Source organism: Ambystoma mexicanum, chromosome 6p, assembly GCF_040938575.1.
Source record: "Ambystoma mexicanum isolate Mex_15411 chromosome 6p, UKY_AmexF1_1, whole genome shotgun sequence".
Taxonomy (NCBI): Eukaryota; Metazoa; Chordata; class Amphibia; order Caudata; family Ambystomatidae; genus Ambystoma; species Ambystoma mexicanum.
This window is the reverse complement of record NC_090935.1, coordinates 506,276,489-506,348,577: the sequence shown is the minus strand read 5'-3', so window position 1 is coordinate 506,348,577 and position 72,089 is coordinate 506,276,489.

Sequence of the window (72,089 nt, the reverse complement as noted above, 5' to 3'; positions counted from 1 at the left end):
GCGTTCAAGTCCTTCATCATCGATGGGAATATTATCCCAACCGCCAAGGACACAAAAACCCTAGGGATCTACATTGACTCAACCCTATCCCTGACCAGACAAACTAACTCAGTCTCTTCCGCAGCGGCATATACCTGCAAGCTTATTACAGCCTGTCGCCCTTTCCTCTCTGCAACCAATTGTGTCACCCTGGCTAGAACTCTTGTATTATCCAAGATTGATTATTGCAATGCACTGTACCTAGGCACCAATTGCTGCAACCTAAACAAGTTGCAAATTTTCCAAAACAATGCGATTAGAGCTGCCCTCAACATTCCCAGGCGCCAACACATATCTGACACCAGACGCAATATTCGCTGGCTCTCAGTCCCACACCGTATCTCCTTGAAAACCCTGGCTCTTACCCACAAATGCCTTCATAACCAAGCTCCCTGCTACTTGGCCAACCGATTTGCCCTCCACAACTCCATTAGACCCCGCAGAATGGCTCATTTAAACTGTCTTGAGGTCCACGTTTCAATCTCCAAAAATCAGGTGGAATTAGCTTCCCTATCTTGGCAGCCAAACTCTGGAACACGCTTCCTAATGAGCTTAGAGCAGAACCCTCATTCCTGAGATTCAAACACCTTATGAAAACCTGGCTGGCCGCCCAGAACATTTAGCTCTGGGTTCTCTGCTTAATTTGTACATGTATATATAATCTGCTTGTGCTCTCATTGCTATTACTATACCTGTAAATTCTGTATTATACGTGTAAACTTTGTAATTATGGTTCTGTCTTTTTTTCTTATGTCGTAACTAAGTGATGCACCCGGTTGCCCCTGGGACTGGTGCGCTATACAAATAAATAAAATACAAATACAACGATTTGGTGAATAACATTTGGTATCAGCATATGAAGGAAGTTGGAAGAAGGTTATCCGCATATGAAGGAAGTTGGAAGAATAACATTGAAGGAAGAATGCTTTGTATGTACTCTCCTGCCTTATAGTATGGGGAAGTCCAAGATTTGTATAGCTGTTGAAATAGATGTTCAGACAGCTCATTGTCTGCCGCACATAGCCCTTTGCAGAACAAGAGGCCAGTTCATGGGCCGAGATGCCTACCTCAAATGGGCTACTTAATGGACCGATCCAGATGAAGATGAGTATGTCAAGGATACAAAGACAAGAAATTGGACGCATACCAAGAATCACGTGATCAGATATGAAACGCCTGGCGTAAAAGTGGCTGGAATGAGATGGGAAGTAAACAAAAGACCGGAAAGTCCAGGAAAATCTGCAGAGGAGATTCGTAGATGAAGAATAGAGGCCAGATGCAGATTTGGGGATCAGAATTATCACCTGATGGCTGTGAATAAGGAGTGGTTATTTGTAGAGCCTGGGTGATCATTGGTTGTTACTCACCAGTTGTTGACATTGTGCAAAATGGATGTAGGACATTATGGCCAAGACTTCCTAAACTATTGACCTGGGTTGAAGACAGAGGAGGACCCTTGCAGATAGTGCCTTTGGAAAAATCTAAACTTTGCTTCAGAAACAATGGCACAAGAAAAGTTGGAAAGAATCAGAACTGTGGGTGAATCTTTGATGTACCAGTAATGAAAATTGGAACAGCAGTGATCATGGATCACTAATGGCCCTGCGGATCCAAGGCTTACATGAAGCTACCCGAAGACTGGGAACCTTGGTGAATGTTCATGTTTCAGCATTAGTGATTTCCGAAAAGTGATCTGAACATTGACAGTTTTCCAAAAGAAGATGGTCACCTGCAGAAGAAGAGATCTGTGGAGCTGGTAATTCAACTGAAGAGAGAGAACTATTTCTCAGCCAAGTCAATAGAAGCTTTTGACTCCATTCCGTATGAGCACAGGCTGTTCAGCCGACTTTGTCGGTATTCACACTGATCTTTATGCCGAGAATCCAGGTTGGAGAAAATACCAAATGGCTGCAGATTACCAGATGGGAATTGTTTCAGATGATCAACACAACCATAAAGGGATTCAATGCCATCAAGGAAGATTCGAGGGCTGTAAGACTGATGTCTCTTCAGAACAGATACGATCTAGATATGAATACGGCTATGGATGGAGGTGTTTCTGCAAAAAGTGGAGAATCATGTTGCACATTTATACCTTCTCATGATGATGAGGATGGCACCTTGACAGAGGCCATAGGAATGCTGACAAAACTGCACGGCCAGATGATAGAAGAAGTAGAAGACATTGCTGATGACAGTTGGTTTGGATTGCTTAACTCTTGGATTACGCAATGGATGGCAGATATGTTCAAATTCCTTGGAGCACTGTTCTTGTTAGTGTTGTTAGGATTCCGTGTGATCAAGATAATAATCTCACAATGCAGGAAGACCGCAAAGAAAGCCATAGGGATGAACATCATGATTGATGTTGATTCTGGATTTGAACCAAAAGAGCTGATAGATGAAGAAATCAGGGACTTTGTAAAGGTCAGTATCCATGCACCTGAGGGAACAAAATTCCTGTATCCAAAGGACCATAGAAAGTATATGGGAAGATGTATCTACTGCAGTCTAAGAGGACAGTGAATGCTTATGACCTGGAGTAAGGATGAGCATTTGAAAACAGCTGGATGCCTGAGGGGTGTCATAAAGATATGGGTTCCTAAAAAGCATTTCTTCAGACGAGGATGTTTGGAGATGAAGGAGAAAGGAAGAGTGGTAGATGAATCATCCAGAGGGGGGAGTCTAGAGGAGAAGCTTAGTACCCCCACCTCAACCAATTTGCCCAGAATGCCTATATGTTGGTAACCAGAGTATGTGACATATGCAGAACAATTGAAAAGACAGATGCCAAAGGAAATCCTGGAGGCAAGGTGCCCGTTGAGAGAACCATACTTGCATTCAAGACAGTATGATGGCTGTCTAAACAAAATCCCAGAGGAAGTAGGACACCTGACTTATGAAGCAGATTGGTGACGTCATTCAAGAGTCGAGCTGACGTACATAGAAGAGATACGTAGACAAGAGAATGCCAATATTCTATAAGGCATCAAAAAAGTATCAAAGATAAGCGACATCTTGGGATCAAGATGAAGAGGCTTATGCTGAAGAGACGATGAAATTATTGAAGTCAATTCACACATGTACAGATGCAAAGTAACGCAAGCAGACAAAGATTTCATGAGGCTAGCTTTATAGTAAAATAGATTGTGGCAGGTACCAATGTATGGATACATAGGAATGAGTAAAGAATGGATTGTTCCATTATGAACTATAAGCAGCTGAGCTAAAGGAGAAAGTCCATATTTTCCACGTATAACGCAGTTAAAAAATAAATGAATTAAAGGAGAATTTCAGAAAGGCGAGGTTGAACTAGCCAAGAAGCCAAGGTGGTATTCGGCTGAGAAGAACATAAATTAGTTACAATCTTGTGAAGGAATGAACCTCCAGGTCAGAAGCTTGGGGAGAACAAAGAAGACATCAGAGGCTTGTTGGAAAATAGTCCTTTTTAATACACTCAAAGCTCAATTTCATGGTCTCCAGTCAAATGGGGAGAAGGAGCTGAATGAGTATGATGGTCACACCTATGCATGAGGGCAGAGTGCACCTCTACTCCTCTGTATCTTCCAGAGCAAAGGAACACTCCCAAGGACAAGTTCAAAGGCTCTAGTTGACAACCGACCACTGAGGTGATGATGGATGATGCTCTAATTGGTGGGAGGCGGATGTTTAAGGCTAACTCACCAGCACCTGGCAGTCTGGCCAGCGTGCGGCTAGTGTGGGTTGAAGGATGTTGACAGAGGTTAGAAGCTAACCAATGATAGACGATGGTATGATTGGGGGTCCTATAGTTAAGTAGCAAAGGCGACGCTGTGTATTTAGTGACGTTCATAGTGACCTTTTTTGAGGGAGGGGCTTAGTTGCCCCACCTGATGTTAAGAAACATATCCGCTTTCTCACGCCAATTAGACGAGTATGGATTGTATACTTAGATGTTCCCCTAGACCCTATCACTCTCTTCAGTAGGTTTTTGTAGTTTGCCATGTAGGATGACGTTAGTAACATGCAGGTTATACGTCACCTATGACGAGATTTTAGTATTAAGGTGTGCTTTTTATGAAGTTCGTTGACAGACCTTACTATGATACATCCGATGACATTCGTTGTACTCCCAGTTTTAGATAATTGATATTAACACAGTTATCTTTTTGCCAACTTTGAGTCATTTTGTTTATTGATGTTTGAGTAACCTCTGCATCTCTATCCATCTAAAATGTATTGTTGACAAGTCTTAAAGGTTTGGAAGTTCTCCAGTTCACCAGAATTTAAACCTGGGACTTCCTAGTTAATCATAGATCCCTGCAGTGTGTGCAATAATCTACTGCAGATGACTCAATTTGTTTTTGCTAACCCCGCAACCAGCCTCACTGATTCCTTCCTTCCCCCCATACTTTAGTTCTCTGCCTAAAAACTTATTTTGTGTATGTTTTTCTATGCAAGAATTAGACCAAATTGCTTGAGTTGAACTTTCCTGAAGATGTACAGCTCTGAAAGGAGAATTGGGCAGATTTGGGTTGAGACAGGAAGCTGCAGAGCGAATCTAGTAAGGCTGGTTAAAGGCAGACCCAAAAGGTGGGAATTTGAAAGACCCAATGGGCTGGGAAAAGTGGGACCCGGCAGGCTGGGGAAATTAAGGTACAGAAAGTGATAGAGACAAGGACCCAAAGGGATGAAGAAGGTGGGAGATAAAGTAGTGAATTGGGGAACCAAAATTTAAATAATAGAATTGGCCAAAGGGATGAAGAAGGTGCGTATAGGGGTGAAGTTTGGAGAGTTGAAAAAGACTTATGTCAAGTGCCGTGAGAGAGTGGCCCAAAGAGGTGAAAGAGAGGAGAATAAGCAGCTATTGAAAGAAACTATTGCCGAGGGATGTATAAAGATAGAACAGTAGATAGAGGAACATGAAGCAGAGTGGGTGGAGGAATTATTAAAGTGAAGGAGTAGAGAAACTAGGGGAATGTGGAAAAGGAGGTGACAGAAAGAAGCGAGGGGGACACTGGGTGAAGGAGGGGGTAGTAGGAGAAACTGAGGTGGTGATGAGGAGGACTATTAGTGGACTAGGAGAGGAGAGGAGGTATTAGGAAAAAGTGGGAAACAAAGAATTATTAAGACGAAGGTGATGGACCCAAAGCTATATAATTAGTACAATTAAGAAGATAAATAACAAAAGTACAAGCATTTTTGGGGGGAAACCTGAGGCAAAACGCTGGGGTGGAGGGAGAGATTGGAGCAGGTGGCTGGAGGACCAGAACCCTAACAGAGTGTAAGGAAGTGGGGAACCTACTGAGGTCCTGACCCAGCATCAACACGGCCACCTGTCATCCTCCGGCTGGCTCAAACCCCTATTAGAATGTCCACCTCCCATGACCCCATGTGTGCAATCCACCCACCCTCAAACCCTAGCTTGAGAGCTCACAATATAAGCCTGCAAGAACTGTGAAACGAAGGGCCTTGGAACACCTTAAAATCTGGAAAAGTGAGTTCACAAGCAGTGTGTGGATTTTGCTGGGAGACATCCAGCCCCTGGACCTACAAAGTAATGACAGAACGTTTGTTGGAAAACTTTACTTTCATGTTAGAAATTGTCTTTGGGTAAGTAACCCAGGGCACTGCCCCACCAAGGAAAATGAACACCCTGTCAACTTTTAGTTTAATTAAGAAACTACATATTTGTTTTTGCTGATCCTCTACACAGTTAGTACTAAAAACCTTTGTTAGCCCAATTCATCGCTCTGGCCTGTGTGTCAATCAATGTCTGCTCTGTGACACTATTGTATTTGCTTGTTTTATTAATTTATTATTTTCTCTTTCCCCTCAATAATTTTTTTCCCAAATCTGAGAGGTACAGATTTCAAGTGTAGGTTTTGGCCCCTGTGTTACCTAATTGGGATATAAGGCTCAGCCTTCCTGGACTGCCCGTGGTTCTCCCTTTCTCTCCCACCCACTACAGTGACAAATATCGAAAGAAGATTCCTGGATTATGGGCCTCATTGCAAGTGTGCCGGTCCAGCAACAACGGTGCCAGTAAGCCCACCGGCACCGTTATTACCGGACCGACACACTACGAGTCTGCGGGTGGGTGCCATCAGGCCCGCCAGGGTCAGACCAGCCGGGCGGAATGGCACCCACCCGCAGACTTTCACGGAAGCACCGGCACCGTTATTAACGGTGCCGGTGCTTCCGTCATCCCCATTCCCATTGAGTCCTATGGGACTCAAATGCAAATGGAGATTAACAATTTATCGGCGCCTGACTTCCCAGATCACCAGGGTCGTAATCCCCCGGTGATTCCAGCAAGCCAGGCTCCGGTAAATATAGCAAGTCCGGCGGTAACCCGCCTGCGGCACCAGCAGGGTCACTGCCAGACTTGTAATGAGGCCCTATGTGTTTGCAGTACATGGTCCTGCATATTTAGTAGACCAAAAAGGTCCTTTGGTTCTGCATTGTCTAGGGTTCGAAGGTCACTGCATTCTTAGGCGTATGCCAGAGCCCACAGTGGTTGCTGGGGGAGAAGATGATGAGGAGGACGGCGCACCAAGTGGCAATAAATATGCATATGAGACTGCAATAAAGAAACTGGATTTCCATTATGAAAAGTACACCAATATAAAAGCTAGGTATTATTTTGGGATTAGGGAGCCAAGGCCAAGAGAGAGCTTGAACGAATATTCCATTTGGCTGAGAGTGTTGTCCAATAAGTGCAACTTCACGGGCACATATGTTAAACACATGCAGGATCAATTCATGCTTAAGATATCAGACCATAGATGTGTAGAAAGAAGATCCCACATTAGATAAGATAAAGGACCTAGCCAAAAGAATGGATCCCTTGCCACAATGTCTCAGGGAGTTGGACAAGGGGGAGTCTAAGGATCGTAAAGGTATGGTGGTCAACACACAGAAAGAGGGTATCAAGACAAAAAAGGTGTCAGAAACTTCTAAAGGAAAAGACCCGTATCTGCTGGCAGTGAAAAACAGCTCTAGATAAAAGATTGGACAGAATAGTTTATTGTCAGGGATAAACATATGGCGAGATGGACAGTCAGACAATATTTCAGATGTGGGAGTCAATGGGCCTGTATGCTTGGGCCATATCCTTAAATGTAGACAGTAGTGTTAGAAAAGGCATGTAAGAATTTTTGCATGATGTTGCATCAAAAAATGTTGGCAAACCTGAATGCATTGAGAATGCGGGTAATGGGTAATAAGTGACCTTCACTCTGAGTGCAGTGCTGGGGTTCATGAGGAAGAATGGCAAACCTTATGCAGCGATAGAAGCGAATGGAAAAATGATAGTAATGCTGGTGGGCACATCAAATAGTGAAAATATGACATGATTTAAATACAAATGTGATACATTGTCCACTTTAAAACTGTCTAAAAATTGACCGTTTTTAATGTTGATGTGTCATAGATACTTCTCCGAAGGTACAATAACAATTGTGACATTACCAATGCTAAATAGGCACACACATTACTATATTAGTATGCACAGCAGAATGGTATGCATTCTGTGGGGAAGTATACAGCCACATATATCTCATTTTACTTAAAGTGGTAAATTGTACAGAGGAGACCGTTTTCTATTGCATTTACATGCAAACAGATCCCGCTGCAAAAGGGAGGTGTAAATTGCAGGCAGAATCAAATGCACACCTCCCTTTCTGCACTTTTCAGTGCTGATTGGGTAAATGCAAACTACCATGCCCACCTTTGTCAGTGAAATTTCCACTCTTCTTCTTGACAAAACAAAAAACAACTCCCAAACAATAATCTTAGGTGATTTCAATCTAGGTCGCGGTGACCCTAAGGATCCTGTAGCAACTGATCTGGAGTATGCTCTTACTGACCTTGGCCTCACCTTGTACATACAAGAACCGACCCATATCAAAGGCAGGACCATCGATTGGTTAGCCGGTTCTAATTGCAACATCCAGGTCCTCAATAACTCCCCATGCTTATGGTCTGACCATCACATCATAACATTTAACATTGAAGCTACCCCGCGAGCCCCAACACCCATAGCCCCAGCCCTCCCCACCCGCAATAAAAAAAATACAACAAGAGAACAACTCCTCCCACTGTTACTCCCCTCTCTTAATGCGGCGACCAACGCCTGCTCTGATCCCACCTCCCTAGCAGACATCTACAACCAAACGATGCTCACGGCTATTGACACTATAGCACCAATCAAACCTAGGAAGGCTAAACCACGAGCACATCTCAACTCATGGTTCACTTCACAGCTAAGAATCCTCCGCAAAGCCAAACGCTGCGCGGAAAACCGTTGGAAAAGCCACCCATCTGATGAGCATAAAGACGGCTTCCTCCTCGCCTCCCTCACTTATAAAGTCCCCTCATCATTGCTAAAAAAGAATCGCTTAATAATCGTATCATGCAAGCCGACTCTAATTCCAAGGAACTCTTTAGAGTCCTAAAAGAGCTCGAAACCCCAGTCTCCCCGCCAGACACTTGCACAAAAGACAGCAAATGGTGTGCTAACATTCAAGCAGCCCTCCTAAACAAAATCTCTATGCTCCAATCTAAAATAAAAGAAAAGCAGGACTGCCTGAGGCGTGACAACCGCTCACTCTCCCCTACTAGGCCCACCCTCTCCAACTCTGCCAACATCAAACCTTTCACCTTCGCACCGCTCACTGTCACCGAAGTAGAAAACATCATCCTCAGGATGAAACCATCCAACTGCCAAGGTGACCCGTGCCCAGCTCCCATCATTAAGGACTCCGCCCATGACTTAGCCCCATTCATTACAGCCTTCATTAACTCATCCTTTGAAACAGGTATTGTCCCGGACAACCTTAAAGACGCCTGGGTGATCCCGCTACTAAAAAAACCTTCCCTTGACCCAAGCATACCCACGAACTTCCGACCTATTACTACAGTACCATTTCTGCTGAAGATACTGGACCGTGCAGCTTACCTGCAGATCCAAAACTACCTTGAATCAAACATTCTGTTAGGTCTACGACAATCCGGATTTCGGCCCAGACATGGGACCGAAACGGCTTTATTAGACCTAAAAACCCAGATCGAAGTCCTGAAGGACAAGGGCAAATTAGCTATGCTATTACTCCTCGACCTTTCCGCCGCATTTGATTCGGTTAACCACCAGATCCTTTGCAGGCACCTCCACTCTGCTGCCAACTTCTCTCCCTCCGCAGCGGCCTGGATCAAATCCTTCCTGAGCAACAGATCTATGAGGGTCTTTGCACCTTCCGCTGCCGCAGATCCCTCCCCTATTCATTGCGGTGTTCCTCAGAGTTCTTGCGTGTCACCTACTCTTTACAATATCTTTACAAAACCACTCTTTGATGTGCTTGATTATCTGGGTGTCTCCTACACCAACTATGCGGACGACACCCAGATACTCATTCCCATCTCTGGTGATTATCTTGCTGACACCAAGGCCCTCAATGACGCCTACTTGGTCATCCAAGCCTGGATGGCCCAGCACCAGCTATGTCTGAACGACGATAAGACGGAGCTACTTATCCTGGGCACATCACAACGCCTAAGCAAACTTGAGCCATCCTATCAGTCATTCATCATAGACGGCAACTCCATACAAGTCTCGAAAGACACTAAAACACTAGGCTTTTACCTGGATTCCACCTTATCCTTGTCAAGACAAACTAATGCAGTCAGGCCCACCTCTGCCTACACGTGCAAACTCATTTCAGCCTGCAGACCATTCCTCACCACCCACAATAGCGTCACACTAGCGAGAACACTTATCATGGCAAAAATAGATTACTGCAGTGCTCTATACTTAGGCACCAGCCAAGAAAACCTGTCCAAACCACCCAGAACAATGCAATTCGAGCGGCCCTGAACATCCCTCGTAACCACCACATCTCAGAAGCCAGAACTAGCCTAAAGTGGTTACCCGTGAAGAAGAGAATTTCCCTAAAAACGCTTGCCATCACGCACAAATGCCTAGACAACAAGGCTCCGATCTATCTCTGCAATCGGCTTTCGCGCCACTCCACTGCCCGTCCACTAAGAACTGCTCAGACTCACTGCCTTACTATCCCTAGGTTTAAGCTCCAAAAAGCGGGAGGCACTAGCTTCCCTGTCCTAGCCTCCAAATTTTGGAACACCCTCCCCGCTGCCATCAGAGCTGAAGACTCCTTCAACACCTTCAAGAATAAAACCAAATCTTGGCTCTTTGACCAGCAATAGTTGTGTTAGACATCTGTCCTACTTACTCAGCCCACCTGTTCCCCAGCACGAATTCCGGTCTGCTACCTTCCCAACTACCTCAGGGTTACTTCCTCTGCGGAGCCGAGGGACACTGTACCATGTGTAATATATGTAATTATTAAGATTGTTATTATGTTGTATTGGTATACTTTTATTGGAATCTATCTGCCTGTATGTTCTTTTCTTGCAACCCTGTACAAATTGCGACCTGATGCCCCCGGGCCTGATGGTCTGCGCGTTATAAATAAACAAATACAAATACAATACAAATACATGGCAGGCAGTATTTACAATGGATTCCTATGGAGTCCACCTGCTTTTTTCGGATAAAATAAGCAGGCAGATTCCATAGGAAGCAATTGGTTTTACACCAGCATGAAAAGATGATGCTTGCATAAATCCAAGTGGTTTTTGGAGACAGAGGGGAACATGTAGGTGGAAAACTAACTTCCGTTCTGCACCGTGACCCTGCTTTTGCCTTCAATAACCAGAAAAATGTCCCGTAGTGTAAATAAAGCTGTTAAAACAGGCATAATAACAACTTTAATTATGCTCCGGAGACTTGGAAAAGCTGTTGGTGAAAAACCCTTCTGATATTCAAGAAACTGCATTACATACTGAACAAATTGTAGGACTAGTTTTATTTCATGGCAGTTTCCTTAATGTTTACATTTCTTTTGTAAAAAAGTAAGTGATAATAAGTTGACTTTTTTCTAAAACGAGGTGGAATCAAATTATTATGTATGGTAGTAGAGAAGAAGGGACCATACAATTGAACAATTATACAGTGAATACAGAGCAGTGTTTCTACATCTTACAAATGAAGTTGCTGCTAACATTATGTAAAAGTGTCAAGTGTTTTCATCACGGAAACTTTGCTATTTTAACTGCAGTGTTTTCACCCTGGCCGTGTTTGTCACATTTTATTTAATGGGTTCCCCCGACCCTCCATCCAACCCATCCCCACTACCCCACCCACCCCCCAAAATCCTTACACAAACACACAACACATATATATATATATTTGCAGTAAAAAAAAACTTTGTTAAAGGGACGTTATGATTAAGTTGCGCTACTAAAAACCTATCAAATTCAGTTAAAAACTTTGTTAAAGGGACATTATGGTTCAAAGTAAAACCGAAAAACCCTTGAAATTCGCCAGTTATCGTAAGCTAAGCAACCATAACTCACACCACCACGGTGCACTTCTAAGACTAACACCCAGGACATCAAAGATGACATCACAAATGTCATTGATGACATCACTGATGACATCACATGTGCATTTACCTTTCATGAAAGCTCTGTACAAGGGATTCTTATAATGTTGACCAAAAAGTGTCAAGGATCATTGGAATAAATATCATGAGCTACTTAGTACATTAAGCAATGCATTGATGTAAATAGCATTCTATTATGAAGTTCTATCTGGTATACTAAGCTACTCATGCAGAAACATAGGCAGTGTGTGTTAATTTAGTCCTTTGTGCTTTTTTTAAAAAAAAAGTTGGTTTTGGTGTCCGCAAACAACAAGGGTGTCCTGAAATGTTTGTAAGTAAACGAAATGGGGGTGCCCTGAGGACACTATCTCTGTCCGTATTGTTCGTAGGCAAGTTGAAACTGTCCTAAGAACACTATGTCCTGAAATGTGGTGTCCTGAAATGTTCATAAGTAAACGAAATGGGGGTGTACTGAGGACACTATACCTGTCCGTACTGTTCGTAGAAAGGTTGAAACTATTCCAAGAACACATCAAGTGTCCTGGGATGTTCATAAATAAACAAAATGGGGATGTCCTGAGGATGCTATGACAGTCCGTATTGTTCGTATACAAGTTGAAACTGTTCTAAGAACAACCGCCTGTCCGTAACTGTTCATTTCACTTGTGTCGCAATTTTAATTAGTTTCAGGACCCAAACACTGTCCGTAGACTATCTACGCACATGCGCACCACACCCATAAGTCCTACGAACAATGTGCCTGTCCGTAGCTGTCTGGCACACTTGTGTCACACTTTTAATTACTTTGAAGACCCGAATACTGTCCGTAGAACACCAACGCACAAGCGCAAAACAGTTCCCCTGCATTTGGTGTCCTGGGAACACCCGTTCCATTCGCGGACATGTTCGCGACGCCATCATGTGACCGCGCCCACGCTAAGCGTATGTTCTGATTGCGGACACTGTTCGTGTCCCCGAACAATTTAAAAGTACCTTTTCAGGCAATCCACAATATTTTATAATAACAAACCACCATAGAACATGTCCCAGACAATGATCCTGACTTTCTACATACTTCTTGGGATTTTTTTAGCCTTTTTTTGGTGTTCGATCTGTCCACGGACAGCGCGGGTGTCTGCGAAGCGTGCACCAGCACCCCTATAAAAGGACACACCCCAGAGCTCATTCTCATGGTGTTTCTGGCTACCTGACAGAACACTGTACTTTGGCTGCCAATCTTCCTTATTTTTCAGAAACCTGATGGCAACCATGGATCCTCTGCTTCCACCTGGTGCTACATCTGTCTCAGCACCACCCCCACTCCCTCCACCACCACCACCTCCTCAAGGGCCTGAAGAGGGGAACAGGAGTGAGGATATAGAGGAGGATGAAGAGGATGAAGAGGATGAGGTAGTGGAAGTCCCTACTACCAGCACTCGCCGTGACTCTTGGTTGTGGCGGTTATTTACCCTTCATGGTAACATACCCAAGGCGCGTGCGGACAAAGTCACCTGCAAAGAGTGCAAAATGGTGCTCAGTCATGGGAGGCTTGGTTCGTACAGCTTTGGTACGACAACTATGAAGCGATACCTAAGGTCATTCCACGGTGGGGCCATTCGCAAGGTTGTACCTTGCGAGGAGTGTAGTAGGTTGACTTCCTCTACTACATCCTCCGTTTCCGATCCTGTCACCACAAGGAACACTCCTGTGGGACAGCGTATTCCTCCAGCTGCCTCACAGGCCATTCGCAATGATGATAACCCTTACCTTTCGAGGATCACAGTTATGTGTATGTACTGTGACACAGTACTCTGCAGGGGGGAGAGACTTCGTAGTGCTTTCGAGACTAGGGTCTCAGAGCACGAGAAGACCTGTCCACTACCTAAGTAAGGCCCACCCTACATCTTCCTCTCTCCACACGCCCTTTCTTATCATCCCCGCGGTTGGTGTCCCCCCTTTCACTCCTTTCCCCTCCTCTCCTAGTGTGTCGTGTATAAAAAAAACAAAAAATAGATAACAACGAAAAAAAAAGGCTCTTTTCAGAGCCGCCTTTCACAGTTTAAAAATAGAAGTGGCAAACAAATGGAGCAGGGCCCTGTGTATTTTTTAGAAGTGTGTGGACAGTTCACAGACATCTAAAATGTTGGGGTGCTGCCCTATCATAACCATTGCACTTATCTCTGGGAGGAAGTGGTGGCTCTGAAAAGAGCCTTTTGGTAGAGTTTGTTTGTGTTTGAAAACTTGAAATGGTCAACACCTACTGCAAAATGGATGGCTGTAATTCCAAAAAAGGTTGCATTGCATTTTGTACATTTCTCAGAAAAATTTGATTGCCAGCATAAGTATGATGGACTCCATCTCTCCGAAAAATGTATGTGCTACGAAACAGAATATTTTCATTGTGAAAAGAGGACATGCCAACATCTCTCAGAAAGGCACAAACAGCCTTATTGACATTGCGCCTCGCTTTCTCCATTTGTGGACCAAATGAAGAAGAACGCACCCACATTTGTCTCTGCGCAATCCGAGAAAAAATTGCTTAAGAATTTGGAAACATGTCCATGACCTTCCCAAGTCCTTCTTTCATTGCAAATTGCAAAGAAATTCCAGACACATGTCCTAAACTATTCCCTCCACAATGAATTATCATTATGTCTGGATGATGCTCTGTCTCCAAAGTAGCACAGAGAGGTAGCAAGTCCAGCCACTTGATTCCACGTACTCCATGCCAGTGCACTTCCACATGTGGGAATCCAAGATCTACAGCTACTCCACAGCCTTCTACATGCACCTTCAACCAATGTATCCACGAGTCTCCCAAAATCCAGACAATCTGTTTTCTGAAACACACAGCCATAGCTATCTGTTCTTCTTTTAGGAAAAATACTTTCTGACAAACTCTCTCCTGACACAACACACCCACTAAACTTTACTGACCAATCCCTTGCTCTGCTCATTCTCATTTGCATGCCTCCCCACCCCAAAATCCCTGTATGTAACACGCAATGTCCACGGACTACCGCCATGTCCGCGGACATATTGTAACATGGACAGTTCTTCTACCATTTCCACTTCACTCTCTGTGCCATTCCCTGATTGGATACAGCTAAACACTGACACAACAATCCACCAATCAGATCCAAGACATCTACATCTAACTCCATCATCATAGATCAGCACTTCAAATGTACTGTTAATCACTCTGAGTACAAGTGTCATATCATTGGAAATCACCTTCTATAACAACTACTGAACAAGTCGCCAATATTTCTACTTGCAGCTGCATGCATATCCATATGCATGAACACAAACTACAGGTATTCATATTTTCTGTATAGTACATGTACAATTCTTATGAATGCATATAAACAGATTAACTGTATTTTAACCTGTATAACCTATAAAAATGAACTTAATGTCATTTTTCCCCATCTGCTATAATCAACTGTCACTTCCGGACCTATCTGCAATCTGCTATGTTCAGATATCAAACAAGAATACTTGTACAAAAACATAAAAATCAATGTCTAAATTAACATCAGTGCTATAAACACACAAAATTACTAACGTCTTTCCTTTACAATTGCAGTGAAGACCACTCTCCTGAAAAGCAGCAGTACAAACAACAACTCAGAAGAAACCTGCCATTCCACAAAAAAGTAAGTTAAATACTACCATAATATTTTTACTGTTACTCAAACACACTGTGGGGTTCATTCATTGTATTTCTGCACCTAAAAACAGAGATTGTTCACCATTCTGTCCACAAATCCTCATTTGTTAAACAATGATTTGCAGGAAGAATGGCGTATAAATCCCTGTTTTTCAGCGCACAAATGACATAACTCAGCCCCTAGAATGTTAGTATTGTAGAACAAAGAATTGTTTTAATTATATACCATTAGATTTACTATTTGTGCTTCTCCTCACCACTAGCTTACTTTCTACTGTCATCTGAACCCCAGTATAGTAACACACAAATTCAAGAATACCCATCCCAACTAGTTGTAGTTGCACAATCACACACCATCACATACATCTTTACCATCATACTCAGACACTCATGCACACAGCACACATACATTGCAGAACAGCCCAACCCATACCTTCTTTATTTTTTTCAACAGACCCCAAAGAATGCCTACCAAAAAGCAAGTCTGTAGAAAGCAACGTAGAAGTAAAGCAAATGAAAACAGAAGTGTCCAAAATAAGCATCCATCTCTAGCAGAATTTGTACAATAAGTTCAAACAAAACAGCTAATACAGTCATTTAGCGAAACAAAACAAGCATCAAGTACAGAAACTTTGCCTCCTTTATCAAAATGTAAAATGAAACAGAAAACGATTAACAAGAATTCAGCTACCACTACTGCTAGAACTGCTCCTATAAATCTTGATATAGTGCCAAGTAAGCATACCAAAATAAGTAGTTTAGCAAAAATGTTCCGCCACAGAGTCCTTCAAAATCTTATAAAAACAGGAGAGAAATCATGCACAACTCTTAAAACCTACCGTAGAAAATTAATCTTAGAAGCTTTGATAGATAGTGCAATCCTTCTCAAAAGAAAGTTATTTATTTTAGTGTTAAACAAAATGAAACCACTAACAAAACGAATGACTAAATTACAAAAAAGACTTCTGAATAAACGAAATGTCAACAAAATAACTTCTTAAATATCTGTGGAGGTAAGTGGAGTCACACCACAAGCACAGAACCATATTTTAATGAAGAAGCATACAAACAAAAGCAAACAAATACAATTGCCATACATAGCAGTGGACAAGGTTATGAAAAAGTTAATAATACCATAATGGAACAAGAAATACTGCTTACAAAAATATCCCCAGAAAACTAACAATTGCCTCTCCATTCGACTGAACCAGAACGTCTAGTATACAAATGGCCATGCACGTCAATGTGTAAAATTCCCAAAAAATCTTTAAAGTCTTTACGCCAATTCCTCAATCAGTATGTGAAAGGCAAAGACAAAATCAAAATGAAACTGCTGCAAAATATGGATACCTGTCCAGTGCGCAAGTACACAGGACTACAAGGACATTCATTAGCCTGCATTTCAGGACCTATTTGCAAAACCACCTTCCATCATATCAAAATGATATCAACACATCATTCAACTATAAGAAATCTAGTCTATAAACTGTACTATGCTAAAAGTCCTGCTTTAGCACTAGCCAATTTAAATAACATTCTTCTACATGGTACAACCAAAGACCTACTCGAAGAAATCGACTATATCCAGAAAAAATATTTTGGAAGTGAAAGGCACTTACAAAATGCAATAGCTTTACAACAGACTAGCAACAATTTTATGCATGGCAACCTTCCACTACACACATACAAAAAAGAAATACTGAAATTTAAAAGTACATCTGCTGAAGTACCAAACCATGTGTGTGTGTGTTGCCGCAGAACTTTTTATAAAAGTAACACAAAAACTGTAGACCTAACATACAAAATAGAAGACAATGAAGATTCTAAATGGTTTGAATTAGCTCTCTACTTTATAGCAGAAAACAAATATGAAATAACTGACCCCTTAATACTTTGCAGTTACTGCACTATGAAACTTGACAACAACCAAACTCCTTCACGTGCTATTACAAATAATTTGGAATTATACCCACTACAAAAACCCCTACAACAACTCAATTTATATAAGAACATCATAATTCAAACAGTGCACCCCTTTCAAGCAATAATATGCCTTCAACCAAAAACAGCAAAATTACCAGCCTCTGAATTGGTGAAAGGCATTTGTGGCAAAGTAGTTTATTTACCATTAGATCGAAAACAAAATGAGCACACTCTGGGAGTGCAACATCCAATAGAGCAATCTTTAATTATCTTAGTAAATGGTGTACCTACAAAAGAAAAAAACATTTGGCAACAACTGGTAGACTTACATAAAGTTAGACAAGCCTTGCAATATCTAAAAGACAATAATGAATACTACAGAGAAATTAATATTGAAGAAAACTTGAAGGAAACCACTGAAATAATTCAAGAGTCACCAGAAACTGATCAATTTGAGCTTCTAGATCCTGCTACAGTATCCAATACTTTAGACCATTATACAATTCATCCACTACACTCTAATGACACCATAGATGATGCACTAGAAACGTACCAAATGCGACAAACCAAAGGATTACCAATCAGCATTTGGGAAAAAAGTATAGAAGTATGTGCTTTTCCTCTATTCTTTCTTTCTGACGAAGGAGGAAGGTACGATGATAGATCCATTCAAATAACAGCATCAGAATACCGCTCGTTACGGATGTATTCTGAAGATCCCAGATTTAGACAAAATGTGGAATACTTATTCCACCTACTCTTTGAAAGTGAACTAGCAACTCTATGTTACAGAATTGCACACACATTAAAATCAGGAACCCACTTTCAGAATATGTCAGCTACGCAATTATTACAAAAAGATGAGGTTTTACAATCAAGTATTACAAATCTATTAGCAAACATGCGTGGTACTAAAGTGTACTGGTTCCATCGTCATGTAGATGTACGTTGTATGATAAGAAACCTTGGCCCACCCACTTGGTTTGTTACATTAAGTTGTGCTGAATATGCATGGGAAGATTTACATGATTTCCTACGCATATCAAACAAAAACAAAACAAACATAGATATACTAACACCTGGAGAACTTTGTTCTCTAGATCCTGTTAATGTTTCAAGATATTTTCATCATCGCTTCATTGCTATGCTACACTTTATTTGTAATAAAATTGTTTCTCTCCTCGGAGAAGTGCAACACTTCTTTTGGAGAAAAGAATACCAAGCCAGAGGAGCACCACATATCCACATGCTTTTATGGATTAAAGATGCTCCTAAATTTGTTCAAGACAATGATGCCACTGTGTTACAGTTTATCAAAAAATATGTCACTTGTGAAATTCCATCGGAAGCAACAAATAGTGATCTTCATGCACACATTTTACAATTTCAAAGACACAAATGTGGCAAATATTCTCATCGCAAATACAAAAACAAAGGGAAATACTACACCAAATGCCGCTTTGGTTTCCCTAGACCAGTTACAAAAACAGGTCAAGTGAACAACTTCATGTCTTCAGTTAGACATAGTGTTAAAGGTAAATCACCTAAAAATACATATATTACATAAAAAGAACAGAAGAAGAAAAATATATCAATGATTACAATGCAATCATTGCCCTCTTATGGAATGCAAACATAGATGTGCAGTACATTGCAGACAATTCCACTGCGGTTGCACGATATGTTACAGCATACTTAACCAAAGTAGAAAAAACAGAGCTTCAAGACCTCTGGAATGACCTGTAATCAGACAAATTACTGTCTCAGAAATTGTACAGCTTGGGCATAAAAATGCTCTCCCATAGAGAATGTGGCTTCTATGAAGCAGCAGATCATTTAACCGGTACTTCTTTGTATGGAAAATCTGAAAATATAGTATGGCTAAGTCTTGGTCCTGCTAAATCTAGAAAAAGAGTTCTCAAATCATACGACGACATAGAAACAATAGCTAAAAATGATCCCAACAGCCAAGACATTTTGAAAAACAATTTGCTGGACACATACTACCCAAACAGAAGTACCACTTTGGAAACCATGTGTCTATATCACAGCCCAAAACTTCACATACAAAAATAATATAAAACCTGATGAAAAAAAAAGGTAGATACAGAGTGACAAATTGTGAAGGCAGCTTAGTAAAACTCACCAAGCCAAGTTTAATTAATCATAACAAATTGTCATTAAAGACTCCTCAACATAAAGAACTATATTACATGTCCCTGCTACAACTCTTTAAACCATGGAGAAAAGAAGAAGAAATACTAGATAACTATGACTCCTACGAAGATGCTTTCAAAGCAAATGAAAGCACTATAACCGATGTAAACTTTACACACTAAAAAACAATGTTGCACAATGAACAGCAACACGAAGAAGAACTCCAGGCCCAACTAGATAAGGACACTCCTGACAGTAGTCAACCTTCTGTAACAGGAAGCCAAGAACCACTGGGACAGCCACTAATAGCAAATGAGGCAGAATTAGCTATGACAGAAGTAGAAAACACCATGTGTCAGTATGAAGATAAAGAAGACTTAACTATACTACAATCAAAACTAAACAATGTGCAGCGTAGCATTTTTCAAGAAGTAACAAAAGAAATTGCACATGGTGTACAACATGAAAATAAAGAATGCAACTGCCAAAATGACAAACCTATACTACTGTACGTCAGTGGTGAAGCTGGTTCAGGCAAAACATTCTTAATCAAAATCATCAGCAAGTTCCTTCACAAATTGACAAACAACAAACTGTCAGCTGTTGTCACTGCCCCCACAGATTTAGCTGCCTACAACATAGGCGGTGTCACTTTACACCGATTACTACTCCTGCCAGTAGAACACCAAAACAAATTAGACTATTACAAACTTTCTACGGAAGCTGCAATGGAACTACGCAGAGTGTTAAAACAAATGAAAATGCTACTAATAGATGAAGTGAGCATGGTCTCCAACCTAATGTTGGCTTTGATTCAGCTCAGATTACAAGTACTACTCAAAACAAACTACGAAGAGCTCTTTGGAGGAAAACACATTATTGTTTTCGGAGATCTTCTTCAATTGACACCAGTGAAAGGTGAACCTATTTTTAAAACCTTAGGACACAAACTCTGCCGTAAAACTGTTGGCAGCATAGGAAATGTCAACCTTTGGCAACATTTCCAATACAGAAAATTAATAGAAAACATGTGGCAATCTGCAGATCTCACTTATGCCAACATCTTAAAAAGTATTAGAGTTGGTATACTATCTCAAGAAGCACAAGCAATATTGAAAACCTGGCACATTCATGCACTTTATGGCGATAATGCATGTGCTACTGATGTTATGGAACAATTAGCGCACAAAAATGTCAATTGTATGGCGTTATTGCCAACTCTTGCAAGCTGTTTCAAATTCAATGAAACAATGATAAATAAAGAAATGCAACCAATAATGGAAATTAGCGCCACAGACAAACTAGACGTACATGGTATGACACTACCCATGTGTGAGCAAGCCACAAGAAGATTAAATAGTTTAGAAAATTCAATCTCCAACACAGCTGGGTTGGAAAAAATATTAAAATTATCCTTAAATTGTAGAGTAATGCTTAAACCTAACCTTGACGTGGATCAAGGACTAGTTAATGGAGCACTGGGTACAGTTGTTGGCTTTCAAACATACCCATGTGACAACAACATTCAGTTTGTCAATATTCTCTTTGACAAACTTTCAGAAGTGAAAAGGATAAGACGCTCAACAGCTCGATTCCTTCTCTTTAAAGACATGTATGTACGTAGAGAACAATTTTCTTTAACTCTTGCATACGCAGTCACCATTCATAAATCACAAGGTCTTACCCTAGACAAAGCATTGATAGATATTGGTAACACAGTCTTTAAAGAAGGCATGAGCTACGTAGCACTATCACGCTTACGTACACTTGACGGTCTATTTCTAATCAACTTTGATGCAAGTAAAGTAAACACTGATATTCCATGCATTTTAGAATACAATAGACTTCGTTCACTATACACCCCCCATCTAAAAACATATCCTGTTCCACAAAAAGTAAAACGTTGTAAAAGAAAACTAATTCAAACAGAAAACCAACAGGATGTCACTGCAAATCCTCCAAAGAGAGTAAAAGAAGCTAATACTTAATCAATTACCACAACCAAAGAAGAACCTATTACTCAAAGTAACTTGGGTACTTCTTCAAAGAAACAACACACATTCCGAAAAAATGACTTGGACACAGACGTATCTGGTCCATTTAAATTTTCAAATATAACAGGTGTAGGTTGCTACGTAAATGTAGCAATGAATATTCTATTTCAATTGCCACAATTGTTGACAACATTTACTTACACAGTACAGACCAATTGTTTTTGCAAATGTTAGTACTTCATAGAAACGCAACAAACAATCCTGACAACACGTATAGTGTTCATGGAATAAGACAAGAATTGGACTACTGTACTGGAATGGTGAAATCCACTATAAACTCACAGGAAGATCCACAAGAATTTCTAATGTACTTACTACAAGTACTGGAAAACAAAAAACATACCTATAAATGAAATCTTCCAGATTTCATACATGTGGAAACATACATGCACTCTTTGTAACAATGTGACACGACCAAATCCCCAATGAGCCCTTCGTGTATGTATCCATACCTAATTGTGAATCTGTTCCATTTCAGCAACTTGTACAAAATGTGAACCATGGTACATTATGTACTACCTGCAATTCGGATAATCGCTCCACCTTACTAATACAAACACATAGTAAATACATAATATTAATGCTTCTACGTTTCAATGCAGATGGTACCAAAAACAACTGCAAGCTGACTGGATTCACACATGGTCAAGTATCACTTGTTAAGAAAACCTTCACAACAATAGGTATAATCTACCACACAGGAGCCACAAACAATGCAGGTCACTACAGTGCATATATAAAAAAAAATGTGGGTGGTTCGAATGTAATGATAGTACCATTACTCTAAAGCAGAGATTACCAGCAAATCTTACAAACGCTTATTTAATCTTCTTAAAACCAAAATGTATTAACTAATCGGTACTTAAACATTAACAAAACTTCAATTAAAAAAACTATAAACTGTTAGAATATGCCAACAAGTATCTAACTGCCCCAAGATTCCACAACAACTAAACAGATAAATTAATACACTAAATTATATCATAAATAAACAGAATACGCCAACTGGTATCTAACTGCCCCAAGATTTTGTAATAACCAAACAACAATAGGTATAATCTACCACACAGGAGCCACAAACAATGCAGGTCACTACAGTGCATATATAAAAAAAAATGTGGGTGGTTCGAATGTAATGATAGTACCATTACTCTAAAGCAGAGATTACCAGCAAATCTTACAAACGCTTATTTAATCTTCTTAAAACCAAAATGTATTAACTAATCGGTACTTAAACATTAACAAAACTTCAATTAAAAAAACTATAAACTGTTAGAATATGCCAACAAGTATCTAACTGCCCCAAGATTCCACAACAACTAAACAGATAAATTAATACACTAAATTATATCAAAAATAAACAGAATACGCCAACTGGTATCTAACTGCCCCAAGATTTTGTAATAACCAAACAGATAAATCAATACAACTAAATTATATAAAAAAATAAACAGTTAGAATATGCCAACTGGTATCTAACTGCCCCAAGATTTTACAATAACCAAACAGATAAATCAATACCACTACATTATAACACAAAATAGACAGTTAGAATATACCAACAGGTGTCTAACTGCTCCAAAAATCTGCAACAAGCCAACAGATAGAACATTAGCCAGAAACAACAAGTGAACACTAAAAACAAACAAAGAAATAGACTGTAGCATAACAAAAAAAGTTTTTTTTAATCCAACATGGATTTATTTTTCCCACAGACCCAATGATTTTAGCAACAAACACAGAAACTGAGCAAATTGCACAGTACACTGGTTTGTAATCTACTAAATATGAGGGTCAAAATAAATAGAAGATGTCTATTGTTCAATGTTATAAGTCGTTAAAAACTACCAATACTAACATGATCTTTTCTTTTATCACAGAAATTGACAAAGAATATATGTACTCCAGTTACTAAACCAAACAGTAAGTATATTATAATAAGTACAACCACCGCAGCATATCACACCCATAGTGGCTTATAACTTCGGTGCTTATAAATTTGGTCTTGTCCATGCACCCAAGAGTCTAGGCCCTGGCCACAACCACTAAAGCATATCACTCCCATAGTGGCTTATAACTTCGGTGCTTATACATTTGGTCTTGGCCATGCACCCAAAACTCTAGGCCCTGGCAACAACCACTACAACATATCACTCCCATAGTGGCTTATAACTTCGGTGCTTATAAATTTGGTCTTGGGTGCCAAAGTTATAAGCTACTATGGGTGTGATATGCTGCGGTGGTTGTGGCCAGGGCCTAGAGTTTACAAAAGCACGCTTTCGGGAACAAGCCGCTGCTCCTGCCGCAAATTTGTTGAACATCCGTCCAGCGGTTTGGGCTGTAGGCGTGAGCAAAGATTTTTCCCCATTCCATCTATGGGAAAAAAAGAAGTTTTGGGACCCCCCCTATAACTTTGCCCCCCCCCGGACCAAACCTCACCAAACTTTGCAATAAAGAGTGGGCTATATACTTTTTTTGCAAAGTTTGGTGAGGATCCGTCCAGGGAGAGCAAAGTTATAAGCCACCCAAAAAGTGCTCTTCCTATGGAAACAGCAACTTAACCATAACTACACAGCCACTACTGTGGCTGTGTAATATATATATATATATATATATATATATATATATATATATATATGTATATATATATATATATAGTTTTTAAAAATCACCAAAAACAGCCGGGGTGAAAACAACACAGTGAAAATAGCTGTAGCAAAAATTACCACAATTAAAACACACGGTAACCAATATGAATATATTCAAACATTTCACTGGTCTAGGTGTGACTTTTTTTAAATCCCAAATTAATTGCTCTTTTTATTTATATTTCCCATGATCAAAGTATTGCATTTTAGAAGCTTTATGGTATGTAGTTGTAAGTCCTACCATTAGTGAGCACACTTGATGTCCAGAGTATGAGGGTATAACACATTATAAAACGTGTACTTCATTATCTTCAGAAGAAATATTTTTTCCTACCTTTTTAAGTATTTACCACAGAAGTGATTAGAACTGGTAATAAACTTAGCATCAAATGTCCACTTTGTCTACACTCATTTCTGATCCTGAAAAGGAAGATAGAAAGACGTCAAGCAAGGTAAACAGGCAAAGCAACAAGAAAAATAAAACAAACTTGAGCAGTATGTCTGCGTGTGACTGATGGAAGTCACTCTGCCCTTTTCCACCTTTTATTTGTTTTTCAAGTAGGTGAAGTACTCCTTGTAGCCATGGGCAGACATATTTTTTATTCATGGCACTTAATAATAAGGTACTTGTATACTTACTTGACATATTTTGTAGTTTACTCTTTTAATTCAAATTGTAGAAATAAGCTCTGTTCAATGATTATTTGTTGTACCTGAAAAAGGCTTTTCCTTCCTTTCTTTTCACAAATGTTTTTTTTTCTTTTTATTTTTTTATTTTTTGTTTAAACTTAGACACAGGTTATTAGTTCTGTTGTAACTTTGGGGTGAAAAATGAAAATGCCCATCGGTACCTGTGTCTTTTGCAGTTCAATGTATGCCCAACAGGTGTTAATACACTGTCCACCTATTGAAATAATCTGTTTTTGCCTCCTCTGCAGTGCAAATAGGTCTCCTTCGGCAGATGCACATTGTTTTCAATCTCCTGGAGAGTTACAGCCGGAGCATCCTCACCAGGTCGCAGGGGCTGTTGTTTTTGGGCTCTTCATGCTGCTTTCTCTGTTTTTAAGTGTCATCTTGTGTTATGTCTGAACAAGTTTGGCAATAGAAGTTGTTCCATATTTTTAAATAGAAGGTGTTCCAAAAGGAGAATGCACTATTTTCACCACTGTTCAATGCACAGTCACACAAACAGTGAATTGCAAGTCAAGCTTGTAACTTAGATAGTACTTCTTAATTGTGGAAATATGTCGATAGCAAGGATGCCGACCAACATTCTTGTGCCTAGCATTGACTTTCTGGTGATTCTGTTGTAGATGATTGTTGCACACTATCTCTTCTTGAAAATCCAGGATGTTTTCTGCTATTTTGATTGTGAAGAGCTCTACATAAACAGACAGTCTGCAAAGCCTACTTAGTAACAACATAAAATACTCAAGAACTCCATGGGTCTCCTGTTAATATTAAAATAAACTGTAAGTGGGAGTGTACATAGCAACACACTAGTACTATTTGTTAGTAGTCCTGCAAAGTTGACAGTAGTGATATTTTTCCTCAAGCAGTATGGGATACTGTAAATGGAATATTGCAAACAAGTACTTTACAAGCAGCGATGATGTCTTTGCTCATGTTAACTGCAGACCTGAATCCTTGGATCTGGTTCCTAGACATGGTTACATGGTGTCACATGGGAAAATGGTTACATGGTGGAAAATTGAGTGATGGCTACTTGGTGGTACCATTGGTAGATTGTTAATAGTACACATTTCTGATTGGAGATTGGACTATTTTTGTTCGTTTCCTCCAGATCTTTGGAACAGGTGGCAGCTTCTTTTAACTGGGCAACATGTGTAATTTTGGTGGGGCAGTCCAACATTATGAATAAGCTGTGCACACAAATGTAAAGGGAAAGCTTTCTTAGGATTTCCTTACTTTATTCTTATGGTTTATGACTTTAAAACTATTGAAATTCTGTGAAAAACTTTGTGAACCGGACATTATGGTTAATTTGCGTTCGTAAAATGTAGACTTTTTTTTAACAAGTAACAGTCAGTGCAGTAACATTATGAATGAACTTCATTTATAAAAACCTTTGAATTTCAGTGAAAAACTTCTTTCAGTGAAGGGAAGGTACGGTTTCAGTGTAAAATCCCAGTTGAATCCCTTGTATCCAGTTTCAGTGTATGTGCTAGATTAACCTAAAATCACTGAGGATTCAAAACTTGGGGATAGTCTGTGCAATTTCTAGAAATAATGGCGAAAACATTGACATTTGGTTCTTCTGGGAAATCCCATGTAAAAAATGTGTTGTTTAGTAATTTCGTATGTATGAAATAATTGATAGATGTACTCCAGATGATTTAAACAGTTTCGTAGGAACATGTTTTTCTTTTTTCCAATATAAAGTGTCATATAATCTTAACTATAGTGTTGTTGTTTGTGTCATTTGTTGAATGTGTTATGTTTGGGCAAATGCATTTCTTGCATACATTTCCATTTTCTCAGTTTATTGATAACATAACATTGTAACTCTTGACCAATCACAGTCGATTTTAATCACTAGAATAATGGAAATTAGTCCTCCATTTCATGAATGCCACATTACAGGAAATTACTAAAATGGCACACTTCCTTTCACTATTTTACATGAAACTACCTCTCATCACGTTCAACCAATACAAATTGAATGCAAATATATCATATCTGTCAGATCAAATATCGCACAACCTGCTATCTGGTAAAGGAGCGCTAGAGCCTTTCTCTGGCATCAGCTCTTTCCCTTAATCTCCAACCTTGCTCAGAGGACCGAGAAAAGTAAATAGCAGTGAATAATGTATAAAACGTCCTGTCACCCTTTGATGTCCTGAGTTTATGTTCCCACTCCACCAACTGGACCACATTCTCTCTATCAGTTATTTTAGAGCACCTTGCAATTGGACTGCTCAGCTGTATTTTGCTTGAGACATTCTTTGTTTAATCGAACTGCTAAGTGTTGCAATCTCTGTTAAAGACATGACAACACAATATATGCCATGGCCATTTTCATTCCTCGCTGAGGGTAATGTGCTGCTGATGTGGCGTACAATATCCCTCTTTTCTGCCTCCTCATACACAAGTCGCTCTCTATTTTCCTCTCGTCAATAGGCCTAGAGCAAAGGCCAATGTCTATGTTCAATTTCCTCATGATCTTGCACCAGACCAAAATCATACAACCCATGCACGGGCATGAGCGAACATGAGCCCATAACGGATGCCTGCTGTATCAACTGTGGGCTGTGGACTTGATAGAACTGCTCATGAGTGGGTCAGGACTATTCTGAAAATGCAGAGTCTGCCCACGTTGTTGCTCGATTGGCTCAGGGGTCCTTCCATCGATCAATTTACCCCATGTGTGTAATATGTCAAAAATTCAATGAACATGTTTTACTCCTTGATATCCAACACCGATTGTGTTTAACAAATACTAATACAAATACCAATAAGTAATGGCTGGACCAATCTCTCACCACACACAGGTTGGGCTTCATTTTTCTATTTATTTATTTTCAACTTGCTTAGATCATAACAATGTGAGTGAGTGGCTTGGTGTGCACATGCTTGTTTCTTTGTCAAAATCTCTGCATATTCTTTTTATTGAAATTTCTTTCATAGAATTGTGGGTTTGCTTAATTTAGTGGCATTGAAACCCAGAGGTCATGCCAATCCCTCTCTACTAACAGGTTCTGAGCTCTCTGACCAATGGCTGGTAGGCAACGTAAAGTGCCTGATGTATTGTTTGCCAATACAGACTTGGGGTGCCCTGCTGATAGTGTAGGGAGTCTTGTGTGAGCCTCCTGAAAATGTCTTGTCAACAGTAGTGTATAGCGTGGCCGCCAATCTCTAGCAGTCGCCCCAATTATAAGCAGAGAACACCCAGCCCATCAACGACTCTCAGCCACAAGAACGAGCAACTCAGTCATGGGGCAAAATGTATTGTCTTTTATTAGCAAAAACAAAAATGACAGGGATCACACCAGAAAAACAAATAATCTCCAGAGCTCTTGTCTTATAAGCATGTGTCACCCGGTTTTATCCCAGTGCGAGATCACAAATTCAGGTTCCAACCCAAAAAACCTGTCAGCCAATTACATTGGTCAGTTTGAGCAAGCTACATATAGAGAACCTATAGGTTAGTCCTGGATTGGATGGCCATGTCTAGGGAGCCCCTCTGAAGACCAACCCTACTGGTATCGATCTACCATGTAGCAGGGTCGCAGAGAGATCATTGGCCCTGCAACAAATTATCCCCATGTGAAAGGCAAATCTTGGATTGGTCAGAGTGTGTCTTCCCATCCCAAGAACCCTGGAAAGTTACCAGACTGAGTGTCCCTTTACAAGGCAATGGGAATGAACATGGAGGTGCAAAATGTTTCCTAATGTTGCCATTCTCTGATCACCTATGTCTCTAAGAGTTAATCCAGTTGAACACCCAGATGCAACACTTGTAGCTTCTTCTCCCTTGGTTCAATGGGGATGGCTCTCCTTGTCCACCTTGTTTGAATGGGCATTGCCCTGTCATTTGTAATTATGAGGATTTTAGCCTAACTTTCTGCAGGTGGCTTAATGTCTTGGTAACTGGAACATTTCAGTCTCCACTTGTCCTTGGCTGAGTGCCTTGTTTCTGCTTGCCTCTGCCTGCAACGATCGTGTCAGCCTTTCCATGTGCTCAAAGCCTGTCTCTCCTTTGCCATCCATTTCAGAGATGTATAGCTTCTATATCATTCCCTATGGCTTCTCCATGTTAATAGAAGTCAATCATGTGCAAGCTAAATATATGAACTCTATGCGTCTTGCAGTTTCGTCTTTAGTGAAAGATATGAACAAAACAGTATGTACGTGTATCTGTCCTCTTACCTACATGGGTCATAAGCATGTGCTTCGTGCCTATGTGCAATAAATTAGTGCATGTCCGTGTAACTTCATGATTGTATGAATATGTACTTCATGTATAATGCGACTATATCATGATGTCAGTGATGACATCATTGATTTCTTGCTTTCCAGTCAGTCGACTTGCTCATCGTCCAAGCCATCGATTGGGTGTGGTCTGAACGGTTGTCTGAGTGAATAGCGTTTCTCACACCTGCAATGCATCGAAGTTTGGGGTGATGGACTTAGAAGTGAGGCAGACCTGTCATTTCTCTGCCTTCGTGCTGAGGATCATGTTTGGGGCATGAGGGCTACATTTGGCCCCCCATCTACAGTAGCCTTTTTACTCTTTGTGTTAGGAAAACGTGGAGATTTGCATCTTTCCAGCAGGTCATTACTGTCTACCTACTATTCAAGTCAGGTTGAGAACTCTGGCGTACCGGAGATGCAGTAATATTGGTCTAGACATAGTCACTTATATCAATGTATTATTTCACTAGAATGTATCTATTAAACACATTTACTAAAATTGCACTACTGTTCTGTATATCCATATTATCTTTAGTCTTAATACACAATGTGGAACAACTGTGAAAGGGGTTCCAAGCATGAATGGAAGATACAGGGGTGTTCAGAAATGAACAATCAACAAAGGTGTTGTTACCACACTTGAGGTCTCAGTATTGTGTTGTTTGTAGTGTATACATATATTCTCCATTGAATATGTAGTCCTCTAATGATAACAATAGTGATGCTGCTGTTACAGTATGTAGCTCAGAAGGCACACAAGTACAATTATTTACTGTAAAAAGAAGTGGGATCCTGATACTAGATACCTGTGCAAGGACGAGAAACCATAGTACAAAGGTCCTGCACATAGCCCTGGAGCACAATCGTGCTGGGAGCAACATGTGAATGGACTGTATACCCCTTCCCAATTTTTGAATGTATTATTTCTTATTAGTTATGTATTTAGTTTTCAAACCTAGGTTTTTATTTTTTTAAAATTTTATTAATGTTGTTGTTCATTCCATTATTACCAACATGTACAATCAATATGTACATACTATTACATACCTCATCACACCATGTTCTTTTCCTGAAACACAGCCCCCTTAAAAAGTCCCAAAAGGTTTTATAGCAGGAGTAAGAACACAAGAACCCACGTGCAGCAGAGTACAATAAGGTGTATGCAGTTCAGGTTTCAGAAAAAGGTCCACAGTGATATGGTGTCACCAAGTAGCTGGCGTAAGAATTGTCTAATATACAGTGGCACTGAAGGAGGGGAAGTGGAAGGAAGAGGCAGAGTGAGAAGGTGTCTGACAGAATAAATAGGGAGTGTGTACTCCTCTGAGGGGAAACAAGGGTGAAGGTTGACAGTTGCCAATAGACCAGCCATGGGTTTGGGATCAAGGCTTCAGAGGGGTAGCAGGTAACAATGGTCTTGGGAAACAAGAAGCGGGGGAGTGGAGGGAACACGCTGGGAGGTTGATGGTTACCAGAGGACAAGGCGTCTCACAGAACAAGGTGAGTATGTAGAGGAGGGGGGGAGAGGTTGTTTCTTTGTATTAAAAGGAAGGTGTTTATTTCATTCTTAGAAAGCTGGGTGTGGTCACTCTCTGACCTTATGAGCACAAAGGAGGGATAAAAGACAAATTGAAGCTTTGTTGTCTGATCTATCAAAGTTCTCTCATATTTCTCAAAAGTGTCCAAATGTTTGAACAGTATGCAGACCATATCTCCTGTGCAGTGCCTGTACATGCTATTAGTAACTATCTCATTCTCTGCTAAAATGAAGTTCAATGAGATAGTTGTAGTCTTCTTCCACATAGCCATGAGTTGGAGCCATGAGGCATGTGGTATGATTGTTATCAAATTGTACAGAGAGTAGAAATCAGTGGTATCAAATGGCTGACAGCGATACAAAGAGCCATTGTGACCTGTGGGGGTTGGTTGAAGAGAGGGGAAGAGGTAGGTGGGCGGGCTGTGTGAAAAGGTGAGAGCTATTTTGGGGTACCTCGGTGGGGCAGGTAAGGAGAGGACAAGGGGTATCTGAATATGGGTGGGTGATGAATTGTCATGGGGTAACTGAGTGCGGTAGATGAGGAGAAGGAGAGAGGTGAGGAGAAAGCAAGCAGGGTTAGAGACAACTGTACACTGATGATAAGGTTCAAGAGAGGCTATGGAAAGGGAGGGCAATCTGGTGTTGTATGCAGTGGTATGGTACAGTCTCATACCCCTTCCAATGGTCACCAAGTTCAAGTTGAACTGTGGGGGCTTGTCCAAAGTGTACACTCTATAGACCAGATGGTACAAAAGCCTTGTTTGCTCTGAAGGCACAGGACAAATCCACCTCATATGGAGTGCTGCCTGTGGAGGGGCAGCAAGGGCATATCACTGATTGATTCAGTGGTGCTGCTTCCTAGCGTGTTCGTGGCTGACTGCTTCTTATCTCTCTGGAATGCTGGGACCATCTTGGAATGTGGTGCATGCAAATATTGTTACAGCTCAATTGTTTAAGAACACCATTATTTGGTGCTATGTTATCTTATATTATGTTATCATTACTTCGTATAGCGTAGCTACCACCTGAAGGTATCTTGGTACTGTGACAAGGCATTGGGGCCACTGGGGAAAAGATGAATTACAGCCAAAGATGAGTGTCCAGTAAAACTATTGAGGTTAGAGAAGCTTTCTAAGAGCATTACAGAAACCGCAGTGCTCATTATTGAGCCTTAACAGCAAAATAATAGAATTCCAGAGTGAAAGGGCTGTTACAGAGAAAGCCCGGCCCCCAGTGGCTGACTTCTTGATGCATCGAACAAGCAGCAGATGGCGGTTGGCTGAGCGAAGATCTCTATTCGGAATATATGGAACAGTTTTCACTCGAAAATAGAGAGCTCTTTGGCTGTGAATCACCCAATGAACCAGACAAACGGCCTTAAACTTCACCCTACTCTCGACAGGGAGCCAGTGGAGTTTGTTCACGACTGGGGACACAGGGCCATATCTCGGAAGACCATGCACTAGTCTATCTGCTGAATTTTGTATGATCTGAAGTCTTTTTAGGTAGTTGTTGGGCTGGACAAGCAAGGTAGCATTGCAGTAATCCAAAACTGCCATGACAGCTGATGAGACCACCGTTCCTCTCAGGTCCGATGGTTAAAAAGGCATCACATTTTATAAAGCTTTCAATTGAAAAAGACCCAAAGTACATCTGGCAATAACGTACAGGTTGAGGGAAAGAGATGCAGAGATATTTATCCACAGATCTTTTAACAGAATAAACCAGTTAGGGAAGTGCACCTAGATAATAAGGCCAGTCCATGGTCCAAAGGTAACACACTGCCTGGGGACCAACTACAAGGGCCTCAGTGTTATTACCATTCATTTTTACCAGTTATTGTTCATTCAGGTGCCAGTGGGTGCTAAACAACCCCACAGACGTGATTTAGCTTCGTTCGATTTGTGATTCACTCTTAGAATAAGCTGGGTGTTATTGCACAGTCATAAAACTGACACACATGATCCTGTATCAGGTTGGCTAAAGGAAAGACATAGATGTTAAAGAGTAAGGGGGAAATAGCAGACCCCTGGGGGACTCCACAGGATAGAGGGGGCTGATCTAAAGGGAGGGACTGACAAAGTCTGAGTTTGCTCGGAAAGAACGGACCTCGACCATTTAAGTACCATGTCCACGACCCCCTCCTCCTCAAAGTGGCAACACAAGATGGAATTATTAAAGGTGTCAATCAATGCTGATAAATCCAGCAGGATCAAGAAGCCCACCCCATCCATCATGGTACCGAATTCTAGCTGGATTTTCGATGAGTGATACTAGCACTGCTTCAGTACCCCTGAATGGTTGGAAACCTTATTAAAAAGGATTTCATGGTGCATTGCTTTGTCTCCTTATCTAGTGCAAGGCCAGGTAACCGTGGGGCTTCTGTAAAGGAAAATGTATGTAAGCATAAATAACTGGGTCACAAAGGCTGGCCTACAAAGAAAGTACATGTTAGGGAGAGGGAAGTCCCGGGGACTTTGTACTCAATCAAAGCCACTGCCTATAGCAATGGGGTACAGTGAGTGAAATTGCAATCCTCAACAGAAAGCAAAACACCAGCAGTCTGAATGCTGGCTCTAGCTAGCATGTGAAACCACTGCCCCAAATGTACCCTACTTTATTTTTTTATTTTTTTTATTGTTTTAGTTCAACCTTTAGTTAATCAACCTTTCAAACAATTACAGTATAAAACATTTCTCACATTATGCAACAAATAAAAACTTGCAAAGGAACAAGATAAGGACAATAAAATATAAACATCAACATATCACTTATAAGTAAGTTATTGATTATCATGATAATATATTTAAACATCATTACCATCTAAAACAGACACATTGTTACTATTTTCCAAATGAATGCTTGTCTTAGTTGCTATTTGAATTGGGAGATAAGAGCTATCCAATATCACTGACCAACACTGATTCATTTCTGTACTACCCAAATATTTACAATATCTTGCAAAATGTGTTCTTCTGGAAGCCCCCAATTTAGGACATTGAATAATCAGATGTTCTGAATGTTTCTTGCATTGTCGAGTTCTGACAGAAGCGACAGATAGTATATTGCGCTGCAAGTAGCTTATGCTTTGTCTGTGTCACCACCCTCGCCCAAAACCCCCTTTGGCAAACCCATTGGCCAGGTGGAGTCAGGACTCGGGCATCTAGAGCCTGGCATCCTCTTCAAAAGCCCTCATGGGGCCAGTCCTGGCGCCTATGGCGCCAGGCTCATAAACCATGAAAAACAATGTGCTTGGGAACTACTTTATTGTATTGTCAGCCAACCTGGAGGCATCCACATAGCTGGGTTCCAAAGAACCAAGCTATGCGGTCTAGTGTTTTGGGTGTGGCAGCCTAGGGACTACTTTATCTGGATTATTTTGTTGGGGCTATTTAAACCACACCCGAGCAAGACAACACGCTTCGCGTTACTTTGCAGCTTGCAACGTGACGCTCACCGTGTCCAGCTATTCCCTCGAACCTCGGAGAAGCAGAACCTGCAAGGAGACAAAAGGAACATCATTAGCAGCAGCATTTTACCTGCAGTCTTCATCTTTAAACACTTGCAACTACTGAGAACAGCTTCTTCGAATCTGCAAGCCTCCCGGACAGAACGTCCTGAAAGAAGAAGATAGAGGCAACATTAAAGAAAGCAGGAGAGACATTCACAAATTACGAACTGCTCAAAAGGCTTACCTGGCTGGTCGCCTCTCGGCTGGCACCACTCGGACATTCCACCTGCGCTGAAGAGCACCGCGTCCTATAAGGAAGGAAAACACAGGTTAGCTAAGGCAAGACTTTGCAGCGCTGCGCATAGCGCTTACCGCATCATAGCGCTCTTCATGCGCCATCATTTATCAGCGGGGCTCAACCAAGCCAGTTTGCCGCGCTTAAGTTCCACATACCTAAGGGAGAAAAAAGAGACATTTTAAACAAAGAAAGGCATGCAGGATAGAAAGAAAACTAAAGAACAGCAATAAGACCTACCTGAACAATATCAAATGGGCCGGCGTCAGTGAAGCAACTGGACCGCACTCGCCCATGAAAGACAACGCGTCCCTGCAAAGAAGGTAGGACGGAGAGCACGCCTAATTCTACCACAAGGTGGGGAGAGGGCGCCAGAGGGACTGAAGTCATACGGGGGTGGAGGGAGGATACTTACCCCAGTCGGTCAGTCTTGAACACAGTCCTCCTGTATTTTCAGGCAGAACCTTCCCCGCAGACCACATCAGGGCAAAGCTGAGAAGCATACCAGCGAGTAACCCAGCTGGGTGGCGTCCCTGTGAATACCAGGTGAGCGTAACAGAACGCAAAGCCTACCATAACAAATCCACCTGGGCGCCATGGAGACATCAGAAATGGACTAATTGGCCCAATTACTAGGAGAGCTTCATGCTGAGGTTCATTCTGTCCGACAAGAGACTAATGCCCTCCGGAGAGACCTAATAGTGACCAAAGAACGCACTGAAGAGATTAGCAGGCAATACTTGCAATCACATGCAGGACAGACGCCTCTACCTGGAAGCAATCCAACGATGCAAAACCCTGCCATACCACCCACTCCGGTACAGATCACGTTACCTGGAACAGTGCCTCTGGCACCACCAGAAAGGTTCTCAGGTGACCCACGGAAGTATGCGGCATTCATCAATCAGTGCTGTCTTCATTTTCTTTGTAGGCCTGGAGCATTTCCAAACGACCAAGCTCCAGTAGGTTTTGTTTTATCATACCTGAGTGGTAGTGCAGCAGATTGGTCGGTGCCATTGGTAACCTATGATGATCCTCTATTACATGACTTGGTGGGGTTCCAGAGAGAAATGGAAAAACTTTTTGATCGCCATTCCCAGGAACAAGCAGTAGACAATGAACTCTTGTCCCTCCAACAGGGGAATCATGACTTGTTAACATACATTGCTACCTTCAACAGACTGGTTGCTGAAGCTAGGTGGCCAGAAAACAAAAGAACCACGTTATTACAGTGAGGCTTACGAGGCGAATTAAAGGACGTCTTAGCCCAGGTGGTTGATCCACCCAGAGACTGTGCAGAATTCATAAATCTGATCGTGCAGCTAGACCACCGGTTGCAGGACCGAAAGGCAGACCGGTCTAAGACGGACCCCCAGACCATGTATGTCCCTGTGTACCTGAAAATGCTGTAGAACCCATGCAGATTGGAGGGATATGGCCTCCATTAACAAAACAAGAGCGGGGCAAAAGAAGACAACAACAGCTTTGTTTGTATTGTGGGAAATCAGAACATTTCCTGAAGGACTGTCCAGTAAAACCCCCAAGAAGAACAGTCGGGGCCACAGAGAAGGATGAAGCTAAGGAATCGGAAAACTACCAAGCTCGACAAACGTAGAGGTCACTTTGCAATACCAGTGATCTTAATTAACCACCAACAGTCGTCAAGAATGCATGCCGTTGAAGCATACCTCGATAGCGGAGCAGTGGAAAATTATATTGATCAAGAACTGGCAGCAGAGATGGGGCTTCCTTTGTGTTCTAAGCAAACTATGGACAAGGTAACCACCGTGGATGGGACAGAAATCGCTTCCGGACCAGCAACCCAGTGCACAGCCAGGGTAACCTTGCTGTGCCAGGACAGACATTGAGAGTCTATTTCATTCGATCTTATCAAGGAACCTCAATTCAGGCTAATACTAGGGATGCCATGGTTGGTTGCTCACAACCCTTTGATAGACTGACGGGCACGAGAATTAACCTTCCCCGGTGACTGCTCCCCTGCCTGCTATTACCAAGAGGAGAAACCCGACGTCTGTATCCCCATGACTCCCGGAGCAACAGTATCAACCCTGGGAGCAACTAATACCTTGCCAAGTGAATACCATGATTTCCAGGATGTTTTCCGAAAGGACCAAGCCAATACATTGCCGCCGCACAGGCCCTATGACTGTCAGATCATACTTGTTCCTGGTGCACAAATCCCTTGCGGCAGGATGTACGCTCTCACAGAACCAGAAAACCTTCATTTGAAATCCTATTTAGACCAGCACCTTGCAAACGGATTTATCCGTCCTTCGAAGTCCCCCGCAGCCAGTGTTTTGTTCTTCATACCGAAAAAGGAAGGAGACTTGACAACCTGTATTGACTACTGCGCATTGAACCAGATCACCGTGAAGAACCGCTACCCCTTGCTACTTATCTCTGAGATGCTAGACCAAGTTAAAGATGCCCAGATTTATACCAAATTGGACCTTCGAGGAGCGTACCACCTGGTCCGAGTCAGAAAAGGAGATGAATGGAAAACCGCCTTCCGTACTAAACTTGTTTTAATATCAAGTCATGCCCTTCGGGTTATCCAACGCTCCTGCGGCATTCCAATATTTCATGAATGACGTCTTAAGGGAGTTAATTGATGTGTGCACCTTAGTGTACATAGACAATATCTTTGTATACTCAGCCTCGGAACAAGATCATGTTAGGCACGTTCGTTCAGTCCTCACCAAGCTCCGTCAACATCGCTTGTTTGCGAAGCTTGAAAAATGCTTTTTTCACGTCACCGAAGTAGAATTTCTTGGTTTTATCCTTACTCCAGGAGGCATCAGAATGGACATGCACAAGGTAGATGCCATTCTGAAATGGCCTTCACCGACGTCTCTAAAAGGGGTACAAAGCATGCTGGTCTTTGCAAACTTCTACCGCCGGTTCATCGCAGACTTCTCTCAGGTTGTGCACCCAATCACAGTACTATTACGAAAAAACAATAAAAAGTTTGCTTGGACCGAAGAAGCAGAAGAAGCCTTTCAGAAACTTAAACGAAGGTTTACCTCCGCTCCAATCCTGCAACATCCTCGTCCAGACCTCCCTTATGTCGTTGAAACTGATGCGTCCAGTGTCGCAATGGGGTCTGTCCTTTCACAGAGAGACCCGGAAGATGGCCAGCTACATCCTGTGGCCTTCTGGTCAAAAAAGTTCTCACCTCCAGAGATTAATTATGCCTTCACGGACAAGTAACTCCTGGCTATCAAATCCACCTTTAAATCCTGGAGGCACTACCTTCTGGGTGCCAGACACACTATTACAGTCATCACAGACCACCGAAACCTGCAATATCTCAAAACAGCCAAGGCCCAGACCTCACGCCAATTACGGTGGGCCCTTTTCTTCGTCGAATATGATTATGTAATCACATTTCGACCAGGAGTCAGAAACAGAAAGGCGGATGCCTTATCTCGCATGGGCATAGATTAAATAGTATATACAACTCCAGACCCAGTACCTATTATACCTGAAAACAAACTCTTGGGTATCACGACAGCCTTAACACAAGCAGAACTACGAAAAGAAATCCAACGGACAATGAATCCTGATGCCTACCTCGCATAGCAAACTCAAGGAGAACAATATACCAGCAAGGACCATCTACCCTTTTTTTAGGGATCGCCTATATGTACCCAAGAAGGAATTACAACAGAATATTATTTCAAACTATCACGATTCACTGATCGAAGGGCATCCTGGGATCGCCAAAACCCTAGCTAAGGTGAAAGAGAAATTTGGTGGTCTACCTGGTGTAAGGACATCATTCAGTATATTCAGTCATGCGGTGTCTGCGCACAAAATAAATCACAGAAACCAAAATCATCTGGTCTCCTACAACCATTGGACATTCCTCCAGTTCCATGGCACACTCTTTCCCTTGACTTCATCACTGATCTACCTCCAAGCCAAGGGTTCAACACCATCATTGTAGTCGTGGACTTATTCTAAAAGATGGTCCATTTTATTCGTCTCAAAGGCCTCCCCGACGCAGCCACTTTAGCAAAAGTGTTCCTGGAGGGCGTGGTTATGCTACATGGCTTCCCTTCGTTTCTGGTCTCTGATCGAGGCAGCTAGTTTGTTTCAAACTTCTGGAAAAAATGTTGTGCAATGGCACAGATTGACATTCGGCTATCTACCAGTCACCATCCCCAAACAGACGGCCAAACCGAGAGAACCAATCAGACACTCGTGCAATATTTATGGTGCATGCTGCACCACGAACAAAGGAATTGGAAAGACTTACTATGGATAGCCGAATATGCATATAACAATTCTTTGCATTCAAGCACGGGACAAACGCCCTTCTATACCCTTTATGGCAGACATCCACGGACCTCAGAACTAGACCTTCCAGCCAGCTTGGAAATGCCAGTGGTAAAGACTCTACACACAACCATTACTCAAGCTTTCAAAAGGGCAAAGGAACACCTTATTCATGCCAAAGAAAAACAAAAGAGATTTGCCGAAAATAAAACCGGACAAAGGACCCTGATTATCAAGTAGGAGACAAAGTTTGGTTAGCTGCTAAATTCGTATCCATCAAGGGAACCCAGACCTTTCAGCCCAGATTCTTAGAACCCTATACCGTTAAGGCAATTATCAACCCAGAAGCCGTGAAACTGCATTTACCACCTAATCTATACATCCACCCGGTATTCCATGTGTCCCTCCTGAACCCAATGCAACCCTCCACACGGATTGGGACACCACCTAAGCCCATACTTGTTGACGGAGAACCAGAATTCAAAGTCAGAGATATCTTGGACTCTAAATACTCTTGGACCAAGCTATATTATCTTGTCGATTGGAAAGGATTTGGACCACAAGATAGATCCTGGGAGCCCAGTGAGAATATCCACGTGCCACGTCTAATCAGGAAATTCCATCGGAACTTCCCAACCAAACCTGGGCCAGACAGAGGGAACACCATGGGAGGGGCCTTAGGGGGGAGTGCTGTCACGTCCCTCGCCCAAAACCCCCTCTGGCAAACCCATTGGCCAGGTAGAGTCAGGACTCGGTCCTCTAGAGCCTGGCATCCTCTTCAAAAGCCCTCATGGGGCCAGTCCTGGCGCCTATGGCGCCAGGCTCATACACCATGAAAAACAATGTGCTTGGGAACTACTTTATTGTATTGTCAGCCAACATGGAGGTATCCACATAGCTTGGTACCTAAGAACCAAGCTATGCAGTCTAGTGTTTTGGGTGTGGCAGCCTAGGAACTACTTTACCTGGACTATTTTGTTGGGGCTATTTAAACCACACCCGAGCAAGACAACACGCTTCGCGTTACTTTGCAACTTGCAACGTGACGCTCACCGTGTCGAGATATTCCCTCAAACCTCGGAGAAGCAGAACCTGCAAGGAGACAAAAGGAACATCATTAGCAGCAGCATCTTACCTGCAGTCTTCATCTTTAAACACTCGCAACTACTGAGAACAGCTTCCTCGAATCTGCACGCCTCCCGGACAGAACGACCTGAAAGAGGAAGATAGAGGCAACATTAAAGAAAGCAGTAGAGACATTTACAAATTATGAACTGCTCAAAAGGCTTACCTGGATGGTCGCCTCTAAGCTGGCACCACTCCGGACATTCCACCCACGCTGAAGAACACTGTGACCTACAAGGAAGGAAAACACAGGTTATCAAAGGCAAGACTTTGCAGCGCTGCGCGTAGCGCTTACTTACTGCATCATAGCACTCTTAATGCGCCATCATTTACCAGCAGGGCTCAACCAAGCCTGTTTGCTGCGCTGAAGCTCCACATACTTAAGGGAGAAAAAAGAGACATTTTAAACAAAGAAAGGCATGCAGGATAGCAACAAAACTAAAGAACAGCAATAAGACCTACCTGAACAATATCAAACAGGCCGGCGTCAGTGAAGTAACTGGACCGCACTCGCCCATGAAAGACAACGCGCCCCTGCAAAGAAGGCAGGACGGAGAGTATGTCTAATTCTACCACAAGGTGAGGAGAGGGAGCCAGAGGGACTGAAATCATACGGGGGTGGAGGGAGGATACTTATCCCTGTCAGTCAGTCTTCAACACAGTCCTCCTGTATTTTCAGGCAGAACCTTCCCCGCAGACCACATCAGGGCAAAGCTGAGAAGCATACCAGCGAGTAACCCAGCTGGGTGTCGTCCCTGTGGATACCAGGTGAGCGTAACAGTCTGAAGATCTTTGGTTGGCCAAATATTAAAGCGCAATAGTAATATTGCAGACCGGTATTTTACAGATGGAGCTTTATTTAGATAAGCTGGAAGTCGACGCATTTTTTTCGGTGGAAAACGATGTATATCTTGGTCTACATAAAGTAAACACATTTCACAAGTTTTTATCCAATCCACAATGTATATTTGTCCTTTCGCTTTATCTAGATTATTGATCAGGACCTCGATAGTGATGTCTGCATTAGCCAAAATCTGATAGATAGTGCTGGTCCATGTCAACATGAACTTATGTTGAGTTGTAAATATGTATGCAGATAATGTTTTTAAAATGACATTTTTATCTGTTGATATTAAGCATTTCCTAAACAGGGAGTATAAATGCCAGTTATAAAGAGCCTGGAGGGAAATCAGACCTAGCTCACACTGAAACCAAGTGCATGGGAGGGAAAAAGGTAGATATAAAACTTTTATCCAAAATGTGGCCTCCCATTTTTCAAATTTAAAGTTCAAATTTGTTGGTAACGTCTCCAGGCCATATAATAAACACAGAACTGCTTTCTGATTCCAATAGTTCCATGCAGGTCTAATGGAAAATTTCCTGTATCTATGCATGATCAACCTAGTTTGTGAAATTGCTGTGTCTAATTTCCTCTCCACTTGCTCAATCTGTGCATTGGCCTGTATGGAGCTTTCAAAAAGCGTGCCCAAGTAGGTGTATTGTGGTACTATCTTCAACGGTGTCTGACTAATGGACCATGAGAAGTGTCTAGGGCCAGTTCATTTTGGTGAATATAGGACAATGTGGGTTTTATTTGTGTTGCCCTTTAATTCATTACAGACAATGTAATCATCAAAGGCTGACAATAGTTTTTGTAGAGCCAGCAGGGTTTTTGAGATAAGTACCAGATCATCTGCGTACATCATAATTTTAATTTGATGATTATTAAGTTTAGGAGAATCTGAAAACACTTTATAAAAGTTGTGTCTAATGTTGTGAATAAAGTAGTTGAAAATAGAGGATGTCAATAAGCATCCTTGCTTCAGCTCACGAGCTGTCGGAATTGATGATGATAACAGCGCATACAGAGACAGGTGGATGCGTATAGAGGTGTCTGAATGTAAGGCAAGAATGATCTCAAAAAGTGACATTGGACAGCGATCTCTATGCAATTTTTCGAAGAGAAGCACCCGCAAGACTGAGTCAAATGCGGAGTGCTAGTCGACCAAGGCAGAATATAATGCTTGTTTGTTGGCCTGACGTTTGGGTTTAATTGCATTTAGGCATAACAGATTAATGTGTGTGCCCATCCCAGAAACAAAACCTGTCTGCTGAGGATTTCGCAAGTCATTTGCCAATGTCCACTCATTGAAGTCACGCAATATCAGTTTCGAAAAGATCTTGCCTGGAAGTCCAACAACCCAATAGGTCAATAGTTTTGCACAAGACTTCGGTCTCCCTTTTTAAAAATTGGAATTATTATAGAGGTCTGCCATGATGGAGGGACCATTCGTGACCTCACCCCCTACTGAAATATCAGATCTAAAATCTGTGCCCACTCAACTACATTAGTTTTAAGCATTATATTAGTTACACCGTCAGAGCCAGTGGCCCTAGATGAATTGGCCTTTTTAATAATCTCTTCAATGCTAGTTGGTGTGAAAACGAGATGCCACTTGTCTGTCGAACATTGTCGATATTTCAGCCTGTCAAATTTAGATAGTATTCAACCCATTGTTGTTTGTTTACTGCATTTAACTGAGCATCCGCCTGCCTGTTGATCAACTGATTGTTAAGGAGATGCCACATCTCGGCTGAGCTTTTCGAGGCCAATGCTCTTTCCATGTGTTCACTATCTTTTTGGAACATATAAGATTTTTTACTCTTTAGCCAGTTTCTATACTGAGTTTTGGCTTGTTTTATTTCTTGCCAGCAGGAGACATTGCGAGCGGCTAGAATGGCTCTCTTTTTCTGCCTATACTATGTATGTTTGAATTGAATTTCATGATCAAAAACATGTCTGTGTTTAATGCGAGTTTTAGATGGAATAGTGATCGTAATTGCAAACAGCTTTAATAGATCTGTGTATTGCACCCCAGAGGCTGCAATATACTTCTCCACTGATCGCTCGAATGTCAAGACTTTACCATCGTTCCACCTTAATCTTGTTCTTGAGGCATTAACCAACAAGCCACTATTGGCATTTTGCTCCCTAGGCTGAGGCAGAACCGATACGATTGACAGAGAGAGCAGCTTATGATCACTGTGAGCCTGTGCAATGACGTCCAACTTCTGTACATGACGAAAAAGAATTGCATCTATATATATGTAGTCAATGATACTAGTACTATTGTTACGATACCACATTGTCTGTGCTGGTAAATCTCCTGTTACTGCCCCATTCACCATATGGAAGTGTCTTTCTGACATAAAGGTCTTCCATGTACGTACTTCTTGTGTTTCGCGATTAACTTACAGCAATCCAAGTTCATATCTCCCATGATAATAATGTGGGAAATATTCTCTGATACATTGATCAAGTCTAAAAATCTAGTTAACCCCACATAGAACCCTTCATCCACCAGAGCAATTGGATTTCTATAAAGGTTCACTAAAGCTAGTGTGTGAATTGAAATCTTGACTTTAACTAATTATAAATGTAAATTTTCTGATGCCCAAGGAGTGATGGATAGACCCATATTCAAATTACCCGCAACCAAAAGCCCCGATGAGGGTCTGCCTCTAGTTAAGAGAGCTGGTAATAATACAATATCATAACCATCCCATACAGGTGGGGTTGTCAACCATGTGTTCTGCAGAGCCATGATATGATATAAAAGTGGTTGATTCTTAATAGATGTTTGAAGATGTGAATGCCCTCTCGTGTTCCAGCTTGCTACAGTTAAAACCTGATGGGATTCAGATGTTGATGGTTACTTTCCCGTAACAAATGGGGCTCCAGATCCACCTACAACTCTTATCTGCGAGCTTTGATAAATGTTTGGTTTTGCGTTTGGGCCTTTTGGTTGATTTGAGCTGCGATCCGGATCCTGGGCCAACAGAAATCCCATCTCAAATAAAGACATTTTTGCCTGCCAAATAAGATTCTCGACAACCCCAGACGGGATCCAGAGTCTATCAATTGAACGTGACACGTCCGAGATAAACACAATCTGATCTATATCGCTCGATGTCACGTCTTGAAGTTCAGTCACATCACTAAAGATGTTTAGTACACTGCTTCTATTCAGATCGTAAGCTTGAACATTCCCTTCCGTACATTTCAAAATGAGGGAAAAGAAAGAAGAATTTGCCATCTGCGGATATCTCTGCACAGTGTGAGATGTATGCTCACTATTGGTATTATTGAGACGTGCCTTGCCTAGATGTAAATGCTGGGCATACTGCACAGCCCCTTCATTTGTCTGTACTGCAGATTACTTTGTAGTAATACAATCGGAGTCAGAGTTCAAATGTGTGGCGGCCGCACCCTTGGCATTTACCATTTGAAAGGGTTTTGTTATCTGCTCATTCATGCATGGAAGGTGTTCCAATAAATACGTATCTACCATTTGTTTTAATTGTGACATCGCCACCTGACTCTGCTCTCTCGGAAGAGACGATGGAAGTGGTTCGGTAAGTTTAAAAGCAATACCTTTCTTGCCAGTAACATCACTCTTATGTTCGTTCTGCAAAGATTCTTCTTGTTCCATTGACTGTACAAGATGATTCAAAGGTGAATATGCAAGCACCTGGTGCTGTTCCGCTTGTGAAGAAGCAATGTCATTATCAATGTCAATGATAGGATGGACCTCTATATGTTTGTTTACAAATGCATCTACCATATTTGCCAGCACTGGTTGTTGTGATTTTTGTATCTGTGCCAGTGGTGCTGAGCCTCCAATTGCTTTAAAAAAAGGCATTAGGGTATTTTTTACACCTCTTCTGCCCGGTATGTTCTTGGATTTTTTCAAAGAGGACCGATGCCCTTTTGTTGGCTGTTGCATAGTCCTTATTTCCCTGTTGATCCCCAGTTCAGTGAGGTCTTTTGTAGCATGATCATTATTACCCAACTCCATTATAGTCGGAGCAACAATGTCCACGCTAGCACCAACTGTGTGAGGAACATCATTTCCCCTTGTCTCTTCAACTGGGCGAATGATGTCCACAAACAATGGTAGCAGCGGAACTGTTTCTGCTGATGACGTTATTGGAGGTATTAAACAACAAATGGACGCTTGTGCAGTGTTATTTTCACATGTAATGACTGATTCCCCCGGTAAATTTCTTTGTCTAGAGATGTTGAGATTATAGTCCAGGAGTTTCTGGCCATTCGTATGAATCCATTGCGCTACGTCCTCAAGCTGCACTGCTTGTTTGCTGATTTTGGCATCTAAAACTTCAAATAATATATATAGGCTCAAGTACCCAAGGAGTTGGCTGAGCAAAAAAAGGCAGTGATGAGCAAGACTGAGAGGAGATGGAATTGTACTCTTCATCGACTATGGAGCACGTTGCAATTTCATCACGCACCGAAATCGGAGATTTGTACTGGCTTGCGTAGATTGATAAGCCAGTGCTATCTGTACCAGAGCTTAAACATGAGATTGGTGACACTGCTGGTAATGTACAGTTACTATACTTCCTTTTTACAACTTTTGCTTTTAAAGAATCTAATATGGTTTGACCAGATACAGTGAGTTTGTTGTTTGCATCAAACACTAACTGGTTTCATTTGGCATGTTCAGAATTTAAGGGAGTGGTAACTGGACCATACTGGACCCGCACATGCCGTTGAAGGAGACAGTAAGGCCATGTCTATCCGAGGTACAGATGATATTGAAGAAGATGTCGTGTTTCGGTGAGGTATACATGTATTAATTGGCGTGAGGGTAAACGGGGGAAGTTGGGACTGAAAATTATTCGGCGTGTCACACAGTAATCATGCTGATTCAATATTAGCCGGCATATTCGTTTTCAGTGAATATGCAACAACACCATGTGCAGTTGGTACAAAGCAAACAGCTACCTCAAAGACTAATGATGATCTTCACAGCAATAGTTTTTATGAAACACAAAAGGAAGTGGCCACTTGCCGCTGTGTTGCGGCGAAGCGGCAAAGCGGTACTTAACGTGTACTTGCTCGTGTGCGTGCTGGCTTTATGGCAGAAGCCAAATACCCACTGTTTGTAGGCGGGACAAGCTCCTGTGTCAATCAAGTAGTCCCACTGTAATAGAACAAAGGTGAGGTCAGCTTTACATATGTAGTTTGTGACAAATATTGACAGAACATAAATCAACAGTCAGGTCACCTTTAGCAGCTTTCTTACGGACGCCGGCAACAAACCAAGGATCCACAAAGGAACATTCCCAACAGAGCGGCAAATCGGTACTTAACGTGTACTTGCTCGTGTGCGCACGCGCTTTGTGTGTGCGTGCTGGCTTTATGGGCAGACGCCAATCCCCACAGTTCATAGGCGGGACAAGCGCCTGTGCCAATCAAGTAGTCCCGCTTCAGCAGCTTTCTTACGGACACCGGCAACAATCCAAGGACCCACAAAGGTACTTTCCCAACAGAGCTTCAGAGCGGCAAACCAGTACTTAACTTGTACTTGCTCATGTGCGCCTACATGTACCCTACATGTTTTTATCTCTGCCTGCCTACCACTGTCTCACAATGCCCATTTGCAAGCCAGGTGAAGAGGCATTTGGTTGCCCTCCCCAGGAACAGAGAAGGAAGTTGCAAACTGCCTGCCCCTTTATGCCACATGGCCATTTGCAGACTCGGGTTGGAGGGGGTTGTTTGCACTCCTCACATTTCCTAACTCACTCAGGTTAGGATAAAAAGGCAATCATAGGCTCCAAGCTACAGCTGAAACCAGGAAACAAGTGACAACCACTTGCAAGCCAAGCAGGGAGGGCATAGGTTACACTCCATCCATGTCACTACTGGGGCTCAGGGTCCAGGTGTCTCACCACCACGTGCCTGAACAAAGGAATTTTCTAGTTGAGGGGGCATTCCTATGAAACCAATGTAGATCCTGGCAGGTTCTAGGGTGATTTGTGTTAGCTGTGAACCCACCCTCTATCAGGTTACACATCTGTGCATAATTACCTCCTCCACAGATAGGATATATGATACAATATGGCATTTATAATGTGCCTATACACAAGTGTTTCAAGGCGCGACGAGGTAAGGGAGGGGAACAGAGGGAAGACAGAGAAAATGATCTTACTAGGACAGATGACATTGAGATCGCGCAAGTGCAGGGGGGGTAAACTGCGAGGGGGAAGAGGGGAGGGGAAGTGCAGTACATAGGATAGCTGTAAATAAATAGAAACAATCATTAAAAACAATAGAAACAATAAATAAGAACAATAAGAAGTGCGGCCAGCAGGCGCAAGGGTAAGTGCACACAACAGGTGTCAAGTGCTGGTAGGGGGCTGTAGGGATGCAGAAACAGCCCTTAGTGCAGGGGTTTCCAGGGTGCAGTGCAGGTGTGCAACTGGCAGGTAGGGGACCTGGGCCCGAGAACAGTGGGTAGCCAGGTGACCAGTGCAATTTCAGTTTCAGCCAGGAGTTCAGCAGGGCAGAGGAGGAGAGAAAGCAGAGGCAAAGAGGAAGGTCTTGAGTTGCCTCAGGAACTGGAGATGGTTCTCCTCAATCAGAGAGGCAGGGAGGCCATTCCAGAGGGAGGCCCCAGCCGCAGAACGAGATCTACCACCAACTTGGTGCTTGGAGAAGTGACTGAACCTGAGGGAGTTGGAGGCAGATGAGCGAAGATCTCGAGAATGAAGATATTTAGGAAGAGAGAGTTGAAGGTATTGAGGACCCAGGCCCCAGAAAGCCTTGTGGACAATGCAATACATTTTTTTTATTGTATTCGGTTTATTCAAACAAGTAGAAAAGTAAAAAAAAAAGGTTAAAACACATTTACATAAATATTTACAGGAGAATACATAATATTAAACCAAACGAATTATATCAAGAAACATACATCAGCATTTAGCAGAATTTAGCAAAAAAACAAAGACAAAGAAAATAAAAATGTTCTATATACATTGTAAAAAATGTATTCACTGACAATCTATGCAAATAGGCTTATTACCACCAAAGAGACAGAGACCAACACCTGAGATTGTCAAAAAAGATACTTAATTCAGTATGATGCAGTTTCCCCATGGGATATCTAGGTCAAACTAATTTCAGTCCTTTGAGAAAACCTGAAAGAGCCATACCCTCTTGCCTGTTTTGTACATTTAGACAACGTTGCCAAACTATATCCATGAAGTAGCAATCGTAGTAATCATTCAATGTGCCCAGACAAGAGTTCCTCAGATCCTTCAACTGTACACAATACAGGGCAAGATGTTTAGCCGATTCACTCACCTGTATGGCAAAACCTACAAAGGCTTTCCTCCATGGATATTTGGTTTCTTCTAAGTAAAATGTCTTTAGTTGGAAGAATGTTCCAGTGTAGCCTTAGGAGCAAACCCTGATGGTGTCGATTTGGAAAAAGTGTAAGAATTTTGGAGAGGGATCCTCGTTTCTTATGCTCGTGAGCTAGTTGAGTCATTGAACTGAATGAATGGAAAGTTTCTAATGTAGAAATCCAATCATTATCCATTATCCAAAAACCTTTTTTTAGTTAACATCGGGTTGTTAATTAAGGTTTCCAAATTTGAGTCTATACTTTGAAGAATGTTTTCACAATAATTGCTAAATTTCAATAAGAACCCTGAGGAGCTTATGTTATTCCCTACCAATTCATATAGGGTTTTTAAGGTAGGGTCCTTAATTTTAGCATATAAGGTGAGCATCCTCCACTGTACACAATCCCAGAGAGAGATGTAGCCCAGCTCATAGCGGATAGCAGCAAGAGGGACCGCGTTGGGTATTCCAAGGATCCATCTCCAGATTCGACCTTCTATTTGGCTCAACTTAGGTAAAATTACATCAAAACACAGTTCTAGACCATAAACCAGTTTGGGGACTATGTTCCCTTGAAAGAACATAAGAGCAGGTTTCATTGAGAATCTCCCATATTTGTGATCGATTTTCAATATATGGTTTTCCAGGAGTTTGGCTTTATGTGTTAGGATCTCCAGCTGGGGTTTGGCACCCTTCTGTGCGCCAACATATTAGCCCAAGTAGGTGACATACAGGGAAATACCCACCCTGCTCCCCTCAGGACTCCAAGTGGGACACAGATTCTTATGTTGAGCCTTTGTGAATGCAAGAAATTTGGTTTTACTTGGGTTTATAACAAGACTGTTATCTTTTGCATATTCTGCAAAGGAATCCAAAAGACATTGCAAACCCTGCCGCGTAGGCCAACCATACGATTTTACTTAGGCCTAATCTTGTAACCAGCAACCCCTCTTCAATCAAACACTCTGCCACATCAGACAGGTATTGGTTAAAGATCCAGGGTGCTAGTACACAGCCTTGCCTCACCCCACAATGTGTTTGCATTGTAGCTTACAGGTCACCTTTCTGGCTAAGACAAACTCGTAGACCAGCATTCTTATAGACACCCTCAAGAAGTCTCAGGAGCCCCCTTGGTAGGACCCACAGGGCTAATTTTTTCCACAGTTTATTGCTATCCACGCAGTCGAATGCTGCAGATAGGTCGAACGAGGCCATAAAAGTGCAGCCCTTCTCCCTCCTCCATGCAGCATCCTGGATACATTTTACAACAATGCCATTGATATTTGTGGAATGTCCCTTGCACAAGCCTGTCTGGAAGATGCAAAGCGGATGACAGCGCTTTTCCCAATCCCCCAAGTGCGATAGCAGTAAAGCAGAGAAGATTTTACAATCTGCATCGATCAGGGAGATAGGTCGATAATTCTTTGGATCCGAACTGCTACCGCACTTGAAGATTGGGATGACATGAGCAATGCTCCATGAGAGAGTCAGGTCTCAGTCATCAGGGTGTCCTTAAATTCATAAAAAATGAGGTTGCCCCAGAGATTAGGATCAGCCTTAAATGTATTGTTTGTGAATCTGTTAGGCCCCAGGGCATGAGACCTTTTAGACTTCGCTATCAATTCTATGACTGTCATAATCTGAAGGGTGCGGTCCCATTCATCCCCACGACAAGTAGCTGAGCTATATACCAGGTCCTCTTCCCAGAGAATAGGCTTAGCCCCAAATCTATTGCCATAGAACTTTGACCATTCTTGTTCTGAAATCGGGTTCAATTGTGAAACAGCATTATTGATATCTTGGCCATTCATAATTCACCAGAATGCACCCACATTAGCTCTAGTAAGTATCCCCAACATGAGATCAGCGTCTCGTTGTAAGAGATGGTTTTTTATAGTTTTACAGACGTTTTGGTATTTTTGCTTGATCACTCTGATGCTGGTGTTCTGCATCACCTCATTAGTGTTTAAGCTCTTGATACTCTGTATCTCCTTTCTCATGTGGTTCTTCACAAGGACGAGTTCCTGGTTATAACAGTGGGTGTGTCTATGATTAGGCACTATTCTGTTTGGTCGTTGACCTATATCCTTAACCGCAGCTTCCACTCCAAAGTGGTTTTATCAAGCAAAGCCCAGAGTTTTTGATTTAAGGCATCAATGTTTGTGGGGGACCATCTAATGGCATTTCCAGACATGCTGACTGTGACATAAGGTTGTAACATATATTTTCTACTGGTTACAGTAAGATCAAAGTGTGCAGTTAGAATAGCATGGTCACTCCAATCATTAATAGAGACCGTAAAGGAGGCACATCTATTCATTAGATAATCATCCAGGAAAATATAATCCAACATAGAGGAGCTTTCTCCCCGCAACCAAGTGTGCCAGGCAGTTTTCCCAATACGTTCTTCCTGGGAGCCCACCAGAGGTGAGAAGCTGGCATTTCCCAACCCCACATACCAAAGTATTCCTATTTGTTTTTTTCAAGATATCCCCCTTTGGTCCACAACCAATTTGCAGATTTCCCATGCAGGATAATCAAACACACAGTCAGCATTCAGGTCTCCGGCTAATAAAATTCGCCCATTCTCATTTTCCAAAGCCCATTCAATAATAACATTGGACACATTTCCCACGAAGACCTCTGCCGGTGCAATTCCAGTATGCCAGTAAATATTTATTATCAATAGTCTCAAAGACCTATCACCAGCGGTAAGGTCCAACCCAAGGCCCCAAAAGGGAGGCCTGCCAAGATAGTGCCACTAAGGCCTAGAGAATTGCCTATAGCTGTCAGAAGACCCCCGATGGCCTACCCCCCACACTTCTGTTGGTCAATTGATCATAGATCCGATAGCCATCTAAGGTGGGGGTTCAGGTCATCGTCTCCTGTAAGCAGACAACATTGGCCTCTCTCAAATCGAGGAGGCAAGGATTACTTATCAAATGTTGGTTTCCTCTGTTATTCCATGATTTCAGGCATAGATCAATCTTTCTACATGTGTACTTATGGGACCAATTTCTGCCACAGGGTCGAGATAACTGCGGCCCAATCAACATCTAAACCCTGTGTATTTAGTGATTTGTGTTGCTCTACGTCCCTGGATGTTTTCCTTTTGATGATAGCCTTTAGGTTCTAAATTAACCGGATCCATAGATGTTATGGATTCTACTTCAAAGCCCAGGTTCCTCAGAGGCCCACTTTGGGTAAGTATAAGTTCCTTAACCAATGGAGAGTCAATGAATAATAGGCTTATGTCTCGGTGTTCTCTGTCCGGGAAGGCAACCCTAGAAATGTTCGTAGATCCAATCAAAGCTGGTATCTCTGCAAAGATTGTCAGGATATTTGATCTGTTTAAGCAAATCGAATCCCCCAATCCCAACAAGCTCTTTACTCTGACTAAGGATGATGGGTACTTGGTAGTTTCTTGGGCCAGTTAGATCCTTGAAGGGCTCTCTACTGGTTTATATTGTGGGCACTTTACACCCCACCCTGTGCCAGGTTTATACCTTTCTGGTTATTGATGTTGAAAGGTTTATGGAGCCAATCTAACAAATTTCCTAATCCTGCAGACAGGCTAGGGTAGAGGGAGGCCGTAGGTATATTCTCCTCTCAAAATTTACCCCACCCAACCCACTTTCAGCTGGGGTATTTACCACAACCAAGGATAAGGGTTTAATGGCAAAGGACGAGCATCCATGTACATGGCCCCAAATAGAAACAGGTATTGGCATGCCACTTTTCTCCTTGTGTACTGCTTGTTGGTCATTATTAAAACCCAAAAGGCCCAGAGCAGGATGTGCATGAATATCTATATGTTGTTCCAAAATTGCAAATTGTTTGGTTTTCCCTTGGCCACATCCCCATCCCATTTTCAGGTACTCCTGGGGTATTTGCCCAATGGGTTGCTGATATGGAGGAGGGCTGCTGGGGGGATCTTCACATGCCCCCACATTACACTCACTGCTCCGTGCCTGAGGGCAACATACGTCACAAGGATTGTTTATAGGAATCATGTCAGTTTGCACAATAGAGTCAACCAACTTGTTTGTCACAGGTATTTCAGGTACTATAGTCCCGGTTTCCGGTTTTGATATAAGATTAGGCCTAAACAATATATTATGCAATATTTTGCGGCATGAGCCCCAAGATCATTTCATTACAGGTTTCTGCCTAATTTGTCTCATTTTCCATTGGGGTAATACCTTTTGAGGGGGGGGGTTCCACAGATGCAACCCCCTCCTCAGACAAACAACCCTGGGGCAAAACAGAATCATGTTTAGCATGCACAAGGGAGTCACTCGAGGCACACCTATCAATCTTTGCAGTGACTATATTGTTCTAGATTAAATTCCCATCTCCTGGGCCCTCCACCCCCTTTTGCAGATTGCCCTTGCTTCCGCATAAAACCAGGCCATTTGGATCCACAGTATCAAATATTTCAATTATCACAAGTGGGCTATTAATAACTGCAGGGTTAGATTGGTCTATGTGCCCATACTGTGGCTCTGGAGGTGACCCTATGGATATAGAACAAGACTGAGTTTGGAGCCAATACAATCCAATTTACACTTCATCTCCACCAACAATTCTCTGCCAATACAATCTATTTGGCTATTAACCTCAGCCATAAGACTTGTGAGTTCTTCAATTCGGCCCATATATTTTCATAACATTCCACAAATTAGCTAAGTATCACATTTAATGCTGACACAGTCGGGTGAGTTAATCTAATATCTTCTTCAAGGTCCTTCAGAGTATGGTGCATTTTTGGTGAGCCACTTTGTTCCTGGAAATCACCAGGAGTAATATTGAGCCCTCGGGTCTCATCAGGCTGCATAATAGCCCCATCTATAGCATCAATCATGTTGGTTAGAGCTGTAGGGGAATCTTGAATTGAGGCATTGCAAGTCTGTTGTACGATGCTTTCCTGATTCTCTTCAATATTATGGAAATCCATTGCATTGTCAGCACACTCAATAATGCTGATGTCGGTAATGTCATACGGCCTTCCAAAGAAATCCTGGGTTGTTATTGCGGAATGATCAGCATAGCCTTTCCTCTAAATACTTTAGGGAGTATAACTTCTGTACTACTAGAGGCTGACTTTACAATATAATTATCCATATATTGTTGACCAACAATTGGTTGAATGGTTCTTAAGCTCTTCAGTGTGCTAGAGAGAGCTTTTCCTTATGGGGTTGGTGCTTTTTTGGTAATATCCAAGCCTTGTGGAGAATGGAAAATACCTTTATGGGTTGGAGCCGAGTTTAATTGGCCATCAAGGTTAAGAGTTAATTGCGGTACCTGTTGATCACCTTTTCCCCCCTCCGAGATTTTCCCAGTTGGAGCTGCGGGAGTAGGAGATAACAGGCATAATGAGGTAGATATGATTGGCTGTACTTGTGCCGCAGCGCCTGACTTCTCCCAGTCAACAGTCGTCTCCTTATTTGCACAGGACTCTGCTAAAGTGGGCTCCAAGTGTGTATTCATAGCCATTTAGCTCCGCAAGCCAAAACGCATAGTTGAAACAGCAGACCTAGTCAGTAAAAAGTGAACTCTGATCAAAGTTTGCCAAAAGCGTACCCCACAGTCTCTGAGTTCCAGCAGAGCAAAGGAAGGAAAGCAGGTCTGATTCCCAGATCAAAGGATGCGCCAAAGAGTGCGCCTAACGGTGTGTACCCCGCTGTCTCTGGGAATAGTAGGACCACAGTAAGCAAGAAGGCTTTTCCGTGCTCACAATGCCACTAGTTACCACTACATAAGAAGTACTCTCTTTCTCCTCGCTCACCCTCATGACACAGGGAGTATTAGATCAGTGGCGAGAGTGGTAAAGCACTGGCAAACATCTCCAATTAGCCGTATAGAGGAACCGCTCTCTGTCTAAAAAATGCACTCTAATCAGAGATATCAAAATAGTGGCAGTGTCAGCAACGTTCACTATTGGAGATATAATATCAGGGCAATAGACGGTTATAGCACGCACCAGTTCCAAGTTGTGCCAATCTCCTCCTGTGCGGTAGACAGGCTCAATATAGCATATAGGTTTACATATGTCCCACGACGCCCATGCTGCAGTTATAGGAGTCTATAGTTGTACTCCGATGTAGTTGGTAATCAGATTCCGTCTAACCAGCAGTCGGCAAGCAGCAGTAAACAGCGAAAAACAGCAGGAAACCAAATTCTCTTGTCTCCTCAAACGTGCTTCTCACTTGATGTCTGAACTGGTTGAATATGGTGCCTTACGAGTGTTCAAAGTAACCTGTGTTAAATCAGTCATCCTTTCGCTGGGGAGGTGTGAGAGCAGCACAAAATAGCCTGTAAATATATATTGGATGAACCTGGAGGACCATTATATACAATATAGAGGGATCCAGGTATCTAATGACTTAAGAGCCCTATATGGCCTGATTTCTTGCCCTATGTCACATATATTAAAGGGTGACCTGGGCAGGTGGAGTGGTCGCTGTTATTTTCCTATTGGGGAACATGACAGCATTTAAAATGTACCTGCTGCCAAGACTACTGTTTCTCTTCTTGATGCTCCTGAAGTTGGTAGCACAATCATTTTTAGAGACATTAAATACGAAATAGTAAAATTCATATGGAATGGCATTCGTGCAGAGATTGGTGGGTCAGTTCTTGCTCTCCCCAAGGATATGGGTGGATTTGAATTCCCAGATATCTATGGCTATTTTAAGAAAGTTCAACTGTGAATTTTCTCGACACATATGAGATGTGATTTGAGGAAATATTGGACTTTTTTGGAGGACTGAATGATGCAATCAAAAAATGTCTGAGAATAACTATGGGACGTAAGGGAGTATATCCCACAGAGAATTCATGGGCAGCTATTCATGTGAGTTCTTTGTGAAGTATGGAAAAAGGGGGTTCTAAGAAACCCCTCTCAACATGGCCACCAACGTTGAGTTCCCAGTAGCGTTATCCCATAAATCTGGGGAATGTGGATTTTCAGGTATTCCTGGATTTGTCTTATGTGGGTTTAGAGAGAATCACCAACTTCTAAATGGGAAAATATATAAATCCTATTCCTAGGTACAAGAGATGTAAGGGGACGAGGTATAAGGGTTCTTCAAATACCATCTGTTTAAGTGGCTAATTATGGATCCGACATATAAGGAGTCATCTGAAACTGACACCATTTGAAAAGGTACTTAATACAGCCTGGGAAAAGAAGGCTGCCAAAGGTATGGAATGTTTTTCTGATGGAACAAATGACAAACATGGTTCACGAGGATACAGGGACCTTAACTGATGAGTGGTGGTCTTTCTTGGAACAACATTACAATCAACGGACACACAAAATCCTGAATACTATGGCCGCTTTTATTGTTCAGTAGGAGGGGTACCCATGTGTAAGGGGTGGCGGAATGTAAGATGAAAAGAGAGACATGTGGGTTCTAGTGACAAGGGAGGGGAGCTTGCAGAGAATGTGTGAATGTATACTTTCCTTTATTATCATGTTTTTCTTGTTTCTTTGTTGGAGAAACGTTTAAAGGAGAAAAGTGGCAGATATCTCTATAGTGAGGGGAAGGGCATGTTTTCTGTAGGCTAATCTAGGGGATTTCAGGTTACAACATCTCCCCAAAATGTTATGGCTTATGCAGAGATAATTAGTTGTAAGAGATCGCAAATAATTCAAAATAACGCTCCCCGCATGGCTCTCAACATACCAAAGAGGGAACCCATCTCAGCTGCTAGACGCTCCGCACACAGGCTCCCTGTTAAAGAACACATCGTCTTCAAGACACTTGCCATCACGCACAAGTGCCTCACGCAAACAGCTCTAGCATATCTGTTGGAGAAACAAGTCAGAGCAGCCTCATCCAGGCCCACCAGAGCGCACTACGTTAACCAGCTCTACACCACATGGTTAAGCGTGCCAAGGCTGGTGGTGCCAGCGTCCCTTTCATTGCCTCTAAACAAATGGAAACCTCTGCCGCTTTCCCTCAAGAATGAACCCTCTCACTCTGCCTTCTGCAAAGCCTTGAAAACGAGGTTATTCATCTAAGGCACACACACACACTTCAGCACCACCTGCCAACTATTACAGGGGGTGCAGAGTGATACTTAGGTTATAGTTGCAGGTTCACTGAAACCTTCAACCTCCAACTACTCTGCCCTCGTTCCACTGCACCATCAATTCATGTACAGTTATCTATCAGTATCAGATTCGCCTGTTACCCTACGAACCTCTGACTGCTTTATGCTCTCTCTTTTCTCTTTCTTATTCTGCAACAAAGTAAGCCTTCCTGTAACAGCGACCCGATGCCCAAGGGCTGCTTGGTACGCTTTATAAATGTAAAAAATAAAAATAAATAAAATAAGAAGAAGTGGTGAAGACATATAAGAAGGAGAAAGAGAAAGAAATGGGAGAGGTTAAAGAATGAATATCGACTTGAACATTGTATCGGAGGCAAGAAGGGAGGTAGGGAAAAGCAAAGTAGAGAGGGAAAACATTTGACATTTGATACAAGGTGAGAGACAAAACTTAGTAGAACCCAAAGACTGGATATTGCTTGAATTGCAAAGGAGAAAACCTGGACTACTGGATATTAAATGTTGATGTTCATTTTAAAGGGAAAGCTCGAGGGACAGGGTGAGAAGCAGCGAAAGATGGGAACTTCTCGGATTGTACTACAGTAGGATTAGGGGAGCATACTAAATTGTGCACCCATGATTAGCATTGCGACTGACCGGGAGAAAGGTGTTGCTTTTTTTCAGTGTTCACGTAACCTCTGTTTTGCTAATTGTTTAAAACTCTAATAAAAATGACATTGAAAAATATAGTACGCTCCTGAAGAACCATGATGCGCGTGATAGCATGCCAGAGGTATCTAATTTGTTGTTTTCGAGGGAGGCAATTTGTGCTCTGGATCTCAAAAACCCTCAAGGTAGCCCAGAAAGCAATACAACATATTATCAAAATGACATTTACACATAGGCCTAATAATTTTTTAACAATTACAAGCAACTATAAACAGGCATTGACAAAGCAAAACATTTTGACTGTTTGATGGTGAAAACCTTTTCTTATGAAATGCACACAGACAACCCTGGACAGCTGGGATATATATTCAGGGAAAAGCAGCAATAGTGGAGAGGTGGATGAATAAATATGAATGTGAGGGTTATTGAATGAAAGAGCATGGGAGAATGTGTAAGTGGATGATTACTATTATTTTGTTTATTTCTTTTTTTATTTGTGAATTTGGCGCAAAGAACCTTACACAATTTAATGTAAAATATAATAAGGTTCAAACGTAGAATACAATTAAAACCAGCTTCAGAACAAACCATTGTATCAAGCACAGAAGATTAAAAAAATACTAGCTCATACAGTCATATACAACTTGCTTAACATGCACCTAAAACTAAGCTCTTATGTTATTTAATGAAAGCTTCAAAAATTTAAAATAGTTTATTTAAAAATCTTCTGACTGCAAGAGGTTTGATTGCCAGATATGATTTGAACCCGCAAATCATTAGAAGAAGCTGCTCTAAAATGTGGAATCAAATTACCCAAAAACGTGCTTTCTGCCAACAAGTCAAACACATTTTCCAGCACCTTGTGAGCATCACAACCTCTATAAAATCTCATTTCCTTTTGCACATGATTACGGGCTCACAGTAATGCATTAGTGGGATAGAGATTGAACCAAAGACTAAGAAAATGCATTGTCCATCTCACATCACGGAACTTTTTTAAGCATACGGACAAAAAACATTGAGATTTTTTGCATAAACTGTAATTTTAGTAAATAGTTTATACGGTTTACATTCTGCTATGGACAAAGGACAACTGTGATGTGAAAGAGGACTGTGATGAAGAACTGTGTCGAAGAAGGACCAGGGCATTAGAGATGGACTGTGACAATGAACTACTTTAACGAAAGAGGGCTGATGAAAGAGAAGGACAGTGATGAAAGAGACGGACCTTGTTGATGAAAGAGAAGGACTATGGCAAAGGAGAAATACTGTGATGAAAAAGGGCTGAACCTATGAAAGAGAAGGGCTATGATGATGGAGAAGAACTGTGTTGAAGGAATGTAACAAAGGACTGTGATAAATGACTGTAATGAAGGAACGTGATGAAGGAGAAGGACTGTGATTGTGATGAAGAAGAACGACTGTGATGAAGGACTGCGATCAGGGAATGTGACAAAAGACTTTCACAACAGACTGTGTCAAAGGAGAATGACTCTGACAAAGGACTATGCTGAAAGGATGAAAACTTTGACAAAGAAGGACTTTGATGAAGGAATTTGACAAAGGACTGTGAGGAAGGAGAAGAATGGTGATGAGGGATTGTGACAAAGTAGGACTGTGACAAGGAAGACTTTGATGAAAGACTATGATGGACAAGCATTGTTATGAAGGACTGTGACAAAGGATTGTGATGAAGCAGGAGCACTGTGGCATAAGACTATGATGAATTAGAAGGACTGTGTTGAAGGAATGAGATGCAGGAGAAGGATTGCAAAAACAGAGGACTATGCCAAAAGAGAAGGACTGTGAAAAGGGAGTATAGTGAAGGGGACTAGACTGTGATGGAGAAGGAATTTGACAAAGGAGAAAGATGGTGATGAAGGAGAAGGACTGTGACAAGTGAGTACGACAAAGGAGGACTTTGATTAAAGAGATTGACAGTGGGAAAGGAATGTGATGAAAGACAATGACAAATAAGAGCCATAAGGAAGGAATACTGTGAGGAAGGTTAGTGGTGAACAACTGTGATGACGAAGAAGAACTGTGACTAAGAGATATTCACTTAACAAAGGATTATGGTGAAGAAAGACTATCACAAAGCGGAAGGACTAGGACCATCATCTAGAAGGAAGAACGGATGGAATATTTTTTCAAGTGTGGGCTGAGTGGGAGGCGAGGGACCAGAAGGATTTCGATGACTAGAGCATCCATCCAATCATTGTGTGCCCGACACCATCTTATAAAGTGAAAAGGGTAGATCAAACCTGATTGGATGAATGCTCTCCAAGAACTATGTTCCACCCTTACACGTATCTGAAAGCCACACTTATTTATATATATAGTATTACTTTGGCAAAGGCGGTTTCACCAACTTTCAGCAAAACTCAAGAGGGGTCCCCTTGCAGCATGTATGTAATGCTACATAAGATTACCTTTATCTGATTTTTGTTATAGAAACTGGGGCACTTAGACCCCAATTAAACTGCTCGGAGACAGAATAATCGAAATACAAGATAAGATAATACAAGTGTGTGAAAGCAGTCCTACAGCCAGGGGTGGACTGGCCTACCGGGAATTCTGGAGATTTCCCAGTAGGCCTCTGCACCCTGGGCCCCTTTTTGTGTATGTATTTCCAAATGTTCTCATGGGAAAGCTTTGGGCTTGCTCAAAATGTGTACTATGGGGCCACTTTGAAAATTATGTCCAGGGCCCCTTTTGGTTCCCCGTCCACCCCTGCCTACAGCCAGCGAGGGAAGTCACTGTGACACAGGCCTCCCCACGCCCCTTCCTCCAGAGTGTCGCTGGGCCGAGCTGCTCCTCAGGGCCTAAATACAGAATAGCTGTATTTTGAGCGGGGAAGGAGTCAAGCCTGGGAACAGCATTTACTCTTATTAAATCAGATGAAAGCTTTGTAGCACCGGCTTTCAGAAATCATGTCTTTTCTCGGCTCCCAGCCAGAAAATCAGCCAGCCTTCAAAAGATTCTCAAATAAAATAGGACAGAAACATTGAAATTGGTTTTATTCTTAGCAGGCCACGACATTGCCAAGGCGCAGTTGCTTGAATATTCAATTTTGCGTGGTTATCTGGCCTCCACTTTGGCAGTCTTTTTTTCTTCTAAATATGCACAATTATTATCTGCAGCGCCATCTGCCACACGATTCTGCCCTATAACTGGGACGCCTGTGGCCTACGGTGTAACCCAGCAGCGCATGACTGCAGCTAGAGCGTGTTATCAGTTTAATGCACCCAAAAAAAGGACACAGAAAAGGTAAAACGTGGGCCTTCAGTATCTGAATGCACCTACAAATGACCCAGTATTTCCATGGAAGGCTTTTCGTGGGGGGTCTCCTCTAACCGTGAGGCAACATCTAGGGTTTTTCGATTTTAAGTCTGAGGATACTCTGAAGGAAGCATTTGCCATGAAATGTTAAATTGCGGCCGTTAACAACTGAAACAGGAGCAGCTCAAGCTGCTTACACTGACCTATTTTTTTCTGCCGTAAGAGTGGCCGCCGTTAGTGTGTCCCAGTAACTGCGCAAACTGTTCTTGCATACAAACACAATCCTTTCATTGCATTCGCAGTAGAATCACTAAGAAGATAGATAGTGACCACTTTTTCGGACATGTCAAGGCCACAGTTTTTACATTACAGAGAAAATAATAAATTAATTGCTATGCAAGTTAAGTAAAAACATGCAAAAAAAGGTTCTACATAAAATATGCGAAGGAAAAGATACATTTTAAATAATCTATACACAAACCATCTCACTATAGCATAGGAATATAACCTTCTGCTCAAAGCAAGGCACGTGCAGAAACTGCAAGTATGCAAATTCCCTCTTGTGAAATATGCAGCTGTATCTGTATTAATCTCAATTAATAACTTATAAACACACTCGGGCCGATTCATGGAATAAATGTGCGCCGAAAAGGGGAGCGCAAGCGTGAAAATCGCAGCGCAAGCGTAAAAATCGCAGCGCACGCGTGCCAAAGCCACGCACATCGATTCATGGAATTCAGTGCGCATGTAAATCATGGAATGTGCGCTAAAATCGTGGGAGGCGCACGCGGGCGCTCAGGTCAACAAACGGCGTGCGCTACGCACACAGGGAAAGCGCACATAGCGCAGCGCACACAAGAGAAGTGGGCGGAACATGGGTTGTAACACGCGGAATGGGGAACAATGCGTGAAAATGTGGGCGTTACGGGGGAAGTACAGGAGGTAAATGCTCGCAACGCCCACATGGCGCCAACAACATGTATTCATGGAATTGAAAATGGGAAACCCGTGCATGGCAAAATACATGCACAGGCCTAAACACGACTGCCACACGAAGGCAGGCGGTAGCATCCCTGCGCATTACAAAAGTGTGTGCAAAGAACAAACACGTACATTCAGCTACATGAATGTCCCATTCTGTGGCCCTCTAGGAGATGTGACGTGTCACGCATCCCATAAAATAAATTAAAACAGATAAGCAACCCCTGTAGCCCACGTGCATGTAAAAAAACACATGCAGTACGCTGTGGCAGCCAGGAACCCCAAAAATACGTATGCGATCAACACGCAGGCGAGTATGCTCGTAAAAAAAGGGGTGCGCGACAAACAGGGACACCCGCAGTGGGAAAAATAGTGTGTGCGACTCACCGTATGCCTTGCGTGTAGAAGAATAACGTAGCCAACACCCACCCGCTGTGAAGTAATCGCGCGCTGTGAAGTAATCACGTGTGATCCCACACGGCTGGAAAATACACGAATCGCTTCCCACAAAAAGCACGTACATAGCGATGGAAACCCACGTGGGACCTTCAACCGGTGGCAGGGCAACGCCCACGCATGTCACGTCACAGACGCGCTTATGCGCTAAGGGCCTTTCCTCGAATTACACGCTGACGTGCAGTTTGTTCACGTGCCAAATCACTCCGTATCAAGCTGGCCACGCGACAACACACAGAAGACCATGTTCCTGCCCAAAAGGCCATTTTCCTGCCCCCCAGAGCCCTGAGCACGCTCCCACCTGCCATCTGCTGCTCCCTGCCTGCTGCCCACGTGCCCTGGTATTTGGTGACTGCACGTCAGCCATCTGCAGGGGTCCAGTTGCTGTGTCCACCCATGCTGGAACTGAAGACTCCCGACTGGGATACCATCGCTCCACAGCCCAGCCCCAGGACCCAGTTGCCCACCCACGCCTGCCCCGGGGGTCACCATGTCGGGGCAAACACCATCCAAGACTACTGGCGACCCCCAGCCAGAGAGGCAGAGGGCTACCAGCTTCAGCAATAAGGAATTTGGTATCCTGGTGGAGCAAGATCTGGGGCATTATGATGCCCTCTTCACACCATCGCGTGCCAACAAGGAAGGACGGAGGAGGATCTGGACGGACATAATGGGTGCCATCAACGCGGAGGGGGAGGCACCCTGTGACATCAAACACGTCCAAGTGCTGGGAGGACTACAAGTCCAGGACCCTCAAGAAGAACCGGCGCCTCTTAGAGCAGAGAATGCAGTGGGGCGCCGGGGCCACCTTACCAACCAGCAGATGAGGGTCCTGGAGTGCATTCGCTCAGTGCTTCGCAACCAGATCCTCAGGATGCAGGCCCGTCTGGAGTCAAGCGGTAAGTGGCCATGCATTGCTGTGTGAAGCAGGGCATGTTGCAGTGTGCTGGTAGTCAGCTACTTGCCTGTATGTGTGTAATAGGCCATGTATGGATGTGTGTGTGCAGGCACTTCATGGTAACGCATGTGAGACGAGTCATGCGTGAACCACATGGATGGTGCATGTGTTCCAATGCAACATGGGGAGCATGCCTGTCTCTGTTCTTGGACATGGATGGGGTGTGAGAGATGGGTGCTGCTTTCATGTACATGTATGGTGTACATGTCTGTGTATCTGAGAAGCATGTGTGTAACTTTGAAACGCCATGGATGCATGACACATTTCTGTGACGATGTGTTGATTCACTCATGCAGTCTAGTCATCCTTGTATCCACTGTGTCTTTGGTGTACGAGCCCTGATGCATGACCTTCCGGTGATGTGTGTGCATGGGATCAGTATGAGCCATGATGCATGTAAGTTTGAAGCCAACATTACTGTCAATAGAGGCCCTTGTACATGGATGGTGATGTTGTTTGCATGCGCCGTGCCTGTTTCTGCATGTGTGTTGCCTGCATTGACCTATGTATTGTGGAGGGACAGGATGGAAGTGACGTTTGACAGTGCCACTCATGTGCTATTGCTTCCTGTCTAGGGGAATATTGTACAGTACCCTGATGCTTGTGTTCTATGTCTCCCTCTACGCAGCGTCGAGTGAAGAAGAGGGCGGAGATGGCGCTGTGGAGCAAAGCAGCGGGGATGCCTCCACCAGGCGGCGACGCAAGGCCCAGCCACCCTCCCAGGAATTGCCATCATCTGGGAGCGAGGGGACTGGTGCCGCGTCTGCCACTACGGCTGTAGCGGAAGGGCATGTGAGCCCCCACAGGGGCTTGCGATGGCGGAAGACGGTGCAGAGACATCCAGGTTGGTGGTCTCCGCAGAGGAGGAGGAGGCCGCTACTGAGCCGCACATGGGGCTTGGTTGGGTTAGTACCACTGGTGCAAGTGGTGCAGTCCAGGGACAGGGGCAGGAGGCAGCACAGGTCACAGCAGAAGGGCCTGTGCATGTCACTGTCCCTGACTCTGTGACTGCACCACCATGCACCAGAAGGGATGCCCCGTCCCAGGCCTGTCCGCAGGTAGGGGGGAGGCCCATGTCACCTGGCACTCCACTACCTGCGGACGAGGAGACCCCTGACCGTATGGGTTCCGTCCTGATTGGTGTCGCGTTGCGCACACGTGTCATTCGTGATGACGTGCGTGCTTCCTGGGGGGACCACGCACGCCATCACGAAGACCTGCGTGGAAACGTGGCACAGTTGGGAGGGGCCCTGGTCAGAGGGTTCCTACATGTGTCGAGCACTCTGGCGGCCCTCTCCTCCTCTGTGGAGACTATACGCCAGTCGTTCTCCTTGCCGTCTTCCGGCCCAGATTCCACCAGGGCACCCTGTGGACCTGGCCCGACCAACACAGCCAGCTTGGTGGAGCTCCCATCCCTGCCACAGTCACAGGCATCATCGGCCAGGACACATGGACAGCAGCAGCAGGCTCAAGGAGGGAGCGATGAAGGCTGTTACGCTCACCTGGCTTCCACAGGGGTGTCGATCTGAACTGGACAGGTGCGGTCTCCACCAATGTGACGCGTAGTGCCGAGATGACTGACTGAACTGGCCCACCTAGCTTCGTTTGCTTGGCCCGTAGGAGTATTCTTCTGCAGATGGAGAAAGGGAATTAACCACCCGTGGAGTTGAGTGTTAACCCCTCACCCCAGCTGTTCTCCCCACGGATCACCTTTAATGTCCCCTCTTATAGTCTCACCTGATGGTTTGGAAAGGTGAGCTCTCCATCCTGCATTGAGCGCAGGGGCGCGTAGATAACCAATTGCTTCTCTGGTTCGAAGGAATTGGTGAGTTCCAGAACAATATTGACTGAGATTTCCGGTGAGACGCCGTAAGTATTTAGTTAGTAAGAGTTCAAATGTCTGACTTTCCCTCTTGTCCGATTCCTTGCAGGTTGCAGCTTGACCCTAGCGAAGAGTTCCTCGTGGCAACCGGTAACATTCAGGTAAGGATTTGTATTATCCAACACAGTTCGATAAAATAATGTCAGTATGTAACCTGTTGCTTTCTCCCTTATTCAGGTGCTGAGAGAAATTATGAAGTCTCGGGGAATAATGCCTCTGGCGGTAAAATTAAGTAAGTCTATTGTGGTGAGAAGGATTCCCCTTGTTTGTCCCTTTGTTTCACCTTGCTGTCCTTTTGTTTCCCTTAGGGGCCGGGGTGCGGCGAAGATGCGGTGGAGGCTGCGCCGACCCGTGAAGAGGAATAGTACCCCGGCGGTAAAATCAGGTAAGTCTGTGGGGGGTAACTATTATTGCCTCTGTTTATTCCCTTGGCTCACCTTGCTGTTCTTGTGTTCCCCTTAGGTGCTGGAGTGCGCGGGAACATGCAGAAGGATGCGGTGGATGGTGAAGATGCTGCGAAGGCCGGTGAGTTCAGCACGGCGCTGCAGCAGGCGAGGCGACGCGCATAAAATAACTTCTTTCTTCCAGCTCGAAGGCGCGGTGGATCGGGAATAACGCGAAGCGTGTGCTGCTCTTCGGGCGTGGTTTAAATAGCCTCCAAAGTAGTCCCAGGTAAGTATTCCACCTCGATCCCACCCGAGTAAAAAATAGTCCCTAGGTAAAGTAGTCCCTTCCAAGCCTCTTTTGGCTTGGAGCTCTTGCAGCATGGTCTGCATCAGGTAAGTTTGCAGCATGGTCTACGAGCATGGCGCCTATGGCGCCAGGACTGACTCTCCATATGAGCCTGGCGCCATAGACGCCAGGACTGTACCCAAATAGCCCCTAGCAGTGGTTGTTGGGCCTGCTTGCAATAATTTGATGCCTGCTTTCGGGGTTGCTGGACTTGATCTGGATCCCCGGGGGTAGGCATCAAGACAATGGCTTGGGGCCATCAACATCAGAGCGGCAGGCATCGGCCAGAGGGCAGGAGGACCCTGGAATGGGAGTGTCTTCCGTGTGGCAGCGGTTGGGCCAGCGCATAGATGCGGAGCGGCAGCGGGCGGAAGAGGCACGGCTCACCATGGTCAGGGCGGAGTTCTCCATGCGCAGGGCTTTGAGGCGGGCTGAGTGCCTCGAGGCAACTCGCAGGGAGTTGGAGGTGGACATGGCGTTATCCCTGCAAGACCTCGGGGCCAGGGAACATGCCCGCCTCTGGGACATCGACATGGAGTTCGATGATGCCCTGGCCCGGGACATCACAGAGTGAGCCGTTGGACTTGCCCGCCTCCATTATATATAGTTATTTAGTGTTAGGTTTCCTTTCTGTTTTTATTTTTTTTGGGGCGCTTGGACAATGCCCCACCTTTTTGTATATAGTTGTTCATTAGGTAGGTTTTTTCTTGGGTTTCCTTTGGATTGTTGGGCACATGGACCCTTGATTTTTGCATATGTTTTTTTACCATGAAGGAATAGTTTTGTTTTTATTTTGACTTTGGATTTGGTGTTATGGAGGGACGCTTTGGAGGCATTTTTCTTTGCATTTTATTAATTTTTTCATTAATAATTTTTCCTTGATTTCGGACATCCTTTTATTTATCATTTTATTCTTGTGTAATTTCATTTCAATAATTCATTTTTGTATATAATACATTTGTATGTTTTACTTCATTTGTGTGGTCTTCTCTCATTGGTTTCATGCATGTCACAATGTGGGTTTTGTCAGTCATGTGTCGGCATTGTGTGGGTCTGACGGACTTGTACTGATGCGCATACTGCTTATTTGTGATCTATCATGAAATGGGTATTTCAATTTGTAGTGGATGGAATGCTTGGTTGGGTGTTTGGACTGGGGTGGCGTGGGGTGGTATTTGGGTGGCCAGAAGGGCCATGGATCTGGATTGTAATGACGTGTTGGGTGGGGGACATGAGTTGGGGCCTACTGGCAGGTGCCCATCACTGGGGGTGGGGGTCATGAGTCGGGGCTCACAATTGCATGGTGCCATGTTGCCTGCCTGCGGGGCAAGCCCAGGGGTGTAGGGCTGCCCGCTGGCTATGGACTGGGGTGGATGGGCTGGCTGCGGGGCAGGGGTGTGGGGTGGTCCCCTGTGGTGTGGGATGCGTGCGGGGCATGGGGAGGAGCGTGGCCCACACCCGGGAGGACACACACTGCCAATCGTGTGTAAAACTACCTGCGCACCCCCGAAATACACGTACCTAGCCCAATCGCATGTGAAACTTCCTGCGCACTCCCGAAATACACGTACCCAGCCCAATCGCATGTAAAACGTCCCGCACACCCCCGAAATACACGTACCCAGCCCAATCGTATGTGAAACTTCCTGCGCACTCCCGAAATACACATACCCAGCCCAATCGCGTGTGAAACTTCCCGCGCACCCCCGAAATACACGTACCCAGCCCAATAGCGTGTAAAACCTCCCGTGCACCCCGAAATACACGTACCCAGCCCAATCGCATGTAAAACTTCCTGCGCACCGCCTAAATACATGTACCCAGCCCAATCGTGTGTAGAACCTCCCGCGCACCCCCGAGATACACGTACCCAGCCCAATCGCGTGTAAAACTTCCCGCGCACCCCCAAAATACATGTACCCAGCCCAATCGGGTGTGATGTTCTCTGCGCCAGCGCTCAAAATGGCTTTGAAATTCCATGAATACGCTGTGCGCCAGAATGCTGTTTAGCGCACACGGCTGGCGCACGCTGGCGCACGCTAGCTCTCTTCGCTGCTCACGTGTGCTGCCTCTGCGCTGAAATCCATGAATTACCCTGACTGGAGTTCAATTTGGCAAAAAGCAACAATACATGACGCATCTGCTGATAAACCGCCAGAATAGTGGCAAAACAGGAAACGCGATGTTACCAGCGATTGAGTCTGAGAAAAGTGGTGTACTGTACACTCAGGCCCCTATTCTCATCCAGGTGTTAAGTACCGAAAAGGATGTTAAAAGGATTAACGACCTTTTCGCTACTTAAGACCTATTCTGAAGGTGGTGCATTCTTCCGAAGTCGGAAGGAATGCGCCACTTTCGGAATACATGTGGCGGTTGCTAGGATGGGTTGGAAACCAACCTAGGAACCGCCACATTCGTAACCTGGCTTTTTTTAAGGCTATTCTTGTGGCACTCTTCCAGTTTAATATGCGCGCTAAAATATCGCACATATACAGTACCATTTTGGTGGCTTTAGACTGGAGGAGTGCCACAAGAAGCCAGTGTGAGTGCAGGGTGTATATGAACACTTTCATATACACCAAAGCAAGCAGCTTCAACGTTGCAGAATACAACGTTGAAGCTGCTTGCGTTGGTGTATATGAAAGTGTTCATATACACCACACGTGTGTATATGAACATTTTCACATACACCAAAGCAAGCAGCTTCAACGTTGTATTCTGCAATGCTGAAGCTGCTTCCTTCTGTGTACTCGGTAGCATTTTCGTAAAATAACGATTCTGTCGTTATTTTACAAAAATGCTGCCGAGATTGGATTGGGCCTGTTACAACTGAGAACTGTCACAATCCACAAAGTGCACTGTCGTGTGGGCGTTCTATTTTGGCGCAGTGCTGTTAAGCACCTACATTGCACCAAGTTCTGAATCGGGGCCTCAGACTACTAACGCCAATACGCCAATCTCACTGCCACGACAGTGATGGCAAACAAATGGTGGACCACCATCAAAAAAAGGAGTGCGTGTGACGGCGTACGTGTAACCGGCAATGAGGACGGAACAGTCATTATGCCATTGAATCGTTGCAAATACCACCAGAAAAGATGTAAAACCACATAACGTATAATTGGAATAAAAACAATGGAGAAAGTGCCTGTCTATCCTGCAATGCAATATGGAGATTGCTGAGGTACCGAGCATAGAGGCAATGCACCTGCATACACAGAGAAGACAGCCAGCAAGGCAAGGAACAGTAATGGCGGCACTGGACAGAGAGGGGGCATACGAAGATGGATAAGGACCAGAGGACGATGCAGAACAACATTTATGGTGAGTCTAGTCAAGGACATTGCATGCACATGTGAGGTCCAATGTACCTGGAAGGACAGGGAAGCAGGTTTACTGCAGAACGCATAGCAGGGAAGCCACAACGCATCACCAGTGTTATACCCATCCATGAGCTGCATACCATGTGTTTCTGTGTTGCATGCCCAAGATAAGACACATGTACCCTTGGATGGGGTGTCCTGTAAGAGAATGAAATGCAGACACATATGTGTGACGTGTTGCTGGCATCTCACAATCTGCATTCTGAGGCGTTTTCACAAAGGTGCTGGGTGTCATCATCCCACGAGTAGGAGTGTTCCATGACTGAAAGTTTGAGTGACAGCTTGGCTGAGTCTGTACTTGAGCATGTGACTGGGAATGAGACTGAGGTGAGGTTTGCGCTATTTGTGCGACTTCTGCAACCACTCCTTCATCCTTGGAGCCTTCCCCCTCCCCTCAGAAGCACTCTCTTGTGCACCCTCTTCTCAAGAAACCCACAACCGACCTCTCTTCCCCAGCTAACTATCGACCAATCTCGATCACACCCTTTCTGGGCAAACTCCTGGAAAAGCTGGCCATCTTCCAGCTTAATCTTCACACCGATTCTGTTGGTAGTCTCCATGACGATCAGTCTGGCTTCATAGCTGCCAGAAGAACGGAAACTGCTCTCCTGAACATCTGTGAAGACCTGCACTCCAACCTTGATTCTAATATCCCATCTGTCCTCATCCTGCTCGATTTTTCTTCTGCCTTTGACACGGTCAACCATGTGATCCTGCTGAATCACCTCTGTGATAATCTGGGTATTACCGATCAGGCTGTGGTCTGGCTGACCTCCTTCTTCTCCAACCGACCCTGCCAGGTCCAATTTGGGTCCTCTATCTCAGTTTCTACCTGTGGTGTTCCCCAGGGGTCTAACCTCTCTCCCTGGCCTTTCAACCAATAACTGGCACTGCTCACCCACTGCATTGCTGCTCTCTGCTCAAACTTTCAATGGTATGCGGATGACACCCAACTTGTTTTCAGGCTCCCCTTTGTCACCTCTTCTCCCTCATCCCCAACGATCTGTCTGCAATCCAGGAGTGGCGCGCTGCCACCGACCTCTGCCTTGACGCCAGTAAGACAGAGATCCTCCTTATCGGCACACATGCACCTTCCTTTCCTGTCACTCTCTGGCCCGCCTCCCTTGGCCTTCTCCCTGCTCCCACCTGTGAGGCTAAGAACTTCAGGGTCATTTTTGACTCCTTCCCCCAGATGCTCACTGTCTCCCGAGCTCTGGTTCTCTCTACTATTGCAACAGCCTCTTTCTAAATCTGCCTGCAACCACTGTCCGCCCTCTGCAGCTTATCCAGAACAGGAATGCAAGACTTGTCCTTGGCCTCAAGCCCAGGGATCATATCTCTCCAGCCCTGAAATCTCTTCATTGGCATCCAGTGGCTGCAAGGATTGAATTCAAGACCCTTTGCATTGTCCACAAGGCTTTCTGGGGCCTGGGTCCACAATACCTTCAACTCTCCTTTCGTAAATACATTCCAGCTCGAGTTCTTTGCTCCTTCACCTCCAACTCCCTCAGGGTCAGTCGCTTCTCCAAGCAACGAGTTGGGGGTAGATCCCTTTCCTCGGCTGAGGCCTCCCTCAGGCACAGCCTCCCTGCCTCTCTGAAACTTGAGGAGAACCATCTTCGGTTCCGGATGCACCTCAAGACCTTCCTCTTTGCTTCTGCCTTAGCTCTTCCTCTCCCCTGCTAATCTGTGTTGCTTTGCCACCGGGCACTTGGTTACCCTCTGATTTTGGGCCCAGATCTGTGCCCTCCCAGCCACACATCCACACTACCTCCTGGCAACCCCTGCACTTGGGTCTGTATCTGCAACCCTACAATCCCCCTCCAGCACTCATCAGACACCTGTTGTCTACACCTTATTCTCTCACTTACCACCGGCGGGCCGCACTACCTGTTGTTGTTCAATCACTTGTTTATCACTTACCACCCCCCCTGCCCCTCTGCCCTTTCCTCCTTTCCTCTCCCTTGCATGTGCACGTTCTCAATATCACTGGGCCTAGTAAGATTGTTGTTTAGTCATCCCTTGTTTCCCCTCCCTTGCCTCGTCACACTCTGAAACACGTGTGTATGGGCGTGAGACAAATAAAATATCATGTCATATGTCATTTAGTGTTCAGTCCCTGTTCTGATTGTCCTGCTGGCCACTCTGTGTGAGGCTTGAAATGTTGATGTGGGATGATGCATGTGCAGCTCGGAGAATGTTGGGTGAGTGTTGGGTGAATGTTCTATAAGTATGCCAGTTGGGGGCTGAGCTGGTGTAGGTCAGGTGGCTGCTAGGAACACCCTGTGTTTATGTGACTTGAAGCTTTAAGGAACATCCAGTGCTGAAACTGTACCATTGACACTGGTGTCTTTCATGGAAGGATTTTGAAAGGTGGTTTCTCGAGTCATACAGAGGTCGGAGGAGCTGACAGATAATTGCTGCTTTACATTAAGTTTGTTTTTCCATTACGTGATGTCTATTCTCCAGGAGATATGCAGGAAGGGGTGGCTCCCCTAATCCATTTGAGACTTAATTGGGAACTTGCTTTACATACTTAGTGGCGCTACTGGATCCAGCTGTAGAGAGCAAGCTTTACTCGGTCAACTTCTTTCTCAGGATTCATTTTAAAGGTGAACTTAGAGTTTACTCTGAAGTTAAGATTTAGCGTCAAGTGATGTTGTCAGAGTCGCTTTGTGTGTGATGGCTGATTAAATGACGTTGGATGCATGGCGTGATGCTTAGAGTGGACGCCCAGATTTGGCGCAGAGCTTTCCAAATGATGAGATGCTGTACTTTATGGGCCCTTGTGGCATGAGCATGCTTCTTTATGTTGTGGCCCCTGTAACGTATTGCACAGGGAGTTACACAGCTATACCAAGTTATATGTGGGTCATATGGTCAAATACGTGAGATTCTGACCGGATCCCAGGGAGGTGCTCTTGCTTTTTGGGTCATGTTCTTGTAATGTTTTTCATGTGTCATGTGCATCCTGTGTTGATTACTCCGATCCTGAAAGAGGGGGGGGGGGGTTGCTGGATGAAACTATTGTCTGGGCACTTGCATGCTCACCTTTTTGCTGGGAAAAGCGCAGATGGACTATCATTTGTAATTTTATAATTGGTTATTTAGAACGCGCTTAATACCCAGAGGTTTCTAAGTGCGGACACAGGGATTGAACCTCTTGCTTCCAAGGCATGCGCGTTGCCCCTGAGCTACCCTCCCGAGACTAATAGATTTTAGAATGCAGTATGCACGTGGGTGTTTGCATGGTCATGGTTCAAAAGTGAAATAACCATGTTCGAGAACTTGAATTTTGAGGTTCTCACCCAGACGATTGGATTGCTCCCGCTGTAGTTTGGTGTTGACTGTGGTGAGTTGGGGTTTTCGCAATAGGAAGCCGTTTTGGTTGCTTGGTAGTCATTTAATATTGAATGTTGTGTGTTTCTAGGTCTCTTAGTCAGGCTTGTATCATAGCTGTTATTTGATATCTTGGTAAAATAGTCACGCAGCAGAACCAATGGTTAAGATTCTGTTGTCCATGGGTGGCATTCTGGATGAAAGGTTCCCTGCTTGTTTGGGGTGGCAGCTCTTGGCGAGTGGGAGGTGAAATGTACCAGGGTGAGAACAGCCTAGGTGCAAGTGTTGCTGTAGGTTTCCCAAGTGTGGCAGGCCTAGCTTCGTGTTGATATTGCTTTGTCGCTCTTCAAGAGTGATGGGAGGGTGTGGACTGGGGATGCCCCAACTCCATGACACATTTAATCCCTGTGTGTGTGTGGCATGAGCCAGACCTAGGTATCTGCCTGCATATGTGTGAATGGGAGAACATCCAGGAGGTTCCTTCCCTGTAGTGTCTCTTCGTACCAAGCAAGAGTTTTAGAGTGGTTGCATGTTTCCTTCTGTTTCCCCTCTGTCAT